Genomic DNA, 72089 nt, shown 5'->3' with positions numbered 1-72089 from the left:
TTTCCTATTGGTGTGGTTATCTCTATGGTTAATTTTGCAGAGAACTACACCTTCACACCTTTTTAGGAGATACAATCTGAGTATTACTTCTCGGAGTAGGTAATGGTTATATTTCATAATATTTGTTTCGTACTTGAGCTATATTACTTATTTGATTTTTTGTGTCCTAATCGTCTCTCTTGCTTACCTATATTTCATAATATTTATTTCGTGCTTGAGCTATATTACTTATTTGATTTTTTGTGTCCTAATCGTCTCTCTTGCTTACCTATATTTCATAATATTTGTTTCGTGCTTGAGCTATATTACTTATTTGATTTTTTGTGTCCTAATCGTCTCTCTTGCTTACCTCACCAGGTTGCTATTATGGTCCACATTAACTATCGACATGCAAAGGCCCATGTAGATGGGATAGCGAGTACCCCCAAGGCCTATGTCATTATTCGACAGTATCATTTCTATATCAATGATGATGATCATTCACATGATACACATTTTGTGCAACAATATTTTCATCTCCATGACGATTTTGTTTCGTGCTTGAGCTATATTATTTATTTGATTTTTTGTGTCCTAATCATCTCTCTTGCTTACCTCACTAGGTTGCTATTATGGCCCACATTAACTATCGACATGCAAAGGCCCATGTAGATGAGATAGCAAATACCCCCAAGGCCTATGTCATTATTCAAGAGAGTATCATTTCTATATCAGTGATGATGATCGTTCACATGATGCACATTTTGTGCAACACTATTTTCATCTCCATGACGATTTTTTACGAGATTGTGGGATCACACGTGGCCAACGATGGGTTTGGTCGAATGGTTGTGGCACATAGTTTAAGTCATCACGACAGTTCTATTGGCTCTATAGATAGTACTTATGGTTCTCTTAAATTTGCAATTAAACTAAATTCACTAGAACATCTTAAAGAAAACAATAACTAAGACTTTGTTTTATGGATTTATAGGTGGCATGTGCAGTATCCCAGTGATTTGGTCATTCTTTGAGACTAGTCACGGGAAGGGAGAGCATGATGGTGCGGGCACGTGTGTGAAACATGCCCTGAAGCATCATCAACTGACAGGATGCTGAGCGGTTTCAGAGATGAGGGCCACGTGGTCAAGTGGTGCTCCCAACATTTGTGTGGGAGTGCAGCATCATCGTATCCCAAATGTGATGCTGCTCAGATTGTCAGGAGATTTTTTTGGCATGTGGATGGTGGCATGATTGACCGTGGAGCCTCCCATGATTGTGACACAGTACCTGGCACCTTGGGCTTACATTCCATCAAGAGAGCAAGTGCATGGAGGCCCCCAATTTACACACGATGGTTTGCATGCTTCTGTGGAGCATGTATGAATGGCGATTGGTTACATTGTGCCTCGAGAGGATGGGCAGATGCATGGATACAGACAGTCCTCTCCCCCGAGCATCCTTCACGTCCAGTGTTGTCCGATGAGCACACAAGTCCTGTGTTCATGGTGGCCAACTATGATGACCTGACATATTTTGCTACAGGAGGGTGATGTATTTGCTATTATTTCCAAGGAGGACAATAGCAAGAGAGTAGACTACTATCTCATGAGTTACACTAGGCCAAAGTGCTCCGAAGTCACATATGTGTAGTTCCATTTACAAAGCTGGCACCACTTCTTTGTTGGTTGATTGCCAACCAATGGTGGTGAAAAGGTTGGGCACTGCTCGGTTTTATGGCTACCTCCACATCCTCCACAGACGTAGGGGCCTGTAGGTACAGTATGCATGTATGATGGTTGGGGTCGGTACGAAGGTCTGTAGTATTGCCCCATCTTTTTCAATACTATCTCGGCAATCTGATCTGGATTAACTAATGGCACAGTAGAGTCAGAGCCCTTCCCAGAGCTACGTTTATCATCGGGATGACTATCTTGGTTTCCCATGCCAGTCATGTCAAAGTTATCGTAATCCATGGCATCCATGCAACACTCATTGAAGATGACATGCTTCTTTGCGTACAAGTGAGTGTGAAGCGTCTTGTTTCGTAAGCCTTCCAAGAAGATAGAAATTAATCTTCCTTGGCTTGGCTTCTCATCGTCAGGGCATCGATTGATGTACTGCTTTAGCGTATTTACGCAATCTTGCACAGATTTTTGATCTTTTTGCTTAAAAGCGTAAATTTGAGCTACCACATTGTGCTTAATTCCCATTTTTGAAAATGCAGCTATAAAGCTCTTTTCTAGCCCCTTGAAAGATATCTTTGCCTCAGGCTCTAAAGTCTGAAACCATGATAAAGACTTACTCTCTAGCGTCAAGCCAAATCCCTCAATTTGCGATGCATATCCATGACTTGCTCCGCATGCATAGCTTGCTTAAAAGCTGCTATATGGTCATATGGGTCTCCGGATCCGTCATACTTCTTGACAAGCTTTTGCAGTGCAGATGGTCTCACTTTTCTAGAATATTCATCGTCATGTCTCCTATATGAGTCTCGGCCTCTAACTCTAGGCTCTTCAAATGTCAGTTCACTTGGTCTATGGGGTTGTCTTGGAGGTACATATCCACTTGCTTGTGGTCTTTCTTCTCCCTTAGATTCTCTAATAGACCCGGGTCTCCTCGTAGGATCAATCGTTGGAAAGACTGGTCCTTTAGCAGTTGTTCGCATGGAAGGTGCTGGTCAAGCCACACTTGGGGTTCTAGCCCATGGTGGTGCTAGTGTTTCTCCTCGAAAGGCAGATTCATCTGGACGTGCCGTGTCTAAGGTAGACACCTCAGTGAAAAGGGGCCTTCCTTTCCATGTCATTTCCCTAACCTCTGGCCATTCAAGGGTTCTAAAGTCGTTCCCCCATCTATCATGAACACGCTTAGTGAAACCTTCTAGATGCTCTATAGTTATTGTATGCATGACTGGAAGCTCTAAGCTCGGGTGCTTAGTGGTTGCATAGTAGGTTTCTACCACATCCCTGAAGGCAAAAGACAACAGTTAATCTAGAGACTATCAAGTAGTATACTGAGCCTATGCTAAGTCAAAGATGTCGGTTCAAACCTAATAAATCTAACATAATTATGTATTGGCAAACTCTTGATATTGCTTAGTGTTTTGGTTTAATATTTTAAGCACAACGGCGACCATCCTGGATTAGACAAGCATTTCTCTTGGTGCCTTTCTGTCCTTTTTTTTTGGACAGGGCTCTCTTCAAGAGTATGTTTGCGCACCCACGGTATGGCTATTCCTTGCTACACAAGGCATTGGTCTGGGAAAGGTATAGACCTCCCTCACCTACCATGAATAAGAAGGCAATAGGCCACAAACATATACACTTTTCTTTTATTTTTGTCATGCCAATTTTTGTTATGGAAGGTTTATTAGATTGTCCCTAAGCAATGTCCTAGTAAGGGCAAGATATCCACTGACGGTTCTATGATTAATTTAGTCTTTTGTCCTAGGTCTGGAACTCCACCTTTAGCACAAAACACTAATTACTTTGTATTGCTAAACGGGTAAAAACAATTACGGTCAAACTTACACTATCAAGTCTAAAGCTACTAAAATGCTATCCCTACTCTAGACCAAAGGAGATGCATATTGCCATGCTTAGTAAAGTGAAATTTATAAACAATCAAGCAACAAGAAAAATACAAAAAACACTAGAGATTGGCATGAGTTCACCTATTTTTGTTAAAGCGTTGGTTGGTGAAGAATTATTTGCACTTGATTGTACGACTATCAGTTGCGAAACTGAAGCGGAAGATGTAGTTTGGTGCTTGTATCTGTTTTATTCCGACAAAACAAACTAAAGAGAAAGAAAATTAAAAAGACAAAAAATAAGAAACATTGGTGCTAAACACCAGATTTGGCCGAGGGGAAAAACCCAATGGGAAAAAGTGCCCTGGCTTCTAGTTCTTATTAAGAGAGTACAAGTGCTAGTCTTGCACTGGGGTTGGTTGTATGTCTGCATTCTCAGGTGGGTGGACATCAATAGCTTCAGGATGTAAAGATAACCCAGAATGTAATCCTACCCATGGAGAAGATGGCAAGGGAAGAAGTGCATCTTCACTAACATATGGTATGGGCACAGTAGGAAGGCTAAAGAGGCACCTATGGTTTTGAAACCGTTCTAAAGACTCACTCACATTGAGCCAAAACTCATGTAGATTCATGGGGAAGAAGAACCTACAAAATGGGAGGGTTTAGTAAACGAAGGGTGTCTTCACGCCATGTTTGAGCTCTTTCCTCTTCCGGGAGTCTTTGTTGGTTGGGTCCACGTTGCGGCATCATAATTGCCTAGAGATTATGTCGTTGAGGTGTGACCCCCATGATCTGCTGCATCATACCAGTGCCATAGAGACGGAAGGTGCGACACTGCCAACATATATGGGAAGCATTCCCCAATACCATACGAGCACAGTCGTGGGCGATAGTGTGGAAACGGATGATGTTGCTGGTAGTATAACTCCACAAATTGTCTTCCACATCAATCCTCACCCTAGGGACAAACCGAAACATAAGTTTTGCAAGAGTTATCGAAAGTTTCGCAAACAAAAAGTCAAGGAAAAGAGACAACAACAACAAAAAGAAAGAGAAGATGTGGATAAAGGAGACTTTATTCCACCTCCAACCTTTGTAGTAGGTAAGAACGAGTACTTGTACTACTTGTTGGGAGAGCTGATGATTACATCAAAGACGAGATGAAATGGAGATACGGCTTTCAATTAGTGCAAAATCTTAACGAGAAGGAGAGTGACAGCCCAAAGAAGAAGAGAAAAAGGAAACCGAATCTAAAATCAAAGGCTTTAGTGCATTCAGTCAAGACTGAACAAAGCACCATGACGAGAGTGGAGCGTAAAGCTCTAGTGCAAGAGAAGAAGAGAATGCTAAAAGCAGCATGGTCTTCCATGAGTGATGACTCAAAGGAAGAAGAGGATACCACAAATATCCCCTCAAACTTCAAGAAATTCACCATACAAGATCGGAAAATAGTCTTGCAACAACAACCTATTCGACAGAAACCTGAGGAACTAGGAGTTTCCTATGATGGCCCTGAGGACGCCAAGAAAATAGACCTGGCAGAACCAAGCGAAGAGCCATGTAACGTGTGGATCGCCACAGACTTAACCCAAGCGGAGGAACAATTGCTAATCTCTACTCTAAGAGAGTATCGAGATATATTTGCTTGGAGTTACAAAGAACTTAAGGGGGTTGATCCAAAGATCTGCCAACATACAATTCCCATGCGAGAGGATGCCAAGCCGTCCAAGCAGCGTCCTTACACGTATAATGATAATTTTGCCAAAAAGATCAAAGAAGAGATTGACAAGCTGTTTAGCGGCTGAATTTATTTATGAGATTGAACATACAGAATGGGTTTCACCGATTGTGGTAGTACCTAAGAAGAATGGAAAACTACGAGTATGTGTCAATCTAAAGAAAGTAAATGCTACTACTGTCCGGGACCACTATCCGCTTCCACTCACTGATCATGTATTGGAGAGGGTAGCTGGTAAGAAGGCATACAGTTTTCTTGATGGATTTTCAGGCTACAACCAGGTATCTATTGATCCCAAGGATCAACACAAAACCGCATTTGCTACAGAATGGGGAGTGTTTGCATATAGAGTCATGCCTTTTGGTTTGACTAACGCTCCAGCCACCTTTCAAAGGTTGATGAGCCATGCGTTCAAAGAATACCTGCGATTATTTCTTGAAATATTCATGGATGACTTGTGTGTGCATTCCATAAACAGAGAAGAACACATAGAGCATCTCAAAAAAATCTTTGAGAAATGCAGAGTGTATCGCATATACCTTAACCCTAATAAATGCAAGTTTATGGTTAGGCAAGGGAAGATTCTAGGCCACATTGTGTCTAGGAATGGTATATCCACGGATGCGGAAAAGATAGCTGTTATTGTTGAGCTACCTAGACCTTACAATGCAAAAGGGGTACAAGTTTTCATGGGTCATTGTGGCTACTATCGTAGATTTATCTACATGTACGCTGAAATAGCACGGCCATTGTATGCACTCCTTGTTGTATTTGAATGGACAGAGGATTGTGAAGAAGCCTTTGAAAAGCTGAAGAAAGCATTAGTGACGGTGGCACCTATTCTCATGTCACCGGATTGGGATAATTTATTCCACGTACATATAGATGCTTCGGCTTTTGCAATTGGCTATATTTTAGCTCAACCAGGCGAGAACAAAATGGACTTTCCAGTCTCATATGCTAGCCACCAGTTGAACAGTGCTGAAAAGAATTACACCACCATGGAAAGAGAAGGCTTAGCTATGATCTATGCTGTGAAGAAGTTTCGACATTACCTTTTGGCCAACAAATTTACATTCTTCGTAGATCATCAACCTTTTCTTTACCTTGTGAACAAGCCATGTGCAACCGGAAGGATTGTATGCTGGTTTGTTATTCTACTTGAATTTAATTTGAAGTCGCGGTAAAGAAGGGAAAAATGCATCTGCGGGCTAATAATCTTTCCAGGATAACTTCGAGAGAAGCACCCATTGGTATAGATGATGATATTCCTGACGCTACTCTATTCTTTGTTGAGATAGCACCAAGATGGGTAGAACCCATCATTTAAGTTTTAACGATAGGATTTGTTAACTCCATTAGTCCCACCAATGAAAAGATAATGACCTTAGAGCATTGTGCCCCTTATAAGCTTCTTTCTGGACGATTGTATAAATTAGGAAAAGATGGAATACTTCGTCTATGACCTGACCCTGATCAATATGATGAGATTATCTCATATGTCCACGTGAGCTTAGGAGGCAGACATGTCTCGGGAAAGGATACGGTTAAAAGAGTTTTGTGGGAAGGATATGAGTGGCCAACACTTCATGCTGATACAGAAGAGTACGTACGGAATTGTAAAATTTGTCAACAAACGAAACCCATTCCTCATGTGACTCTATTTTATATTTCAACAACACCCAATTGGAGCTCGTACATGTGACTCTATTTTATATTTCAACAACACCCAATTGGAGTTCGTACATTCTGAAGTATTTGACGCACAGTGTAGAGATTGAATAGGTTAGTTCAAGCCTTAATAATTACTACCTAACTAAAGTAAAGAATGTTTTATGCCAAATGTATTGTTATTTCCTAGAAGGCAAAAAACAATAGTTAATCGAGGGACTATCAAGTAGTATACTAAGCCTATGCTAAGTCAAAGATGTCGGTTCAAACCTAATAAATCTAACATAATTATGTATTGGCAGACTCTTGATATTGCTTGGTGTTTTGGTTTAATATTTTAAGCACAACGGCGACCATCCTGGATTAGACAAGCATTTCTCTTGGTGCCTTTCTGTCCTTTTTTTTTGGACAGGGCTCTCTTCAAGAGTATGTTTGCGCACCCGCGGTATGGCTATTCCTTGCTACACAAGGCATTGGTCTGGGAAGGGTTTAGACCTCCCTCGCCTACCATAAATAACAAGGCAATAGGCCACAAACATATACACTTTTCTTTTATTTTTGTCATGCCAATTTTTGTTATGAAAGGTTTATTAGATTGTCCCTAAGCAATGTCCTAGTAAGGTCAAGATATCCACTGACGGTCCTATGATTAATTTAGTCTTTTGTCCTAGGTTTGGAACTCTACCTTTAGCACAAAACACTAATTACTTTGTATTGCTAAACGAGTAAAAACAATTACAGTCAAACTTACACTATCAAGTCTAAAGCTACTAAAATGCTATCCCTACTCTAGACCGAAGGAGATGCATATTGCCATGCTTAGTAAAGTGAAATTTATAAACAATTAAGCAACAAGAAAAATACAAAAAACACTAGAGATTGGCATGAGTTCACCTATTTCTGTTAAAGCACTGGTTGGTGAAGAATTGTTTGCACTTGATTGTACGACTGTCAGTTGCAAAACTGAAGCGGAAGATGTAGTTTGGTGCTTGTATCTGTTTTATTCCGACAAAACAAACTAAAGAGAAAGAAAATTAAAAAGATAAAAATTAAGAAACATTGGTGCTAAACACCGGATTTGGCCGAGGGGAAAAACCCAATGGGAAAAAGTGCCCTGGCTTCTAGTTCTTATTAAGAGAGTACAAGTGCTAGTCTTGCACTGGGGGTGGTTGTATGTCTGCATTCTCAGGTGGGTGGACATTAATAGCTTCAGGATGTAAAGATAACCCAGAACGTAATCCTACCCATGGAGAAGATGGCAAGGGAAGAAGTGCATCTTCACTAACATATGGTATGGGCACAGTAGGAAGGCTAAAGAGGCACCTATGGTTTTGAAACTGTTCTAAGGACTCACTCACATCGAGCCAAAACTGACATGTAGATTCATGGGGAAGAAGAACCTGCAAAATGGGAGGGTTTAGTAAACGAAGGGTGTCTTCGCGCCATGTTTGAGCTCTTTCCTCTTCCGGGAGTCTTTGTTGGTTGGGTCCACGTTGCGGCATCATAATTGCCTAGAGATTATGTCATTGAGGTGTGACCCCCATGATCTGCTGCATCATACCAGTGCCATAGCGACGGAAGTATGTGCGACACTGCCAACATATGTGGGAAGCATTCCCCAATACCATATGAGCACAGTCGCGACAGTGTGGAAACGGATGATGTTGCTAGTAGTATAACTCCACAAATTGTCTTCCACAGCAATCCTCACCCATTGGGGCATAAAATATCAGGAGTGCGTCTGAAAAGATGCAATGTTGTAGCCCCCTTGATGGTCAGGGTGAGTGCTATCTAGGTCCAAAGATGGACTGCATGTGTCCAGCCAAGTCTCCATTTGGTTATTCGACGACATTCCAAATAGTTGGAGTTGTAGGAAGAACGCTCTTTCCTTGATAGTCAGGGAGTCTACTTGTGTAGGAGCCTGATTGAAAGTTGTCGGCTTTGTAAGACAAACTTTGACATTGCTTGTGTTTTGAGGAATAGACTCTGAACTTGATTCGGTTGCAATATCCTCCTTTTGATGTGTTGCCTCTGAGATAGAAGTGAGTAAAGGTACCCACTTGCTTTTTCTTCCCAAGTCAGTTTGGAGTATCACTTCCTGTTCGAGACCTTCTGATGATGTCTAATTGACGCGTCAGCTTGTGTTTCCACCTGGACTCCTTCAGGCTTGGTAAGGCGTGGTTTCCAGTATTGATTTGGTTTCTAAGTGAGGTGGTATTGACTGCTTTTGTTCTTGAGTAGATTCAAGAACATAATTATGTTTTGCTCTGCAGTAGTCCCTGCATTCTTTTTTGGTAGCCACAAGGTAGTAGCACCCTCGTAGTAGCCTTGTGCTTGAAAAACCTTCTTTGGGATCCACCGTTGTTGAGTGGTCTTGTTGGAGGTGGAACTGTTGGTTTTGGTGAACCTCCTCTTTAGCTTTGTATTCCTTGGATGTTCCTTGGCAGCATTGGGTCTTGGCTTGCGACGAGCTGCTTTAGGTAACCAGATTTGAATTCTAAGTGCTTCCCCCTTCCGTAGCCTTGTGCATATAAGAGAGATGTTGGCACATGCCATCCTTGTGTATTGTCATTGTCATTATTCACCCAAATCATTGGTTCTTTTGAGGTTGTCTCTATCACAGTGGTGATGGTCTCCACCTTTTGAAAAGATGGGAGTGCCGAAGCACTTGATCCTATAAGGTGAGTAGAATTTACCAACAAGGTGTATTGTTGGGAGTTCTTGTCCATACTGCATCTGGTGGTTCTAATCCATGATCTGCCTAGAACAACATCCACCACTGCTTGGCTCTTGCTAGCAACATAAAAAGTCACGTGCATAGATTGATCCTGAATGGACATATTAATACAGCACTTGCCTAGGGTTGGGGTTTCATCACCAGAGAAACTCTGGAAGTTCACTGATGCATTGGTGAGCAATGGTGGCATAATGATGTCCACGCTTTATAAGACAAAACATTGCAATCGGCTCCCGTATCTATAAGTGCAGACGCTGCAAAGATTGCTCTTTGAGTAGGGATCCTTACATCAATATGAAAGGGATCTACAAAGTCTTCATCATCATTCAAGTGGATGGCCATGATAGCTGCCTTGCGGCGCTCTCGTGCTAGTGCTACTCTAGCCTTAGTTTCTTCTTTTGCTTGACTTTGTGACAAAGCTTGAGCTTTTTTACGTGTCTGACTAGCATGTGTGCGTATCAGCATATCATCTGTTAGAGGTTCTTCATAGCGCTTCAAGCGGCTACCATTGATGAAGTTAGTCATTGGCTCTCCGTCTAAGGTTTCCAACCTTACTGCACCACAAGCTCGTTGATCACAAATGGACCAAGTCCTCACATTTTCAGCTTGCGTTTTTGTTTTTTCAATGTGTAAAGCAACACTAAATCACCTCTCCTGAAGCGACCTTTCTTGACATGTGTATCATGCCAATGCTTTTGGCGTCGTTTTTCAGCATACACGCCAATGACTGCCAATAGCCTGTCTTCATCTAGCCTCTCCATATCATCGATCCGTGTAGAGAATTCATGATCCATCCACTCAAGTTGTTTTGCAACTCGAAGTGTAGGTATAATAAATTCTATCGGAAGGATAACGTCCAATCCAAAAACTAGATTGAAAGGTGTCGTGCCTATGGACATTTTGTAAGCAATTCGGTAAGCTTATAGAACTGAGTGAAGTTTCTGTTCCCAATCTGTTCTATGTCCCTCAACAATCTTTGTAAGCACAGTGCAAAGAGTCTTGTTTGTGCTCTCAGCTTGACAATTTGCTTGCGGGTGATAAGGCGCTGACCTCTTATGGATGACCATAAAGTCTTCCAAAAGAAAGGTAATGACTTCATTGATAAAATGCACACCTTGGTCACTCACAATCTCAATAGGTAAACCGTAGCGTGTAAACACATTATCGTATAAAAACTTTGCAGTGGTCCTAGCATTGTTTTTTACTGTGGCTTTTGCTTCTACCCACTTTGTAAGATAATCTGTGGCTACAATGATATACTCAGCATGTGTATGGCATGCTGGTGGTTTAATCGGTCCCACAAAATCAATTCCCCATTTGGCAAAAGCTCTAACCCCCATAATTGGTCTCAATGGCATGTCCTCATACTTGGTAGGAGGTTTGGCTCTTTGACATTGATCACATCGTTTGACATACTCTGTTGCATCATGAAAAAGCGTAGGCCACCATAGTCCTGACCATAGTATAAGTTTGGCAGTTGTTTCTCCATAGAAATGTCCACCCCCAACTCTTGAATGTGCATGAGTCAATAACGCTAAGGTAGTCACTCTCACAAACACAAGTCCGTAGGTTTCCATCTTTGCCCCTTTTGTACAGCTGGCCTTCAGTAATCTAAAAACTCACTGCTTCTACCTCTATGGCTCTCTGTCTATGCCTAGGCATCTTATCGTCCGTATGACCCTGTGTCAAATACTTCACAATGTACGAACTCCAATTGGGTGTTGTTGAAATATAAAATAGAGTCACATGATGAATGGATTTCCTTTGTTGACAAATTTTACAATTTCGTACGTACTCTTCTGTATCAGCATGAAGTGTTGGCCACCAATATCCTTCCCACAAAACTCTTTTAACCGTATCCTTTCCCGAGACATGTCTGCCTCCTAAGCTCACATGGACATATGAGATAATCTCATCATATTGATCAGGGTCAGGGCATAGACGAAGTATTCAATCTTTTCCTAATTTATACAATCGTCCAGAAAGAAGCTTATAAGGGGCACAATGCTCTAAGGTCATTATCTTTTCATTGGTGGGACCAATGGAGTTAACAAATCCTATCGTTAAAACTTGAATGATGGGTTCTACCCATCTTGGTGCTGTCTCAACCAAGAATAGAGTAGCGTCAAGAATATCATCATCTATACCAATGGGTGCTTCTCCCGAAGTTATCCTGGAAAGATGATCAGCCCGCTGATGCATTTTTCCCTTCTTTACCGCCCGCTACTTCAAATTCAAATTCAAGTAGAATAACAAACCAGCGTACAATCCTTCAAGTTGCACATGGCTTGTTCACAAGGTAAAGCAAAGCTTGATGATCTACAAAGAATGTAAATTTATTGGCCAAAAGGTAATGCCGAAACTTCTTCATAGCATAGATCATAGCTAAGCCTTCTCTTTCCGTGGTGGTGTAATTCTTTTCAGCACTATTCAACTAGCGGCTAGCATATGAGACTGGAAAGTCCATTTTGTTCTCGCCTGGTTGAGCTAAAATACAGCCAATTGCAAAAGCCGAAGCATCTATATGTACGTGGAATAAATTATCCCAATCCGGCGACCTAAGAATAGGTGTCGTCATGCTTTCTTCAGCTTTTCAAAGGCTTCTTCACAATCCTCTGTTCATTCAAATACAACAAGGAGTGCGTACAATGGCCGTGCTATTTCAGCGTACATGTAGATAAATCTACGATAGTAGCGGCAATGACCCATGAAAACTTGTACCCCTTTTGCATTGTAAGGTCTAGGTAGCTCAACAATAACAGCTATCTTTTCCGCATCCGTGGATATACCAATTCTAGACACAATGTGGCCTAGAATCTTCCCTTGCCTAACCATAAACTTGCATTTATCAGGGTTAAGGCATATGCGATACACTCTGCATTTCTCAAAGATTTTTTTTGAGATGCTCTATGTGTTCTTCTCTGTTTATGGAATGCACACACAAGTCATCCATGAATATTTCAAGAAATAATCGTAGGTATTCTTTGAACGCATGGCTCATCAACCTCTGAAAGGTGGTTGGAGCGTTAGTCAAACCAAAAGGCATGACTCTATATGCAAACACTTCCCATTCAGTAGCAAATGCGGTTTTGTGTTGATCCTTGGGATCAATAGATACCTGGTTGTAGCCTGAAAATCCATCAAGAAAACTGTATGCCTTCTTACCAGCTACCCTCTCCAATACATGATCAGTGAGTGGAAGCGTATAGTGGTCCGGGACAGTAGCAGCATTTACTTTCTTTAGATTGACACATACTCGTAGTTTTCCATTCTTCTTAGGTACTACCACAATCGGTGAAACCCATTCTATATGTTCAATCTCATAAATAAATTCAGCCCGCTAACAGCTTGTCAATCTCTTCTTTGATCTTTTTGGTAAAATTATCGTTATATGTGTAAGGACGCTGCTTGGATGGCTTGGCATCCTCTCACATGCGAATTGTATGTTGGCAGATCTTTGGATCAACCCTCTTAAGGTCTTTGTAACTCCAAGCAAATATATCTCGATACTCTCTCAGAGTAGAGATTAGCAATTGTTCCTCCGCTTGGGTTAAGTCTGTGGCAATCTACACGTTATGTGGCTCTTCGCTTGGTTCTGCCAGGTCTATTTTCTTGGTGTCCTCAGGGCCATCATAGGAAACTCCTTGTTCCTCAGGTTTCTGTCGAATAGGTTGTTGCAAGACTATTTTCTGATCTTGTATGGTGAATTTCTTGAAGTTTGAGGGGATATTTGTGGTATCCTCTTCTTCCTTTGAGTCATCACTCATGGAAGACCATGCTGCTTTTAGCATTCTCTTCTTTTCTTGCACTGGAGCTTTACGCTCCACTCTCGTCATGGTGCTTTGTTCAGTCTTGATTGAATGCACTAAAGCCTTTGATTTTAGCTTCGGTTTCCTTTTCCTCTTCTTCTTTGGGTTATCACTCTCCTTCTCGTTAAGCTTTTGCACTAATTGAAAGCCGTATCTCCATTTCATCTCGTCTTTGATGCAATCATCAGTGTAAGATTCCTCCCCAGCCTCTCAAAATGTCCAGCATATTCCCCTGTAATTAATTCCCTTTTCTGAAATATAAGAGATCTTGTCTCTGCCTGTTTTGGCATAGAGAGAGAATATTCAGATTATGAATATTTTTGGATAGAAAAATAACTCATCTTATTAGTAAAAAACTATGAGCAATATTAAAAATATGAGATATTTTGGGTATAATCATTCCATTTTGACACATATGTAAGGAAGGGGAGTCCATTAAAGGAGGTGCATATTTCACATGCTTGAATGAGTTTTAAACTCAAAAATAATGTGATATTTTTATCTCTCCTCTCTCTTGAACCAAACCAAATCAAAAGGGAACCAAACCGAATCAAAAAGGAACCAAACTAGGTCCAAATCTAGTCCAAATTTAACCAAACTGAAATTAAAAAATTCTAGAAATCAGTTAGCTTTGGTTAGAGCCTCCCTCTCCTATAAATAGAACATGAATCCTTTGAAAAAAAGGAGGAGAATTTTACTATTCTAGAACTATGCTGAAATAATGCTAATATTTACTATTCTCTAAAATTCTCTCCAATTTGTAAGAAATTGGAGCTTCCCTCTTTCTTCAATCTCCATTGGTGGCTCCTTCAACATACTAAACTAATTGATTGGTTGGGGGCCTCTACCGTGAACAAAGAATCAAGCAATTTGTAAGGTAAGTGGTGAATTTTGATCTTTTCTATAATTTCTCAATGTTTCTCTCTTCTCAACCCCTCTCAAGCTTGAGAAGCTTAACTGGAATGGTTTTTGAATGCTATTGAAGTTAATTGATGAATGGTAGTGAAGAGTTACATAATTTGATGAATGCTATTGAAGTTAATTGATTAATGATAGTTAAGAGTTACATAAATTTACATTTATGTTTAATTCAAATGTTTTTATGTAATTTCTCTCTCTCACTCAAGAAATGGTCATACTCATGACCCATTCTCAATCCAAATGAAGCTTTTCATAAAGTTTTTTCTTAATCCAAGATTAATCTATACTTGAGATCAAATTAATGGCTTTTTTTTATGCTTTTAGTTTATGTATTTCATGAATATTGATGATTCAATCCATTATGGATTAATTATCCAATTAGGGATCATTCTAATTATTTCCTTAATGATAAGCTTTATCCCTTAGAAAAATTGAGATTTATCAGTCATAGCAGCAGCGGAGCTATGGCAAAATTTTTATAAAAATTATGCATAAAATAATTTCATTCAAATCATGAAAAGAGGACTTTCTACCATATTCTAAGAATTATCATCCTAGATTAATTGAAAGATATTCATTGTAAGCCTACAGAAATTGATTTTTATATTATGCATAATTGATTTTCATGCATAGAGGTATGCATAAAAGATTATTATTTTAACATAAAAGTGTTACTAATATCATAATTAGATTTCATGCATAGAGGTATGCATAAAAGATTATTATTTTAATATAAAAGTGTTACTTTTATCATATTTAAAATTCATGCATAGTGGTATGCATAAAAGATGAATATTTTATTATAAAAGAGTTACTTTTAGCATAATTGAATTTCATGCATAAAGATATGCATAAGAGATGAATATTTTATTATAAAAGAGTTACTTTTAGCATATTTGAATTTCATGCATAGAGGTATGCATAAGAGATGAATATTTTATTATAAAAGTGTTACTTTTAGCATAATTGAATTTCATGCATAGAGGTATGCATAAAAGATATGGGAAGTGATAAGATGTGATAAGATGCATATGAGATGAGTTAGGATGTGATAAGATGAGTTAAGAAGTGATAGGATGTGTATGGGATGAGATAAGAAATGTATGTGATGGGATAAGATGTATATGGGTTGTGATAGGGTGAGATTATGGATGTGAATGTGGAGGTGGATGTATGCATGTAGATGTGAATGTGAATGTGGATGTATGGATGTGAATGAGGATGTGGATGTAGATGCATGGATATAGATGTGGATGTATGCGTGTAGATATAGATGTATGAATGTGAATGTGAATGTGAATGGATGTGGATGTATGCATGGAGATGTGGATGTATGCATGTAGATGTAGATGTATAGATGTGGATGTGGATGTGAATGTGGAGGTGGATGTATGCATGTAGATATAGATGTATGGATGTGAATGTGGAGGTGGATGTATGCATGTAGATGTAGATGTATAGATGTGGATGTGAATGTGGAGGTGGATGTATGCATGTAGATGTAGATGTATGGATGTGAATGTGAATGTGGATGTGGATGTATACATGGAGATGTGGATGTATGCATGTAGATGTAGATGTATGAATGTGGATGTGGATGTATGCATGTAGATGTGAATGTACGCATATAGATGTGGATGTATGGATGTGAATGTGGATGTGGATGTGGATATATGTGTGGATGTGAATATATGATATGTGATGTGAAGGAATCTAAAGTGATGAGATGGAAAATGATATGATGGTATGAGTACACATAAATGGAATGTGGAATAAGTAATGTGGATTGATGAGGGATAATGTGGAAAAATGAGAGTTTATATAGAAACCGTATTTGTAAACTGTTTGTAAATACTGTTTGTAAATGGCTGTTTTATGTCAAGAATGTTGGGAAGCATTTTGACCGTCTTGTGATTAAGGTCGTGGAGACCTAACTGATAAAGTTGCAACTGCTATGACGGAGAGTCAATGGTGGATGTCTCGCGTAGCAAGGTCGGGCCGAGGTCTTGACCAGCCTCGGTTCGATTAAAATGGTGAGCTTCCGGTACAGTGGATGAGGGACCAAGTAAGCGGCCTATGAGTGAAGCACTAGGTCACCTGCGAAGGATCCTAGAGGGTGCTAACCATACGATGCTCGGGCTCTGGGTCGCCTAGGATACCCACGCATGCGTCGAGGAAGATATTGGAACAAGGACTCATTGCATTGAATTAACAAAAATAGAACTTACAACAATGTAGATGGGGAGAGAGAAGAGCTTGCACCTCTATGGAAGAAGAGGGAGAGCTAGTCTCAAGAGAGCTCAAACATGAGTTTGCCCAATGTGTACATAAGCTCTCAAATGAGCCACTTTTTATACAAAAACTCTAAAACTCCCAAAAGTTCCCATGTGGGATTATTGTCAAGCCCACTCCCACACTCATCTACAACTTGGAACTCTTTACAAGAACCCTAAGTATCTTTTTGTTGCATCCTTGCATTGATCTACGCAACACTCCCTCCTTCCTATTTTGCGCACGTCCTCAAGCGCGGTAGAAGCAAGAGCTGCAAAAAACAATGGTGGATACAAGTAAAGCCCTTTTATTGAAAAAAGGAAAAGAAAAGGAAAGAAAAAAACCAGCAATGATAATTTCACACGTGAGCATACAAGTGAAAGGCTGATTAGAGTTTTAAAGAGTACTAAAATAGGTGAGTAAAGACTAGTCAAAGTGAGACTAAGTGGTAGATAGTGCTATGCAAAGGCAAGTGTGCTTGCACACCACAGGTTATGATCACAGTCTCAATGTCCTACAAGTATTTAAGTTATTCCTAAGTGGCAAACCTACTCCTAAATATGAGCAATGGTGATTGGACCCCTTTTTTTTCTCTTTTTTTTTTCTCTCTTTTTTGATGTATATGTAGAGGATGATAAAGATTAAGGTTCCATCCCAATGAGACCCAAGCAATGGCCAAGAGACCTCCGCCAAGAGAATCTAAAGGCCGCTAAGTATCTCAAGGGCGACAGACCCTTTTCTTTCTTTTATGACATAAGGAGTACCCCATGAAGATGAGGGCATCGGTCTCAAGGGCCCATAATGTACCCCAGAGTCCTACCAACATCTATCAAGGCGATAGATTCCTTGAAGGTCTTTTTCTGAAGCTTTTAGACGTCAGTGTTCACCCCATGGAAACCAAGGCATCAGCCCCAAGTTGCTAAGACAACCCCAGGTCCTACCAAGCATTCCACATGGCTGTAGACACGTCATGTCTCGATTCACTTTATATATTTATTTAGGGTATATTTTCGTAAAGTTTTTTATTAATCCTAGCACCTAGCTCATACCTAAGAGGTAGCTACCACTAGGGATAACTAATATACCTTAAGAGCATAAGAACTTGGTCTACTCCATTGGTCTCACTTTATATATTTATTTAGGGTATATTTTCGTAAAGTTTTTTATTAATCCTAGCACCTAGCTCATACCTAAGAGGTAGCTACCACTAGGGATAACTAATATACCTTAAGAGCATAAGAACTTGGTCTACTCCATTGGTATATATCCTACACTGTCTTTAAATAGAAATATCTTCTACTAAGTCCTCTAAGAATCTAGAATTCACTCACCACATTTTAACAACTAATCTAAAACTTAAACCAGCCAACTGTGTGTGAACATGCAAACAATGTATCCAAAAGTTAAAAGCACATAAAGAACAAAAGATTATGATTTGAATACACCTATTGTAGTGCTCGTTGATGTTGTGTGTTTGCATTGATTCATTACTGATGCTGATTGCTTCTCTTTGCTTCTTGTAGGCATTGCATGTCTCCCCCCTTCCTAATTTGTGTGCACGGTAGGTGGACTATTGGGGCGTGTTTGCTCTTGTTTAGCTGAAATCTCTACAAAATGTTTATTAACAAACAAGAAAAGAAAAGAAGGGAATAAAATTTGTTATTTGGTGCCAATCATCACCGAATATAGCCGAGGGGAAAAACCCAATGGGAGAAAAGTGCCCTGGCTTGTTGATCTTATTGTGGAGTCGCTGAGCTTACCCTTGCGCTGGTGGTGCATCCGTGTCCACGTCTGCTACTAGAAAGATGATATCAATTTCTTCAGGATGCAGGGACAACCCTTCACAAAAACCGGCCTCTGGAGAAGGTGGTAGAGGAAGGAGTGCTTCCTCGCTAAAATATGGCATTGGTTCTATGGGAAGGTTCAGCAGATAATTTCGATTTTGGAACTACGCAATATAGGTACTCATATTGATCCAATATTGACATGTTGAGGCTTGGGGAAGGAGGGCTTGCAAGATCGGTGGTTGCAAGTCATTTAAGCATGTATCCCTCCATTGTTGTGCTTGAACCTCCTCAGGTAATCTACGTTGATTTGGTTCTCTCTCTGGTATTCTCACATTAAGAAGACTATGGCGTTGGGGTGTAATTCCCACAATTTGTTTCATTAAGCCCGTGCCATATTGTCTAAAGTAAGGGCGGCATATCCAACAAAGGTGTGAAGCTTCTCCTAATACAACGTGCACACTCTTGACAATGTGGAAATGGGTGATGCTGTTGATAGAATAACGTGACAAAGTGATGCCCACAGCAATTTTCACCTAAGGGAGCATAGAAGTACCTAGAATGTGTTTGAAAAGGAGGAGCACTATAACCCCCGCGATGATCAGGTCGAGTACTATCGGGGTCAATGCATGGTGGACATGTATCTCGCCAAATATCCATCAGGAGTTATCTGGACGTAGAACAATGAAATTTAAAAACACTTATATCCATCATTAAAATCCCAATCAAAAACATTGTAGACAAGATTATCTCAAAAAGAACACAATCCTCTAAAGGCATAAGGAACCACACTATTCAAACATTGATCTACCAAAGAGCTTCAATTGTAGTGTTAATGCCTTATCTTTGGTTTTAGGTATGTCCTTCTTAAGAGGTGGGAGTTTTAGCAATTGTCTAGGAATTTGAGCAAGATAAGAGGATTTAGGCATTGAAGTACTAGAATCTATACTCAAAGGAGACTCATTTGAACTTGTCTTAGGTACACAAGTTGATGGTGGAATTGTGTAACAAGGAGAAATTGGGGCAACTGGTGATTCAATACATGTTTTGGGAAGATCAACACAAGAAGATTTGTAGGTGCTATCACAGCCACCTATCCTATCTTGAAGAAGTTGTGTTGATTTCTTTTTCACCCACTGATGATGACAACCAAGGGTGGCTTTTGGAATCTTATTGATACATTCTTTTACCCCTAGCAAACCATGGCATTTTGGAAGCCAAATTCTGTTATAATAGCCTTGTGCTTTAAGAACATGTTTTGGGACCCAACGAGTAACAATCTGAGGTTTAGGCTTGGAAAAGATGTGCTTTTTAGGAGGCTTAGCAACTGGGCTAGATGGTACAAGTTTGTACGCATCTTTGGGTAGCCAAATTTATAATTCCTTCTTGCCTGGCCTTCTTTGAGCAGTGACTAAAGTAGTTGGAACATGCCAGAGCCATGGCCCTCACTTGAGTACTCATCAATTATCCACATCATTTGTGTTGGAGATTCAAGAGCAGATTTTGAAAGTGGGTTGTGTAGGGTAGAAACACCACCCTTTTGACATGATAAAGCTCATGGAGTAGCAGATCCCAAGATGCAATCAGAATCAATTTGCAACTTGTATTGTCTATTCTTCCAATCTAATGAACAATTGGTAGCACTTAACCATGATCGACCGAGAACATCCTCTACCACTACCTTGGACTTACTTGCCACATAAAAGGGCACTAACATCTATGGTGATCCTGAATGGACATCATAATGACACATTTTCCCTCTATAGGGTTATCCTCACCTGAGAAGCTTCGTAGGTCAACAAGAATGTGTACAAGTGTTGGTTGACCCAAGGCTATCCATGTGTCAAACGAGAGAACATTATAATCTGCACCAGAGTTAATTAAGGCAGAGACAAAGTAGGTAGTCTCATGAAGATGAAGGCACACTTGAATATTGAAAGGATCGACATATGGTTCATCATCAGTAGCCAATTGTAAGGCCATCATCAGTAGCCAATTGTAAGGCCAACATAGAAGCTTTGCGACGCTCCTTAGCTTTTGCAACTCTAGCTTTAGCCTCTTCTTGAGCCTGACGTTTAAGTAGGTCAAGTGCTTCTTTCCGTGTTTGTGTAGCATGCATTTGTTGAAGCATGGCTTCAGTTAATGGTTCATTGTATTTCTTGAGACGACTTCCATTAATGAAGTTAGGCATTTGATCACCTTCTAGTGTCTCTAAACACACTGCACCACTTGGAGTAAGCTCATTAATCACAAACGGTGCTAGGCCACGTTTCTTGAGCTTTCGCTTATGCTTCTTAAGTGTGTACAAGAGCACAAGGTCCCCTTTTTTGAATCGGCCAGTTGTTACATTTGTATCATACCATTGCTTTTGTCTCCTCTTCTCGGCATACATCCCCATTACCACCAATAAGCGGGTCTCATCAAGCTTTTCCAATTCATCAATGCGTTGTGAAAGCTCATGACCAGTCCAATCCAATTGTTTAGCAACTCGTAGAGTAGGTACAAAAAATTCAATGGGAAGAATTGCATCTAGCCCAAAAGCAAGCTCAAATGGGGTTGTGCCCACAGATGTTTTATAGGCTGTCCTATACGCCCAAAGAACTGAGTGCAACTTTTGCTCCCAATCAGTCCTATGTCCCTCAACAATCTTTGTTAGTGCTGTGCAGAGAATCTTGTTAGTACTCTTAGCTTGTCCATTGGTCTGGGGATGATAGGGTGCAGAACGCTTGTGAATTACCATAAATTCTTGAAACAAAAACTCTATGACCTCATTCACAAAGTGCACACCTTGATCACTAACGATTTCAATAGGTAAGCCATAGCGTGTAAACACGTACTCATACAAGAACTTGGCTGTGGTTCTGGCATCATTTTTGACTATAGCCTTTGCCTCTACCCATTTGGTCAAATAGTTAGTTGCGACTATAATTCAGCATGCGTGTGACGAGCTGGAGAGGTTTAATGGGACCGACAAAATCAATACCCCATTTTGCAAAAGCACGTGTGCTTAACATAGGCCGCAATGGCATATTGTCCTTTGTGATGGGAGGTTTGGTCCTTTGACAATCGTCACAATGTTTCACATATTTTTCAGCATCCATTTGTAAGGTTGGCCACCACCAAAGCCCAGACCACCTAATCAACTTAGCTGTGGTATTGCCCGAAAAGTGTCCACCCCCAACACATATTCTTCGGCATCCATTTGTAAGGTTGGCCACCACCAAAGCCCAGACCACCTAATCAACTTAGCTGTGGTATTGCCCGAAAAGTGTCCACCCCCAACACCTACATGTGCATGAGTCAAGATTTTCAAGTAGTCAGCTTCACATACACACATGCGTAAGTTGCCATCCTTGCCCCTCTTGTAGAGGTGGCGCTCTTCAAATTTAATAGCACGCTTTTGATGTTTAGGAATTTTTTGATCAGTCTGACCATGCTGAAGATAGTCCACAATATACTTACTCCAACTTGGTGTAGTTGAAATTTGGAATAATGTGACATTATGAATTGGCTGTTGAATTTGACATGAAGCACAGTTACGAACAAATTTTTCAGCATCCGCATGCATGGTAGGCCACCATTGCCCATCCGCATGCATGGTAGGCCACCATTGCCCATCCTGAGATATACGTCGTACACAAGTAGTAGCTGATGCATGGATTCCACCGATACCCGCATGTGCCCATTCCAAGATTTCCTCATATTGATCGGGTTAGGTATAAGCCTCAACACTCCATCATTACCCTGACGATATAATCTCCCTGAGATTAACTTGAATGATCGCCATAGGTCTACATTAGGACCCGCTAGTTGTATCTGCCCACTTGTCAAAATTTCTAAGATGGATTCAGACCATCTAGGAGCTGTCTCTACAAGGAAAAGTGTTGAATCTAACATATCATCATCCACACCCACAGGAGCTTCACCAGAGGTGATTCGAGACAAATGATCTACCCTAAGATGAGTTGTTCCTTTTCGAACTGCCACTTCAAAATCAAACTCAAGAAGGATGATAAACCACCTCACAATCCTTCCGATTGCACAAGGCTTATTCACCAAATATAGCAATGCTTGATGGTCCACAAAAAATATGAATTTGTTTGCCAAAAGGTAATGGCGAAACTTTTTCACTGCATATATCATGGACAAACCTTCTCTTTCTGTTGTGGTGTAATTCTTCTCAGCATTGTTCAACTGACCGACTAGCATATGAGATTGGGAAATCCTTATTATGTTCTCCCGATTGAGCCAAAATACATCCAATTGCAAAGTTTGAAGCATCAATATGGACATGAAAGATTTGGTTCCAATCTGGTGCCCGTAAGATGGGTGTAGTCACTAATGCTTGCTTCAACTTTTCAAAGGATTCCTCACACTCATCAGTCCAATTAAACTTTACAAGAAGAGCATAGAATGGTCTGGCTAGGATGGCGTACATGTAGATGAATCTACGATAATAGCCACAATGTCCCATGAATGTTTGTACCCCTTTAGGGTCGATAGGCCGAGGTAATGAGACAATGACATCAATTTTATCCATATCTATTGAAATCCCATTGCGAGAAACAATATGGCCCAAGATTTTTCCTTGTCTTACCATGAATTTGCACTTGTCAGGATTCAAGCATATACGATAAAGTTGACACTTTTGAAACACAAGGCTGAGGTGTTCTATATGATCATCACGCTCTTGTGAGTGAACACATAAATCATCCATGAAGATCTCAAGAAATTGCCTAAGGTACTCCTTGAATACATGACTCATTAACCGCTGAAAGGTTGCTGGTGCATTTGTTAGACAAAGTGGCATAACACGATAGGCAAAGATGCCATCTTCAGTAGCAAAGGCTGTCTTGTGTGTTGATCCTTTGGATCAATTGACACTTGATTGTAACCGGAGAATCCATCCATGAAACTATATGCCTTTTTCCCTGCAACTCGTTCCAGAACATGATCCGTGATTGGAAGTGGGTAATAATCACGTACAGTAGCTGCATTTACCTTCTTGAGGTTTACACATACTCGAAGTTTTCCATTTTTCTTGGGTACCACTACAATAGGAGAGACCCATTCAGTGTTTTCAATCTCATAGATAAATTCTGCCTCTAAGAGCTTGTCTATTTCTTCCTTTATCTTCCATGCAAAATTCTCATTGTAAGTATAAGGATGTTGCTTGGAAGGCTTTGCATCCTCTCGCAATGGAATTGTATGCTGACATATGCTTGGATCAACTCCTTTGAGGTCTTTATAACTCCAAGCAAAAACATCGCGATACTCCTTTATTGTTTGAATTAATAACTTCTCCTCATCTAAGGACAAGTCTGTGGCAATCCACACATAGCGAGGCTCTTCTCCTGGCTTAGCAATATCAATCTTTTTTGCATCTTCTGGACCATCATATGAAACCCCTGGCATGCTTGGCTTTTGTCGCATATGGGCTGTTGAAGAACAATCTTCCGATCTTGAAGAGTGTACTGTGTGAATTTGGGGGGAACATTGAGACCTTGTTCTTGTCCACTTGAGTCTTCACTCATTGAAGACCATGTGGTTTTGAGCTCTCCTTTGCAATTTTTTGTTCAACCGTTATCTTTGCACTTCCGACACTCTCTTTTGAATCAGTTTTAGACTTGAGTTTTGGTTTTCGTTTCTTCGTTTTTTTACAATTTGTGCTAACAGTTTTTAGCTTTTCTCCTGCTTGGAATTCATCTGATCGTTTTACTTGGTCTTTGATACTATCTTGTGCTTGGACATAGTATAGATATCCGTTCTTTCCTGAGAAGTGAGGTGGTGGTCGAGAGTGTTCACTCTTAGACTCCTCCTTTTCTTTTTGTAGTCTCTCACGTCGTTCCCTCTCATCTTGTTTACGGATTCTCTTATGGCTCTTACAGCATTTATGTTTAGGTCGAGGGATCTCTACTTGAACCTCCCTTCCTCTCAAGAGTAGGCGTGCCTTTCCTAACTCTTCCTCAGGGATTATCACATCATTATCAAAATCAGAGTCCCATCCATCTTCCTTATCAGCATCATTAGCAGATTCGAGCGTTAAATCCTCCACTGAGACTTCCTCTACCTACAGAGCTGTTGTGGATGCATCCCTATAGTACAAAACATCTAGAAGGCCACGTGGTTGTATAGGAATAATGTCATATCCATCTGAGTCACAAAATTGAATTGGCTTAGGTAAAGCACATGTCGATAATGTTGCAAGGACATGACTCCATTCTAGTGGATCAATTAAGTGCTCAGGGAAGGGTTGTGGAATGTATGCCTCATCTGCAATTATCCTTAAGTCTCTCAGTGTTGAAATCCCTACATGAGGCTCCACACATCCACAGATCTTCTGGCCCATTTAACAATGTAACTCTTGAGCCCTCAGATGAAGAAGAATCAAACTCATCTACTATTGGAGACCTTGTTATATCACGATATGAGTGATTCCTTAGGTTGACTCTTGTGATGATGACAGAATCATGTCGGAGGTACAAATAATTGTATCCCCAATCTTGAATCATTTGAAATTGTCACATGAATGGTCTACCCAATATCACTTCATAGTTTGGATGTTTTCCAAAATCCACTACTGCAAAGGTGTGCTCATATTCAATCCCACATGTGGTGACCAATATGTTCTCAAGCAGCCCAAGGGGATGTTCTAAGCTTCCATCTGCTAGCTGCAAGCGCATCTTGGTACTCCTAATATAGCTGGTTTGTCCCATTTTTCCCAAATGGACCTTGTCACAATGCCCACTCCTGCACCACTTGCAGTTGAAGCTACTTTTTGCACTTCTAATGGGAGGGTAGCATTTCCCTGATCGTCCTCACAAAATTTTCCTACTTTGTCGATAGGAACTGGCAAAACATGCTTTGTCTCAGGGTGTATAGTACACTGATGGTGACCCTTTTGTAGCAATACCTGCTCTGACAAACATGTGGCAATTTCATTCCACAACTCAGGTCGAAGCTTTATCAAATCAAGCAAAGGTAAGGTATAGGCCACTGCTGGTGCTGGACAAAATAGCTTGCACAATACACATATCCATCTTCTTTGTCAACCTTTTATGCATGGAGGGTATCCACAAGGTTTGAGAACAGTTCTCATATTCTCCCAAATATGATGGTAAGGTTTTCATTGTATGCTTACTTCTAGGAGAAACAATTGTTTGAACTTCCTCCTGGATGCTTGGGCATCTAGAGTTGTTTTCTGTGCCCCTGGTAAAATCCACCTCAGAGAATGGAGGTGAACTAATAGAGGACATATTCTCATTAACTTTCTCATGAACTGCTGCCCACATCTCATTTGCCATGTCCTCGTTAGCATCAATAACTTCATCATTGCATGGGAAGACAAGGCTAGGTGGTGGCAGAATACCTCCTTTCAATTGGGTGTCAATTGGTGTAGACCTCTCGCTATGAGCTTGTGAAATGAGCTCACTTTTCATTTCCCGACTTGATGACACTTCTGGTATGGTTTCTAATGTTGGCTTAAGAGAGGTTGGGCCCCGCGAGGAATAGGTGAAGGTGGTCCTTCAAGTATTGATTGAGCTTCCCTAATGAGTTGCTGATGTACAGCTAGATTGATCTTCTCCTCACGAGGGTTTGGGTATTCTTGAAGCTTCTTGGGTAGCTCAGATAAAGCTGCAATGTGACTTCTATGAGCATCAATGATGGCATCTAGAGTGTCATTCACTTTATTCACAAAAACAGAACCCCCAAAACTATCCTCAGTCGTACTAGCCTCATCTTGTTTAGCACTAGGCCCAGGTTGAGGTTGATGCTCCTCATGCACTTCTTGGGATGTAAAAGTTTGATCCCTCATGTTTTGTTTAGAGGCTTCTTGAGAACTAGTGGATGCACTTTTAGTTCACTTGTTGCGGTTCTTTTTCCTCCTAGTGGGCTTTTTTCTATTGGATATTGTAGGGTCTTGTCCACTAGATTTGCCTTTGCATCCCTAGCTCAAGGTGTCTCATCAGTCTGTATTTCGGCATTTCGTGTCTGTGATCTAGTCATGACTCTAAGTGGCACGACATCCTCATTCTCAGATGAAGGTGGTGATGGAACTGCCTCTACAAGGTTGAGTGAGACCTTTGGTTGAGAGGTGCCTTCCTCATGTGGTTTCAGCAGACAATCCTTTGGGAAGTGTTCTACACAACACCCTAGACAATATCTTTCAATTGGTGGAAACTATGGTACTGTTGTATTGGATCGAGCTGTTTGCCTTGAGCGATGTGGACAATCACGAGCCCAATGGGGTTCTCCGCACTCATAACAGGGGGCCCATTAGTTTGGCTTCTACTTTCCTTTGCTGCCATTGACCTGAGGGACCTGGAGTCCTAGGTTGGTAGCCGCCTAGCAACATCAAAGAGTTTTGTTCCCCTGGCCAGTGCTTGGCTTTGATATGCGGGACTTTCAAAGGGGTTTTCCTTGGATGAATATGATGCATATTCCTCCTCCACATAGCCTGGGTTTACCAAGTCTCTACACATATTTGAATTGTCGTAGTCAACAATCCTCAAAGGAGCAGTCCTAGGAGCAGGAGGTTGAGCACCAAGAACAGGTCATGCTTGCTCTTGTGCCATCGGTGGCTTACGTTCAAAATTAGTATACTGGTGATACATTTGTGGAGCCACTCCACCCCTTGGCTGCTCACGTTCGTGTCTCATTCTTGCAATGCGAGTACATTCCTGTGTGGTGTGGGTAAAGTTCCAAGCGCAGGCCTGGCACCACTTCTTTGTGGGTTGGTTTGTGACTAGAGGAGAAAAGGTATTACATTCTTCAGTTTTATGGTTACTGCCACATGCTCCACAAAGATGAGGACCTGTAGGTAGTACACTCCTCATTCTCTGCTGCTGTTGTTGTGGCTGCATGGGTGGGCGATAGGTCTGTCCCAATCTCCTTAGTACTAGGTTAACTATCTGGTCTGGATTGACTAGCGCGCTAGACCCTGAACTTTGGTCATCACCCCACTGATCTCTAGGTTTCACCTCAGGGCCAGTACCATCTTGGAATTTGAAGTTATCGGTGAAATCCATAGCATCATGGCAACACTCATTGAAATTTGTATGCTTCTTTGCATAGAGATGTGTATGCAGTGTTGAATTTTTGAGTCCTTTTAAGAAGAGAGAAATTAATCGACTTTGGGCGGGCTTCTCATCTTCTGGGCAACGGTTAATGTACTGCTTCATTCTATTTACACAATCTCTAACACTCTCATTCTCACCTTGCTTGAAAGAGTAGATGTTTGCTACCGTGTCATGCTGAATCCCCATCATAGAAAAAGCAGCAATGAATCTCTCTTCCAAAACTCGTAAAGAAGATTTGTTTGAAGCCTCTAGTGCCTGAAACCAAGCAAGGGCCTTTCCCTCAAGAGTGAGCCCAAATCCTTCAATTTGAGTATGCTTGTCAGCCACTTGCTCCAGCTCGAACTGCTTGCCTAAATGCTGCTACATGGTCGTATGGATCTCCCGACCCTTCATACTTCTTTACCAGTTTCTGAAGAGTTGATGGCCTTACTTGTCTTGAATACTCGTCATAGGGCCTACGGCCTCTCACTCTCAGTGGGAATTGTTCCTCTCTTTGGTAAGATGGTCCACATGCATCCCAAATTTGTGTGGGTCCCCTATTACCAGCCTCACCAACCCCCTCCAAAGATCTTGTCACACCCGCATTTCAGGAGGTGTATTTATGGGAGGCCGAGTTGGCTCTCCTACCCTCCGATTGCTATAGTGAGAGAAATGTTGTTGTGGTGTGATCTGTGGTTGCACTTTTGGTGTAGGATAATGTCTTGGTGCTAGAGTTGGGCTACTAGAAGTGGTCCACTTTGATGTTGAGGGTCCCTCTCTAGTGAACTCTCGTAGGGGAGGAGCAATAATTTCTCCAAGAAAGGCTGTCTCTCCTGGTTTAGCTGTATTTGTTGAGAACACTTCTATGAATAATGGTTGTCCTTTCCACGTGAGCTCCCGAATCTCCTTCCAATCTAAGGTTCGGTATTCATTGGCCCATTTATCAACGATTCGGTTCATGTGTCCTGCAAGCTTCTCGACTACCACCACAAGTGCTAGAGGAAGATCTAGCTCTGGCATTCTAGTTGTGGCATAATATCCCTCTAAAGAGTCCTTATAGACCTCTTGAAGTGGGTCATCCTGTAAGACCTTTGTCACTTGAATTTGTCGTACAAACTCCCATTGGTTCTCAGCCCCCTGATCCATTTTGCTCTTGCCTTTCCTATCCCTTTCCAAATTTAGATCTACAAGAAGTAAATCATCTATGGATGGCTTTGAGGACTGGGCATTGGATGGCATGTCCAGCTCAATGAGCCAATCATCTCTATGGAAAGCTTCAATAAGTCTAAGAACTCGGTTTTAGAGAGCTCCCCTAATTCGTCTACATTCTCTGGATGGTAGGTGACTTCGTAGCGAACACCATCTCCACCCATGTACATGTTACCCTGGTCATTGACTAGAGGTGCTCTATCAAGTTCGGAGAAAATGTCTGCGATCTTAACAAGATACCGTTATTGTGGATCCCTAAAGATCTCAGCTCCTTGAGCATTCGTGTAGACATATTGGAGTCTCACATTGAGTGTTAACCCCATGGTGTCAGCTTCAAATGGATTAAAAGATCTTGTGGGTGTCCTATTTGGGGCTAAGGGATGACTATTTGACGGCCCTAGATTGTCCATGGACAATGAGCTAGTTGTTCTGGAAAAGGTATCAGATTGGGATTCGAAAAGGGTTTCAGCAATATCTGCCAAATTTCTTACCGATTGGGTCCCACTTTCCTACGTAGGTACTCTAGAAGGTGCCCTAGGCCCTATGGCAGAGTCTATAAGACGTCCCGACCGCAAGTGCATAAGGTCAAATTTTTTTGGTTTTATATATATATATATGTATATATATGTATATATATATATGTATATATATGTATATATATATATATATTACCCTACCTAACCACTAAATGCAACTAAAATGAGTATATGTGTAACTATCTATTTTTTATTTTTATTATTTTTTTATTTTTTTATGATTGTATTTTTTTTACTTTACTTTTTTTTTCTTTTTTCCTAATTACACAAAAATATAAATTACGTTCAAAAAATACTAATTATGCATAAAATTATAAAATAAAAAATAAAAAAAATACAAGTTACTCAAATTATGCAAAAAATTTACAAAAATTTAAAAAAAATAATAAAATATGCAAAGAATATGGACTCCTAAAAAAAACAAATAATTTACAGAATTTTTTTCTATTTCTATTTCTTTTCTTTTCTTTTGTTTTGTTTTCTTCTCCTTTTGTTTTTTTTAAATTTTTATTTTTATTTTTTTATTTTTATTTTTATTTTTCTTAATAATTACACAAAAATACTAACTATGCATAAAATTACAGAAGTTCTAAAAAAAATGTAAGTTACACTAATTATGCAAACAATTACAGAAATTTTAAACAATGCAAATTATGCAAAAAACATGGACTCAAAATTAAAAAAAATTATTTTTATATTTTTTTTATTTTTATTTCTTTATTTCTTTCTTTTCTTTTTTTTAAAAAAATATTTTTCTTGTTTTATATTTTTTTTTCTTTTTATTTTATTTTTTTCCCTATTTTTTAAAAAAATATAAAAAAACATGAAAATTAATAAAATATATTTAAAAAAACACTCACCTTATAATCCTTATCGGCTCCGGATTCCTCGCCGGCTCCGCATGCCCGTCTTCAACGCTTCTGCTGCTGCGCCTCCAGCTGCCAGCCCTCACCTACTTCTACGGCCAGCTGTCGCTCTCCACTCCACCGACCGCCAAACTGCAGCCACCTCTTCACAGTCTCCACGCCTCCATCGCTTGCGCCCACTTCGCAACTGCCTTTTTTTGCTCACTCAGGCGCCTTCCACGCTGCCCTTTTGCTGTCGGCCGCCTCCACCTCTTCGACGGCCTTCCTTCCCAACTCCACGTCTGCTACAGCCTCCTTTGTCTTCTTCGTTCACCACCTCCTCTGCCGGCTTGCCTTCCACGTCGGCTACTCCACGTTGCTCTCCACGCAACCTGCTACAGCCGTCGCCTCCCCTTCGATGGCCTTTTGCTGCCAACTTCAAGTGCTGCGCCACTCGAGTCGCCTGTGTTGGCCACAACACCGGTCGCCTCTCCACTTTGACGGCCTTTTTCCACGTACTCGCCTGCTTCTGCTGCTTGTGATCAGACAAATCTCTTCGCTAACCAGCAAACCGACAGCCGCACGGCTCACCTGGCTATATATATATATATATATATATATATATATATTAAATTTTTGTCGCCTCTCTCTGCCGGCCTTCACTGGTGGCTTCGCCCTAGCGCGTGGTCAGACCGCCTTCGTTTGCTTCAGTCTTCTTCGCCGGCCTCAGCTGCCTCTCGCCCGGCCAGCTACCGCCAGCTTCAATGCCTCCACGCAGCCTTCTTCAACACCACGCTTACTACAGCTTCTGTGGATTGGCTCAAGGTCACGATGATTATCGTGTTGCCGGTGCTGGAAATTTTTTTATTACAATATATATATATATATAACAAAAATAAAAAATAAATTTTGCAACCTCTCTCCACGCTTTTTTCTTTCTTTCTCCCTTCTCTTTCCCTCTCTCCTCTCTTCCTTAAGCGGGCTTCACGCTTGGGAGCCTATGGAGCTTGCATAAGCTATGGAAGAGCTTAGCAACGCACCTCTTTTATTTTTATTTTTTTTACTAATTACATGTTAACGAAGAGCATGAAAGCATGAAATGGCCAAAAAAAACAATGAATATAAGCATAATGACGGTACTTGAAAAGCAATAAAACGTAAAAAACAATGCGGGAGAAACCTCAACCGTTTAATAGTTTTTTTTTTCTTATCCTAGCCTTATCCACTCACATCGAGATCACACACCCGAACTTATCCTAATCACTCAATGGTTTTGCAACCAAAAGAGGAAATAGTGGTGGTTTCCACACACTCTCAACCGGATTTGAGTCTTCTCCCCGGCAGAGCGGTGCCAATGGAGAGACGGAAAACTCTCTCACTTGTAGCAAGAGTAATATGATCCACATGTAGCTCAATCCAATGGGATTTGCATCCCTTTCGGAGCTAGGGATTCAACCCGTGCACAAAAGCTTATCCATTTGATGGAGAGAATGCTAGGAATACTACTACTATTGATATAGACTTAACACACACACAAGCTCATCCATGCATCCAAACAAGAAGAAAGCTTAGCTACTGCATACACAAGATCAAAGCATTCTTCATTCTCAAATACTCATTTCCCTAGCATGCACACAAACCTTGAAGCTATCAATAAGAAACATGCACACTAGAGAATTGACATGAGAAGAGAGACAAATATCAACTCATTGCATTGAATTAACAAAAATAGAACTTACAACAATGTAGATGGGGAGAGAGAAGAGCTTGCACCTCTATGGAAGAAGAGGGAGAGCTAGTCTCAAGAGAGCTCAAGCATGAGTTTGTCCAATGTGTACATAAGCTCTCAAATGAGCCACTTTTTATACAAAAACTCTAAAACTCCCAAAAGTTCCCATGTGGGATTATTGTCAAGCCCACTCCCACACTCATCTACAACTTGGAACTCTTTACAAGAACCCTAAGTATCTTTTTGTTGCATCCTTGCATTGATCTGCAAAACAGCGACCTGGGAACTCTTTTCCTTGGTACCCGAGACAAAACCTAACCAAATTCCTAATTGGATCCCATCACTACCCATGGGACTGGATGGGGTCAGGCTGGACTGGATGGGGTTAGGCTGGACTGATGGATCCGTAAATCGCTACTCAATTTCTGTTATTACGATAGATAAAGTAAATCCCAGATAGTAATTGTTCTATGGATAGGAATCAACGGCTGTGCCTCTTTGTTGATGGGGAAAAAAAGCGTCGATCCCAATGATCCAAGTGCAAGTTTCTTCCTTGATCTGACCAAGTATCTTTATAGGTACAATCGGATCAGCTTGATCAGTAATGGTCTTGACTACGTTAGAGAAAAAAGTTATCCTGGTGGAATCGCCCATGCTTTCCGAGTAAGAGAAGTTTTTTCGAGTCCGATTTTTGGAAAAATTGATGGATTAGTCTGTTGTCCGGATATCCGTGGACGAGGCCCCGAATGTGGGACCCCTGTCCCGCGCGAGAAGTGCTACTTCCGCTGCTAGTACCCCGAATCTGTTGCTCGGTGGAAACAGGGATCTCACAATCAGCTCCCAAGTAGTACAAGTACTCGTTCTTACCTACAAAGGTTGGAGGTGGAATAAAGTCTCCTTTTTCCACATCTTCTCTTTCTTTTTGTTGTTGTTGTCTCTTTTCCTTGACTTTCTGTTTGCAAAACTTCCGGTGACTCTTGCAAAACTTACATTTCGGTTTGTCACTAGGAATACTCAAGCAAGACCTCTTTGCCCTTTAACAACAATCTTTTCTCTAACTCTGATTCAAGGACTATGGCATCATCATCAGAATCCTTCCCATCAGAGGATTCTAAGCATCTATCCTCATCTCCTTCGTCAGCTGAGCTGTACTCAAGAGGGGATACTTCCTCTACAAATACCATATCTCCTAGCAATAATGATTTGTTTGCTTCATACCTAGGGGCTTCTTGAGGTTCCTCTGCATGGATCGGTCTTAGCATTCTTACGGGAATAATGTCATACCCATCTGAATCACAGAACTGTGTTTGCCTTGGCAATGCACAAGTGTCTATGGTGGCTAAAACATGGTTCCATTCTAAGGGATCTATCAAGTTCTCAGGAAAAGGTATAGGGATATACACCTCATCCGTCACACTTCTGTCTATGGTAACATTTCCAGGTTGCAAGTCTCGACAAGATGCTCCATAGATCCATAGATCAGCTCTTCCTTTAGACATAGTTGCTCCCGATGCTTCTGAAGAAGTGAAATCAAACTCATCCACAGGAGAGTGCATCACATCTCGATAAGCATGGTTTTTCATATTCACCCTCGTGGTTACATTCTCATGTCTGAGGTATAAGTAATTGTAACCCTAGTCTTGAATCATTTTGAATTGGCGCATGAATGGCCTTCCTAGGATCACTTCGTAATTTGTGTTCTTGCCAAAGTCTACAATAGCAAAGGTATGTCCGTGCTCAATGCCACATGACTTGACTATAACGTTCTCAAGCAATCCTATGGGGCTCTCTAGATTTCCGTCTGCCAATTGCAAACTCATCCTTGTACTTCTAATTGCAGGTTTTCCCCACATTTCCCATATAGTTTTTGTTGCTATACTCACCCCTGCTCCACTATCTAGAATAGGTATAGATTCAATCTTGTTGATCTCCACAGGAAGCATAGTATTTCCTTCATCGTCTTCACAATGCTTGCCAACTTTGTTCACAGGAACCGGAATTGTTTGCTTAAGCATTAGCCCAGAAGCCTTTGCCTTCAACAACTCCTTAACCTGAATGTTCTGGTTCCACAATCCTTGCTCAGTTAATTGTGTAGCCACTTCTCCCCACAATCTTGGCCTAAGCTTTAAGAACTTTGCGACGACGAGTGGAATGGTACACATGACTGGTGCCGACATTAAAGCTTGTACACTCCCTATGTCTCGTACATGATGAGGTTGTCGTGTCATTGACGGTACTCGCATGATTTGGCTATGTGCTTCGTACAGTCCTAAATATGAGGGCAGTGTCTTGCATGTGAGCTTGTTGCTCCGAGCTGAGACAACAGTCTGAGCATCATCTGGTAGAGATAAAGCATCTAATTCTTGAACCCTTTGATTTGAGAATTCTACTATAGAAAACGGTGGTGACTTGTCAGAAGATACTAGATCCTCAACTTGTTTTTGCACCGCTTCCCACATCTCCCTTGCTCTGCTTCCTCTATTTTAGGACTTTCATCTCCAAAATCTGCGGCGGTAGTCAATGGTTTTGACTCGTCTGCATTGGTATGAGGTAAATCATCTCCTTCAGGCATTTATGGGAAATGTAGAGATACAACTTCACTTCCCTTTTCCATGCTTGGCGTGGCTTCTGGTATCGTCTCTAAGTTAGGCTTCAGAGAAGCAGGTCCTCTTGCGTACATAGGTGGTGGGCCGTCTATTAGAGTCTGAGTATCCCTAATCAACTACTTATGGATAGCCAAGTTGATTGTCTCTTCACGAGGTTTGGGATATTCTTGCAGCTTCTTAGGCAGCTCGGTCAGAGCTGTGATCCTACTATTATACGCTTGAAGCGGTGCATCTAAAGGCTCGTACACCTTGTCCACAAGGACTGATCCTCCTGAGCTTTCCTCAGACTCAGATGCTTTTCCCTTTTGCTCAGTTTGAGTTTTCTCTCCGATTTGTTTCGTTTTCAACATTCCTTCTAGCTCTTTTGGGATAGAGTTTCCTCCATCAGAGCACTTCTACTCCTTCGACTTCTTACTCCCCTTGCTGCGTGGTTTATGTCGAGTTGATTTCTTTCTCTCTTTTCCATCTTTGGATAGAACCTTAATCTCAGAGGGTTTCTCAACAACCTCTTTGACATTCTTTTGCACTTGGGCTCTAGTCACTACTCTTAGCGACACTAGTTTGTTCTCCTCCTTAGATGTCGTGGGTGATGGAATCACTTCAACATAGTTGAGGGGCGCTTTAGCTTTTTGTGCTTTCGGATCCGCAGGCTTCAACAACAAGGAATCCTTTGGTAGATGGTCAATGCTACACCCTTGGCAAAACCTCTCTATAGGTGGAAACGTAGATGTTGTGCCTATGTTAGCTAAGAGAAGTCGTTTCTTGTTTGGACATTCTCTCACCCAATGTGGTCCACCACATTCATAGCATGGTCCTGTTTGTTGCGTGGGGTATAGTCTCTTTGTAGGATATGGTCCTGGATAACCTTGAGTCTTGGTTGGCTGAGATCCTATAAGCATCAAAGAGCTTGGGTCTCCATTAAAGTCATGAACTAGGCTTGGTCCGGTTGGGTTCTCAAAGTAGGGTTCGACAAGAGGATGCTCCACTTCGATGTAGTATGGTTGAGAGCTAACCATCTCCATTCCTAATTCAGGATTCTCATATTCCACATATCTAAAGGAAGCTGTACCAGGTGGAGGAGGTTGAGCTCCTAGCACCGGCCGTGCTTGCTCCTGAGCAACTAAGGTTCTCTCATGGTTCACAACTTGCTGTCTAGGTGCAGAGTTGGCTGCTTGTTCCCTTTGTATCCTTGCAATGTGATTGCAGTCCGAAGTCACATGTGTGTAGTTCCATTTACAAAGCTAGCACCACTTCTTTGTTGGTCGATTGCCAACCAATGGTGAAAAAGTTGGGCACTACTCGGTTTTATGGCTACCTCCACATCCTCCACAGACGTAGGGGCCTGTAGGTACAGTATGCATGTATGATGGTTGGGGTCGGTAGGAAGGTCTGTAGTATTGCCCCATCTTTTTCAATACTATCTCGGCAATCTAATCTGGATTAACTAATGGCACACTAGAGTCAGAGCCCTTCCCAGAGCTACGTTTATTATCCGGATGACTATCTTGGTTTCCCATGCCAGTCATGTCAAAGTTGTCATCGTAATCCATGGCATCCATGCAACACTCATTGAAGATGACATGCTTCTTTGCGTACAAGTGAGCGTGAAGCGTCTTGTTTCGTAAGCCTTCCAGGAAGATAGAAATTAATCTTCCTTGGCTTGGCTTCTCATCCGTCAGGGCATCGATTGATGTATTGCTTTAGCCTATTTACGCAATCTCGCACCGATTCTTGATCTTTTTGCTTAAAAGCGTAAATTTGAGCTACCGCATTGTGCTTAATTCCCATCTTTGAAAATGCAGCTATAAAGCTCTTTTCTAGCCCCTTGAAAGATCGCTTTGCCTCAAGATCTAAAGTCTGAAACCATGATAAAGACTTACTCTCTAGCGTCAAGCACAAATCCCTCGATTTGTTCATGCATATCCGTGACTTGCTCCGTATGTATAGCTTGCTTAAAAGCTGCTATATGGTCATATGGCTCTCCGGATCCGTCATACTTCTTGACAAGCTTTTGCAGCACAGATGGTCTCACTTTTCTAGAATATTCATCGTCATGTCTCCTATATGAGTCTCGGCCTCTAACTCTAGGCTCTTCAAATGTCAGTTCACTTGGTCTATGGGGTTCTCTTGGAGGTACATATCCACTTGCTCGTGGTCTTTTTTCTCCCCTAGATTCTCTAATAGCCCCGGGTCTCCTCGTAGGATCAATCGTTGGAAAGACTGGTCCTTTAGCAGTTGTTGTTCGCATGGAAGGTGCTGGTCGAGCCACACTTGGGGTTCTAGCCCATGGTGGTGCTAGTGTGTGAGATCCATGTTCCCACCGCGCAACGGATTCAAGGTACTAGCAGCGGAAGTAGCACTTCTTGCGCGAGGCAGGGTCCCACACTCGGGGCCTTGTCCACGGATATCCGGACAAGAGACTAATCTGTCGGTTTTTCCAAAATCGAACCCGAAAAAAACTTCCCTTATCCGGAAAGCACGGGTGATTCCTCCAAGATAACTTTTTTACTCTAACGTAGTCAAGACCATACTGATAAAACTGATCCAAAGGCACAGCCGTTGATTCCTATCCATAGAACAATTACTATCCGGGATTTACTTCATCTATCGTAATAACAGAAATTGAGTCTTGATTTACGGATCTATCAGTCCAACCTAACCCCATCCAGTCCCATGGGTTAGCCAACCACCCCCAACCACTGAAGTGATGTGATCCAATTAGGAATTTGGTTAGGTTTTGTCTCGGGTACCAGGGAAAAGAGTTCCCAGGCCCCCTAGCCGGAAGTTCATGCAAACATAAAACTAGTCACACCACTTACACACCCAATATGAAATTGCCTTTTTCTTAGCAGCATCAGCTAACTTTAAAACAATCCTTTAATGAAACCATTATGTCACTGATGACAATCCTCATAGTCTCTGGTTGAATCCTTATTTCCAGTCATTCATTCATCAGTATACTTATGGCATCATTGGCAACTAGAACTCTTACCACCTGTTCACTCAGGGGCCTTTTCCATAGTTCCTAGCTCATAGTAACTGGCAATATATTCATATAACAGAATGGAATCTCCGTGGAAGATCAGCAAGATCAACCCACAGATCCATATAAAAGAGCCATGAACTCATCCGTTGAGAACCAGCAAGGTTAATCAACCAGATCCATGCCTGGTTTCAGAAAACAATTCTTATTCTTTATTCCAATATCTTCCACAACGCACGTGTGGGTATCTTCGGTGACCCAAAGCCCGAGCACCGTATGGTCAGCACCCTCTAGGATCCTTCGCCGCATGTGACCTAGCGCTTCACTCATAGGCCGCTTGCTTGGTCCCTCATCCACCGTACCGGAAGCTCACCATTTAAATCGAACCGAGGCTGGTCAAGACCTCGGTCGACCTTGCTACGCGAGACGTCCTCCATTGACTCTCGGTCAGCAGTTGCAACTTTAATAGTTAGGTCTTCATGACCTTAATCCACAAGACGGTCAAAATGCTTCCCCAGCATTCTTGACATAAAACAGTCATTTACAAACAGTCACAAAATACAGTTTCTAAATCGAACTCTCGTCTTTCCACATTATCCCTCCTTAGTCCACATTACTTATTCCACATTCCATTCAATGTGTACTCATCCATTTCCTCATATTGACAACACATTAATTCACATACACATTCACATTCACATCCATACATCCACATCTACATGCATACATCCATTTTTACATCCTCATTTATACATCCACATCCCATATCCACATTCATACATACACATCCATATCCACATCCATACATCCACATCCACATCCACATCCACATTCACATCCATACATCCACATTTACATGCTTAGCTCCATTTTCACATCCTCATTTATACATCCACATCCCATATCCACATTCATACATACACATCCATATCCACATCCATACGTCCACATCCACATCCACATTCACATCCATACATCCACATTTACATGCTTACCTCCATTTTTACATCCTCATTTATACATCCACATCCCATATCCACATTCATACATACACATCCATATCCATATCCATACATCCACATCCACATGCATACATCCACTATCACGTCCTCATTCATACATCCACATCCACATACATACATACATCCATATCCACATTTCCATTCACATCTATACATCCACATCTACATCCACATACATACGTACATCACATCCGTTCTCGCCCTATCACAACCCATATACATCTTATCCTATCATGAGTAAACTTCTTACCTCATCCCATACACATCTTATCATATCTTAATTCATCTTATCACCTCCTAACTTATTTCATAAGCATCTTATCACCTCTTATCACATCTTATACACCTCTTATCACATCCTATTACATCTCATATCTATTTATAGAATATAAGAGAATTCTTATATTTGATATAAGATTTATTTACACATTTATTTATGCATAAATTCTATTTAAGGAGATTAATACTTTCGAAGTAAAAATCAATCTTATATGCATCTTCCTATGCATAAATTCATTTTAAATGAAAATGACACTTTTGAATTAAATTTCAATCTTTTATGCATTTTCCTATGCATAAATTCAATTTAGATGAGAATGACACTTTTGAATTTAAAATCAATCTTTTATGCATCTTCTTATGCATAAATTCAATTTGGTAGGAATTACACTTTTAGAATAAAAGAATTTCTCTTATGCATCTAAGTTATGCATAAAATCCATTTATGATGAAAAATCACACTTTTAGTATAAAAAGAATATCTTTTATGCATACCTCTATGCATGAAATCCAATATGATAAAAGTAACACTTTTACAATAAAATAATCAACTTTTATGCATACCTCTATGCATGAAATTCAAATATGATAAAAGTAACACTTTTATAATAAAATAATCATCTTTTATGCATACCTCTATGCATGAAATTCAAATATGATAAAAGTAACACTTTTATAATAAAATAATCATCTTTTATGCATACCTCTATGCATGAAATTCAAATATGATAAAAGTAACACTTTTATAATAAGATAATCATCTTTTATGCATACCTCTATGCATGAAATTCAAATATGATAAAAGTAACACTTTTATGTTAAAATAATAATCTTTTATGCATACCTCTATGCATGAATTCTAATTATGATAAAAGTAACACTTTTATGTTAAAATTATGCATAATATAAAAATCAATTTCTCTAGGATTACAATGAATATCTTTCAATTAATCTAGGATGATAATTCCTAGAATATGGTAGGAAGTCCTCTTTTCATGCTTTGAATGAAATTATTTTATGCGTAATTTTTATAAAAATTTTGCCATAGCTCCGCTGCTATGACTGATAAATCTCAATTTTTCTAAGGGATAAAGCTTATCATTAAGGAAATAATTAGAATGATCCCTAATTGGATCATTAATCCATAATGGATTGAATCATCAATATTCATGAAATACATAAACTAAAAGCATAGAAAAAAACCATTAATTTGGCCTCAAGCATAGATTAATTTGGCCTCAAGCATAGATTAATTTGGCCTCAAGCATAGATTAATCTTGGATTAAGGAAAAGCTTTATGAAAAGCTTCATTTGGATTGAGAATGGGTCATGAGTATGACCATTTCTTGAGTGAGAGAGAGAAATTACATAAAAACCATTTGAATTAAGCATAAATGGAAATTTATGTAATTCTTAACTATCATTAATCAATTAACTTCAATAGCATTAATCAAATTATGTAACTCTTCACTACCATTCAAGAGACGAGATCTCTTATATTTCTGAATAGAGAATTGATTACAAGGGAATATGCTGGACATTTTGAGAGGCTGGGGAGGAATCTTACATAGTGTTTCTCCTCGAAAGGCAGATTCATCTGGACGTGCCGTGTCTAAGGTAGACATGGCAGTGAAAAGGGGCCTTCCTTTCCATGTCATTTCCCTAACCTCTGGCCATTCAAGGGTTCTAAAGTCGTTCCCCCATCTATCATGAACACGCTTAGTGAAACCTTCTAGATGCTCTACAGTTATTGTATACGTGACTGGAAGCTCTAAGCTCGGGTGCTTAGTGGTTGCATAGTAGGTTTCTACCACATCCTTATACACCTCTTTAATTGGGTCGTCCTGATAGATTTTAACTATTGGAATTTCTTTTACTATGTCCCATGGGTTTTTCTTGGTCTCTTTTTCTTTTCCAGTTCTTTCTCTATCCTCCCAATTCCTGTCGGAAAATAATTCTTCAAGTAAAGAAATGGGCGTACCAGGTCTGTGCGATGTTCCTGGCACATTTGGGTCCGATGGAAGCTCCTTTTTCTGCTTTGCTTGTGCGCTAGTTGAAGTACACCCAAAGCATCCACTTGTTCAGGATTTTTGGTGACCTTGTAGTGTACTCCATTTCTACCCATGTACATATCGTCTTGGTAGTTTACCCATGGTGTTGGTTCAAACGCAGAATTAATGTCTGCAATTTTAACAACAAACCGGCTCATTGGATCTTTATAGATCTCACCGCCATGTGCATTTGTATACAAGAAATGGAGTCTCATGTTGTCACTCAACTCCCCATCTAGGATTTCAAATGGATTAGCAGAATCTGCCATACCAATGGGTGTGGATGGTCTATTCATGCCAAATGACTCGTTTATGTCCATTGAAATATCACTCTCGGTTCTTGAGAGGCTCTCTGTTTAAGACTCCGAAGATGTCTCGAGAGTGCCGCTCCCTTGAGTGGTTACCCTAGATGGTACACTAGTGTTATGTCCCCCTAGTATTGTTCCCGAGCGTAGATGCATACGCTATTTTTAGCATGTTGCAGTGTCCAATTTTGATATATATATATATATATATATATATATATATATATATATATATATATATATATATAACCCTACCTAACCACTAAATGCAACTAACATGAATATGTGTGTAACTATCTTTTTTTTAATTTTTATTTTTTTTTATTTATTTATTTTTTTAATAATTCCCCAAAAAAAGAATTATGCTAAAAAATATTAATTATGCAGATTACACTAATTATGTAAAAATTTACAAAAATTTAAAAAAAAGCAGAATATGTAAAAAATGTGGACTCAAAATAAAACACATAATTTACAGATTTTTATTTTATTTTATTTTATTTTGTTAAATCCAAAAGCGTGCATCGCGAGGCGGAGGAGCCAACCGGCCACCGCTAAAGGCAAAGAAAGCAAAGGAAAAGAAAGCGAAGGCGTCAGCGAAGGCGGGGCTGCTGTGACCGCCGCGCTGAAGGCAGTAGAGAAGCCAAGCAAGCGAAGGCCGGGGCCGAAAGAGAAGGCGAGTTGGAGGAGAGTGTGGCGTCTGAAGAGGTGGCCGGTGAAACCACGCAGCAGAGGAAGGTCCTGGAGGAGAGTGTGGCGTCAGAAGAGGGGCCGACGAAAACCACGCAGAGAACGTGAAGGGCCGCCTGGAGGTGAGGTGGCGCAACGTCCCGGGCACAGCAGCGCCAATGGAGAGACGGAAGACTCTCTACACTTGTAGAAAAAGTAGCATGATCCGTGTGTAGCTCAATCCAATGGGATTTGCATCCCTTTCGGAGCTAGGGATTCAGCCCGTACCGGTGCACGGAAGCTTATCCACGAATGGAGAAAATGCTATGAATACCACTACCTTGACATAGACTTTACACACACAAGCTCAATCTTGCCATAGCTCATTCACTAAGCATCCCACTCATTCATGCATCCAATACAAGAAGAAAGCTAAGCTAATGCATACACAAGCTCAAAGCATACTTCATTCTCAAGCACTTACTTCCCTAGGCATGCACACAAACCTTGAAGCTTAATGGAACTTGAAATAAACATGCATTCTCATTCACTACTCAAGCAATGCCTTGCCCATGGATAAGCTGCAAGCTATGGAGAAGCTTAAGCTTGAATCCACTACCACACAAAGCCTAATAGAGAATCCACAAGCATCAACAAAGAAGCATGCACACTAGAGAATAGAGATGAGAAGAGAGAAAAACATCATCTCATTGCATTGAATTAGAAGAGCATTGCTCATACAATAGTGTAGATGGGGAGAGAGAAGAGCTTGCACCTCTATGAACAAGAGGGAGAGCTAGTCTCAAGAGAGCTCAAGCATGAGTTTAATGTGTCCGTGAGCTCTCAAATGAGCCACTATTTATACCAAAACTCCCAAAACTTCCCATGTGGGATTATTCTCAAGCCCACTCCCACACTCACCTACAACTTGGAACTCTTGTCACCTACAACTTGGAACTCTCTACAAGAGCCCTAAATAAGAATGTCAAGTCTCTTGTTTTCCTGCTTCCATCTTTGTGTTGCATCCTTGCATTGATTACCACTCGTCACGCAACACCACTGTGTCCTCCATAGAATTTGTCAATGGCAAGAGGATATCCTCAAGGTAGCCTGTACCCGAATCATCTCTATAGGGAATTCGCATTTCACTTTGAGCATGCTAAGGCACTTATCCATGCGAATCAATGTCGTGAAAAAAGAGAAAGAGCTCCCCCCAACCACCATTGGACATAAAGTTTTGATTTCTATTTCTGGAATGGGAACAGAGTCATCTTCCTTTTCAATTGCTCTACTGCTAGCACTGGCCTTGAAGTGGCGAGGGTTCTCGGCCAACCCCAATGCACCCTCCGGAAAGTCTTTTTGGACGAGCACTGATTCACTGGGACTCGCAGAGGCTACCTTATCTTCCTCACCCTTCTCTGTGAGGATAAACCCCTATCTGGGGGAGCTCAACCTCACCTTCCTCGGTTTCTTCATAAATTTGGAAGACAAAACATGCCAACCATGAGAGGACTTGTTTGTTTTCAAGCTCTATGAAGTGATATCTGGGGGAGCTCAACCTCACCTTCCTCGGTTTCTTCATAAATTTGGAAGACAAAACATGCCAACCATGAGAGGACTTGTTTGTTTTCAAGCTCTATGAAGTGATTTGAGAGTGCCGCCATATGTTAAAATCTTTTAAGCCATTTTTTGAAGAGTTTTTGGTTGTGGGCTATGTGCTCGAGTGGTTTACATGGCACCCACAAGCCATCATCATCCCATAATGCCAATGAGTGTGCCACCTCAAGTGGGTCTCCATGTAGGTGAGCTTGTCAGCAAATAGATCTGAGTGTAGTGGGATGAAGGTCCAGTCAACCACACAAGTGAACATAGCGTGCAGGTGCCTGGTCTCAGGGAAGTCACTCTCATGTAGGAATTCCATGAATTGCTCTAGGGGTGTCATGATGGGATGATTGTTTATGTGCTTTGGTGCTCTGGAGAGTGTGAAGAAAAAATGACATATAAAAGGGGCCTCGGGTATTTATAGAAGGTTTGTGTCCCATCACACTGGACCAAAAAAAAACCTAAAAGGGGCCTTGGGTATTTATAGAAGGTTTGTATGAAAATAAACCAATCATACTACAAAACCATAATTTCAATAAACCAAAATTCCTATTCATTAAACTAAAGTACCATAGAAAATAAATATATTTATAAAACTCTATAATAGAATGAGATTACATAATAACTCCAAAATTGAGTGATATTACAAAACATCTTCCCAAAATGGAGTGAGATTACAAAATGGGCACTTCCAACTTAGGTCCCTTGAGCAAGCCAAAGTGACATCATCCTACTCCAATCCAAGGGACACCTTGGTGCTTGCTTCTAGCCACCTTCCAACATATCCAAACATAGTATGAGAAAATACATTTTTTTAAAGATCAAACAACACTTGCCTTCATGCCTTACAATTTGAAGCAAGCATTATTGATTCCCTCATACCCGAAGATGCGTAGGTGATCACGAACATTCCAGATATGGGCTCCACAATCTCCTCTTGAGCTTGTAAGAGAATCCATGCTCCCTTCTTCCTCATCCACCACTCATAACAAAATTGAATGCACAAAGTGACAAGTGTTTGCAAGAATTGAATGCACAAAGTGACAAGTGTTTGCAAAAATTGATTGCACAAAGTGACAAGTGTTTGCAAGAATTGAAAGGAGACACTGGACTGTACTACATTGCACTTGAAATTCTCCCCTTTTTGCTCCCCCTCCACAAGGTCCCACACCCTTGCCAAGTAAATTGACCATCTCTTCAACACCCACCACAACCTTACACATGTACATGGTGGGCATTTGTGTGCACTCAAAGGCCTCAAGCATGTGGGCAAACACATGCATAGGGCATGCCCAAGTAAGACCCACTGATCTTGAAGCCTTAGTGTACTTCAAATGTGAGATCCCTATCCCCACCATGCGACGGATTCGGGGTACCAGCAGCGGAAGTAGCACTTCATGCGTGAGGCAGGGTCCCACACTCGGGGCCTCGTCCACGGAAGCCTCAAGCATGTGGGCAAACACATGCATAGGGCATGCCCAAGTAAGACCCACTGATCTTGAAGCCTTAGTGTACTTCAAATGTGAGATCCCTATCCCCACCATGCGACGGAGTACCAGCAGCGGAAGTAGCACTTCATGCGTGAGGCAGGGTCCCACACTCTATCTTATCCAAGAAAGGCCAATGGCCAATGGCTTTCTAAATTGACCACTAACGGGTCTTGACCTTGTAATTGGATGACAACATCGATGATGGAAGAGTACACGTGTTCCATCACTCATGTCTTGATCCAAGCTTTGCTAGATGCCTCTCCATAGTCGCCATCTTCTGTAATGAAATTGCATGCATAATGTTTGCCTCCCAATGAAATATTTAGTCATAAAAACAATCAATGCTTAAAAGTAACGTATGTCACCCTAACAGAATTTGCTACAAACACAAAAAAACTTAATGTTTTGATTTCACCTAAATGTAACATCTAGTATTGTTACTTTACATTCAATGGCATCTTCTTACATCCCATCCCTCTCCCAAAAATTGGTTCATCCAATCATTATCAACAAGGGACCTCACTTGATATGTTAATTTTCTTTTCTTGACACACTCACATGATGAAAACATCTATGCAAAGGTGCTAAATGGTATAAACTAACTCAAATGGACATCCTTAGAACTTGTTGATGGTTTTATTGCTACATGCATATCTATTCTTATCTTATTCTTGTATGCTGCAATGATGTCTGTGCAGGAACAAACCCATTCTTGGCTAGACAATGGTGGTAGTGGAATAGACTCCACTACCAACATTATCATTTGCGTTAGCCAAAACATACATGGAATTATAAAAGAAGATTCCCTGTGCTACTAAATGGCTGGGTGGGTTTCATATATAGCAATGCGCCTATTTCTATATGGAAGACATTAATTTTTTCACTGATTTACTCTACATTCTGCCACTCACATTCGATGGATATAAAGCTGCAAGAAAATTTTAATGCTTAGCTATAGAGTACAAAACAATTAGGCATTGAGCACAGAAAACAAAGACTGCTTATTGAATCTTAATATTTGTCTTAGATCTTATACTTTCATCATGGCATCTGATGTAGCATTATGTCCATGTGCATATAAACATGCTGCACAAGGACCTCAATTGCACCATTTGGCCGCATGCAAAACTCCATGAGCCTACCTTTCCAATTCTTGTTAGGATCACCGATGTCTTTTTGTTTTACCTTTGATGCTCCTCGAGTGCTGGGTCTCATCGTCGTGATTCAGTCTGACTTCCTAAATTGCTGAGGGATCCAACTACCATCAACATCGTTCTTGTTAAAAAGCTCCACACTTTCAATGCCGTAGATGTGTTTTCTCCTAGAGCTCATCTACAAAGGGAAAAGAGAACATTATTACTATTTCGTTGAGCTCAACAATCTAAACAACAAAAATAAAACTTTAAAGAAATGTTGTGAACCTTGCACTCCATTTTCCTTCTAGTCGAGTTGACAAAAAACCTTGTAAGTTTTCATAAATGACATACATCATGGTCAGGAAGATTAACGAACATAACAAAAAAATAAAACTTTAAAGAAATGTTGTGAACCTTGCACTCCATTTTCCTTCTAGTCGAGTTGACAAAAAACCTTGTAAGTTTTCATAAATGACATACATCATGGTCAGGAAGATTAACGAACATAACAAAAAAATAGGCAAACATAGCTTAATGAAGTTTACTAGACTATTAAGATGGAATAGAAAAAGAGGTTGAGAGAAGAAGAAGAAGAAGAGATGAAGCAGATATGGCAGAAATAAGTGACGCTGTAAGAGAGACGGGAAACAAAGAGAACTAAGTTCAAATTGTGGAGAAAGACTTCAATCAGACTAGCTTTTAATCAGTTTGGCCTCTTTTCATGATATTCCTTCTAACATATGTTTTCGATAGGTGGTATTCAGGCATGATATTCTTCTATTTTTGAGTTTTATGCCAATATGTTTCCTCTTTTTTGAGCTCAAAATTTTGGGGACCACTCTGACAAAAAAGATCCATGTTACATGGATCTAGAATCCAAGCACTCTCATTCCCTGGCCTTATATTATTTTAATGGGCTCTAAAAGGGCCCATTTGGAACCTGAATTTTCCCTAATGATGTTTTATATATTTTCTATGTGAGTGTTCACATGTTGTTTGCGTGAAATGCAACTAATCTAATGCGTGCAAGTGTGCCTCCTTCAAGATGGGTTATTATGCCGAATTGTTATCAATTTCAACACATAATGTTTTCTTCATATCATAGTTTTTACTTATTGAATTAATCACTATCATAGCACAAAGTGAAAAATTAAAGATAATGATGATCAAAATAGCACATAATTTTAACACATAATTTTTCTTCACAACATGGAGAATCATAAATTTTTCTTATTAAATTAATCCCTGTCACAGCACAAAGTGGAAAATTAAAGATAATCTACTAGTTTTCACCTCTCTGCACTTCTCTCTCTTGTTGCCTTCCCCCCGCTTACATGGTATGCCTCCTTGCCTAATGCATTGTGAGCGGTAGGCTGGCTACTGCCGATTGTAGCCATGACCACATAGCCTTATTTTTATGGTGAAAGATTCTAGATGTGTGTGTGTGTGTGTGTTAATGGGCTAAGAGCTCATCTCCACTATTGTGACCTGATAGCCCCCTTGTTTGCATGCAGTATCGCCCTTCTAGCCCCCTCATGCTTGGAAGCATCACTTCCCTTTGATTTTTTGGAGATTATTTCTTGCATAGGTGATGGATGGATGTCAAAATCTTCCCCAAGCCCTCCTAGGGATCTTAGTTGGCTAGGGTTGGTACATGCTTAGGAGGGCAAGCAAAGGAGGAAGGTGATGGCTTAGAGCAAGCAAGGGAGTGTTCACAATGGGGTGTGTGTGTGTGTGAAGCTGAGGGCAGAGCACAACCAAGGATTGGTTTCTTCCTCCTCCTCCTCCTCCAGCTTTCATAGCTTTCCTAGTAGTAGTTGTAGCATAGCAAGCTTACCACATCACCACCCTCTAATCCACCACCTTCTTGCTAGTCTCAACCCTCTTCCTGTTGTCGCACGGCGGCCGCTTGGCTGCTAGCCCTCTTACTTGCCTATGATTTGGCATGTAGACTTGCCTTGTGTAGCCGGCCAGCCCCCACCTTGCTTGCTTACAATTTGGTATGCATCCTTGCCTTATGTTGCCATCGTGTGACACTGCCTTCTTGCAGAGCTGGCTAGCACTTCAACAACCACTCACCTTGCTTGCCTATGCTTTGGCATGCAGCCTTGCCTTGGAGGAGCTTGAGAAGAGGGAGGCATGCTGTGAGAGGTGCTGAAAGGAGGGAAAATGAGTTATGCATATGTAAAGATAGAAAGTGGGATATGCAAAAGCAAAAGCTACATGTGTAAAGGTAGCATCCTAGCTTTTTCCTACCTTCTTAAAGTGGCATTTTATAGGGCAATAGGTGGAAAGATGGAGGCTAGATCTTGGAAGGGGGGAAGGAGGCTATGGGAGGCACTTGGGAGGAGGGACGGCCGGAGGCTATGGGAGGGGAGAGGAAGAAGCTTGAGAAGGGGGAGGGAGGTTGTGTGAGGATCTTGAAAAGAGGGAGGAGGGTTGTGGGAGGAGCTTGAGAAGAGGAAGGGAGCCTTATATGAAAGGTGCAGAAAGGAGGGAAAATGAAATCTGCATATGCAAAGAGGGAAAATGGGATATGCAAAAGCAAAGAAATTTCAAATCTAAAAAGTTACACGTAAAGGTAACATCCTAGATTTTAAAAGCGACTTCCTAGCTTCTAAAATTGGCATCTTATAGGGCCCAAATGTTTGACTATATTTTTTAAGGGGATAAGAAACCCAACCAGTTTTTTTTAATGTAGAATCCTTCCATGGCTTCCCCTTTGAATCCTCTTTTTAATAATGAGCCCATAGAACATCTCAACATCTCAACCTTCCCCTAATGGCTCATTAAGAGCCACCAAGAATCTAAAACTGTATGGGTTGAGCACCATGAAGCTATCCAAATGCTACATTAGATTCTTGGTGGCTCATTAAGAGCCACCAAGAATCTAAAACTGTATGGGTTGAGCACCATGAAGCTATCCAAATGCTACATTATAATGAACTAATGAGGTGTATTCATCCATTCCCCATGAATCTATCCAAATGGTACATTATAATGAATTAATGAGGTGTATTCACTCATCCCCCATGCATTAGGATCCCTCCAATGATACTATCTATTTTTTAAATGATACATTATAATGAATTAATAAGGTGTATTCACTCGTCCCCCATGAATTAATGAGGTGTATTCACTCATCCCCCATGCATTAGGATCCCTCCAATGATACTATCTATTTTTCAAATGCTAAAAGGTGATTTGTGAGTGGCTGTGGTTGCTCATAATTTGTTTTGGGTAGTGTCCCTTAGACATCCTAAATCTCATCTAAAAATGAATGTGCTAAACTTGGATACTAAACTTGAATGTTGACTTGGAGACTACTTCCAATATACCAATGTTTCCAGAATATTTACTAAGCCCTCAAGTCTGATCACGACACACCCACAAGCCACCGTGTGTATGAAGACATTGTTATAGTGATAGCCACTTGTACTACCAAAGAATGCACTTGGGATCACTCAAAAAGAAATCGGAAGGCCATTTTGATACATTTTTGGACTTAGGTCCCCATCACTATTGGCTTAAGTTTCCTCCAAGCTACTTTCCAAGACATGCTTGTTCACAACATCTTGATCCTGATAGCTTCTCCTACACTTGATCTCATCCCAACACCCATGGTTCCTCATCTTAAATTTCCTCATTAAAGGTTCATGAGTTCCAACATAACTAATCAAACCACTTGCAACTTTAACCATTATGCAAATGAAGGTTGTCTCTCATCCTTTAACATAAGGAGGAACGAAGCCTTATAGTTGCACCAAAAGTATAATAGGAGGGACATGGACTACCTACCTTTCCTTTGGTTGCATTAGAAAGCCTTTGGACATATTTTGGGCCTTTTGCTAATGACCCTCATTAGCAATGGACCAATGGGAAGAGAGTAGTGTGCACATTTGGTATCCTCCAAAAGTAGGGGGCAACCATGCTTGTCTTCCTCATTAATACAAATGTGGGGTTCAAAAAGTAGTAGCTGGCCTTCATAAATTTGGGGGGGGGGGGGGAGGGGGGTGGGCTCCATCATTTTCAGCCCCCATCAATCTTGTGGGTCAAAAAAACCCTTAAAAAATGGGTTGTTTCAAAAATTTTAAAAAAGAGACCCCCCTAAAAACCTAAACCAAACCATATTGTATGAAAAAGAGATTTTTTAGCCTCCATATTCTCTCTCTACACTCCATTCTCCCCTCCAATATCACCCTACACTCCATTCCCCCCAAAACTAGCAACTCAAATCTCCATAGCTCTCTCTCTCTCTCTCTCTCTCTCTCTCTCTCTCTCTCTCTCTCTCTCTCTCTCTCTCTCTCTCTACTGTGCGTAGTCATGCAATTTATTCACGCCTATAATACTCTCTCTCTCCCTCCCCCCTCTCTCTCTACAATGTTTAGACCTACATCTTATTCATGCCTCTCTCTCTCTCTCTCTCTCTCTCTCTCTCTCTCTCTCTCTCTCTCTCTCTCTCTCTCTCTCTACTATGCTTAGACCTGTAGCTTATTCATGTCTCATTCTCTCTCTCTCTCTCTCTCTCTCTCTCTCTCTCTCTCTCTCTCTCTCTCTCTCTCTCCAATTATTGTAGCATAAGCAACCATGGAGAGTAGTGCATCTTCATCGAGGAGAAGGCCAAGAGACACAATAGACTCTATGTTCTTGCACAATGTGAGGGATGAGCATGATGCTTGGCTTTGGATGCCATTTCAGAAGGGAGATTAGGTCTATTTTTGCAACCCAGTGCCATTGGACCCCATCGATTTAGACGTTGAAATGTGGTTGAGCACCATTGGAAGGGGCATCTACTAAGTTTCAAGGACTCTAAGGCATGATGGGTTGGTGGCCCTTGCACATGTGTACTTAGCACAACGGATATTTCATTACGGCCCCAACAGCACACTCCACTTTTTCCTTGTAACTGTATGGATTTCTCTCTAGTAGGTTGGTTTACATGGGCTCTTGTTTTCAACCTAATTTTATGGGTTTATTTGTTTCTAGATATTTTCCCTTACAACTTCATTGAGGAGCAGCCTTTATATGAAGCCTAATAGGGACATTATATGTTGTTCTCATGCTCGTATAGGATATGGAATACTCTCCAACATTGCCCCTTCTAACCTTGATCGTTTGGAAAGTTTTCTTCTACACACACAAATATGTAGTGCCCACACAAGCCAACGGGTTTGGTAAGATTAAAGAAATTCCCTCCCCTCCTCTCTCTAACATTGAATGGCCAATGCCAGATATTTGGGGACTACGATTGCTCTTAAGGCAAAGATGGCTAGTGATATACAAGCCTCTTTGATGTAAGATTCCTCCCCAGCCTTCGAGGTATGCAGGAGTAAGAACCTCCTTTTTTGATCTTATAAATTATTCCCTCTCTAAAATAAAAGATTGATTTTTAAATTCAAAGTGTCATTCTCATCTGAATTGAATTTATGCATAGGAAGATGCATAAAAGAATGGAATTTCAATTCAAAAGTGTTATTCTCAACCAAATTGAATTTATGCATAATAGGAAGATGCATAAAAGATGGAATTTTAATTCAAAAGTGTCAATTCTCATCTAAATTGAGTTTATGCATAGGAAGATGCATAAGAGATGGAATTTTAATTCAAAAATGTCATTTTCATTTAAAATGAATTTATGCATAGGAAGATGCATAAAAGATTGATTTTTAAATGAGATGCGATAATATGTGATAAGATGCGTATGGGAAGTGATAGGATGTGATAAGAGGTGTATGAGATGTGATAAGATGTGATAAGATGCGTATGGGAAGTGATAGGATGTGATAAGAGGTGTATGAGATGTGAAAAGATGTGTATGAGATGTGATAACAGGTGTATGAGATGTGATAGAATGCGTTAAGATGAGTTAGGATGTGTTAAGATGTGTATGGGACAAGGTAGAGAGTGTATCTGATGGGATAAGATGTATATGGGATGTGTTAGGGCGAGAATGGATGTAGTATGGATGTATGGATGTAGATACGGATGTATGTATGTATGTGGATGTGGATGTATGAATGAGGATGTGAAAATGGATGTATGTATGTAGATGTGGATGTATGGATGTGAATGTGAATGAAGATGTGGATGTGGATGTATGGATGTAGATTCGGATGTAGATGTATGTATGTGAATGTGGATGTATGAATGAGGATGTGAAAATAGATGTATGCATGTAGATGCGTATGTATGAATGTGAAATTGGATGTATGAATGTGAAATTGGATGTATGTATAATGTGGATGTATGAATGAGGATGTGAAAATAGATGTATGCATGTAGATGCATATGTATGAATGTGAAATTAGATGTATGATGTGGACGTACGAACATGGATATGTATGTAGAATAATGAATGTGAATGTGTATGTGAAACAATGTGTAGTCTATATGAGTGAATGGATGAGAATGAGTACACATTGAATGGAATAGGGAATAAGTAATGTAGTCCGAGAGTGGATAATGTGGAAAGACAAGAGTTCGTTATAGAAACTGTATTTTATGACTGTTTTATGTCAAGAATGCTGGGGAAGCATTTTGACCGTCTTGAGGATTAAGGTCATGAAGACCGTGTTGAGACTCAAGCTCGATATGTCAGTGTGAGCTAGCTATGTTATGTGCTGGCAGATTAGGTAGGAACATGTGTGAGACATAAATGACCGCGTGTCCAGCTGGTCATAGTGTGTGGACATTAGCTAGGGTTAGTAGAGTGTGGACACAACTCATTGTGTGTTGTGTGGATTATGGATTAGGGCATTATGCTTTGTGTGAGAGTGGACATGGCTTCCCTCTATGGTTAGGGTTTGCAATATACATTAGGGTTTGCTCCTGTGTGTGTTTCTCCTCCTCCTCTACCGTTCTTTCAACATGGTATCAGAGCCTTGTGTTGTTTATTAGGGTTTATGAGTGAGTGAAGAGGGAGAAGAAGAAGCTGTGAAAAGAAGCTGTGAAAAGAAGCTGTGAAGCTGCCATTGGAGCTGTGAAGCTTGGAGCACACCAAATACTATCAGATCTGAGAGCTTGGCCTACCGGGTAAGGTCTTCTAAACATCCTTGAGCGGATTGCAGGTGAAACAGGCAAAAGCAAAGCATTTTAGAGCAAATCAAAGCAAAGCAAAATTCTGGTTTTTGAAGCTTTCCATTAAAGCTTGGGAACATTGATGTATGGTGGAAATATGTGTGATTCTGGCAAAGCAAACATGTATCTGACAATGAGGGATGTATTGGCAACTCTTATGCAAGCCCTACTGTGATTTTGGAGCAATTTACATGCATTTAATTGAGAGAAATTACTGGTTTTTTGAGCTCTCACAAAACAGAGAAGAGGAAGCCCAAAATTGTGGTGTCTTGGGCACTTGTAGCACTCTTCAATTAGCATCAAAATCACTCCCAAACACCCTGAATGCAGGCGGCGCAGCTCTACAGAGAAAACAGGGCAGAAAACTGTTCATTTTGGAGCGAGGAGGTCAATTTCTCACTTGGTGCTTGATATCTTCCACAAATTCCTTAGCAATTGGATGCTTTACAACTTGGAGAAGAGGGCTATGTGATTTGTTTGGCCAATGATGCTTAATTGAGCTGGGAATGAGCTGATTAAAACAGGCTGTCCACTAGTTGCAGAGAAACAGAGCATTTTAATCGAGCAATTAATCTTTGGTGTTTTACAATTGGACAAATTCCTCTTACATGGAGTTGATGGACACTATTGCTAAGCCAATGAATGCCTGGTTGCTCAATTTGGTGAAATATTGAAGGAATTAGAGCCAAATCATTACTGGTTTTTCTGGTTTTTCTGGTTTTTCCAAAAACAGAAAAAGGGGTTTTCAAAAATTGATGATTACACATGTCAGATGGAGTTGATACTCAGCATTGAGGTTCATTAGGTGTCAATGCAAGTTGCCTATACTTGATTGCACCATTACATTGCGATTTGGAGCCTTGGAAGGCATGTCAATACAGGGTATTCCGCACTGCGTGAGTCAGTTCATCTCAGATGATTACAGGTTGATTTTCTACATCAAATTTGGAGTTTGTTGGCTATCTTGGAGTATCTGGAACATTCATTGGAGTGTGGTTGAGCTGAGGAAGGCTCACTTACAGATTTGAAGTGTGCGGAAGGTGTATGCATTGAGCGAACATGTCTGACAATCCAGTTCAGATTGTTGGTGAAAAGCTGGATAGGAAGAACTTCCAGGCATGGAAGTACAGGATAAAGAGTTTCTTGAAAGGGAAAGGATTCTGGAATCTCATTACAGGTGCTGAGCCACAGCCTGAGCTACCTCGGCAACCTACACAGCAGCAGCTTATTGCTCATAAGCAGTGGTCGGAGAGAGCATTCAAAGTGCTGCATTATTTGTCTATATGTATATCTGATGCTATGCTCATACACATTCAGGATGCTGAGAATCCCAAAGATGCATGGGATACTTTGGTCAAAATGTTTGATACAGATACGAGTGCTCGCAAGTCTCAATTGCGACAGCAAATACACAATGTGAAAAGGAATAAAAGGAGCATACATGATTATGTGCAAGAAATCAAGAAGTTTGCAGATGCATTGGCCACAATAAATGCCCCCATGCCTGATGATGATTTGGTGGATATTACCTTGCGTGGTCTTGGCAAGGAATACAAATCCTTTGATACATCTATCTCAGTGAGGAGTACACGTCTACCCGACTTCGATGAGTTGGTTTCCCTCTTGTTGGTTGAGGAAATCAAGCTCAATGATTCATTTCAGGATGCATCTACTAGCCATGATGATGGCAGAAATCAGGCATTTTACTCGCAGAGAGGTTTTAGAGGCAGGGGGAGATTCGCATCACGTGGACGTGGTGGTAATGGTCGTGGATGGCAGGATAGACCTCCACAACAGAATTTTCAGCCTTCTTATGGTGCTCGAGGTGGTCGTGGTTATGCACCTCAGCGAGGTAGAGGTACCCCTCGTGGTCGAGGACGTTGGCAAGGCCAACAAAATTCTATGCAAGATGTGGAATGCCATTATTGTGGCAAATATGGTCATATGGCGAGAGATTGCTTTCGCAAACAGAATGATTTGAGAGGGGGAAGAGCACAGCGTGGTGGTCATTATGGTGGAAACTATGCACAACATGGTGGCAACTATGCATCAAGTAGCAATGATGGAACTGCAAATCATTTGTTTGCCATGAAGCATGTTGTGGGTTCTATGACAACAAATGCTGAGAATGATGATACATGGTATATGGACTCAGGAGCATCAAATCATATGACATGCCATGGTGAATGGTTTGAGCACATGAAGCCAATGGATGTCCAAGGCTATGTGGAAACAGGTGATGATACCCAGCATGTCAGTAGTGATGTATCGAGAGATTTCTATTTTAAGTTAGATGGTAGGAAAATCGAAAGCAAGAGTGAAGCTTCCAAAACCTGCTCTGTTTGTATCGAACCACATATCCTAGAGATTGTGGAAATCTTGAGATTGTAACCTTTCCATCTATGATAAAATTTCAAGAGATTTTAACCTTTCCATCTATAATAAAATTTCAAGAGTTATCTTTAGTCTACATGATACTGTATAAATGTTACTTCTTTTTGCATTTTTTTCTTTTTGTGGCAACCACACATCTTGGGCATCCCTGCTCCTTTACCTTGAAAACATCTAGATTTTAACATTAAGCCATAATAGGCTATTATTTACATACGTTACTTTGAATTCTACATATAAGCCCATATTAGTGCAATATAGAACTTGTATAGTGCAAGTCAGTATAACACGATATAAGGCCTCTCCTCATCAACGTCCAATGTAAATCGCATTGTATTAACTTACAATATACAACGTCTTTTTAGCTCAAATATGGAACCCTAAAGACATTACCCGTAAAATGAGTTCTCTTAGAGATCATCATTGCAACATGGAGATACAAAAATGCCTTGTTAAAATTTGGCATGACAAAATTTTGAACATGTCGAGAGTAGTTACTACAAAGAATTTACACATTGGCAATATTAAATTTACACATTGCGTCAAAAGTGAATGGGCTGATGTAGAATATTATTGTTGGGTAGGGGAAGCTAGCTCTTGCTGTGCGGAGGAGTGCTCTTGTTGTGCTTGCTCCCTCTGATGAGGGGATGGCAAATCTCCAAGGTGGATCTACTCCCTGGCGTTTGTGGATATTGCCACGGGGCGATGGCATTGGTCTTGGCCATTGTGGAGAAGGCACAAATGCATATGGCGTATCAAGCTATCCTTGCCCAGTATTGTTAATTAGAGTCTCAATTGTTGTGGCCCTATATAGTCGTACATCTAGGTCTGTATAATCTGATACTCGTAGATTCTACACATATGAAAAAATACATATGTGCTATCAGTGAATGTACAAAGAAACTAAGGTATCATTAGAAGAAAAAGTGCATGCTTACATTTTCTAAGGGCAGTGCCAATATTGCATGCCGCAACAACCTGGCATTGTAGCACACTCTCCAACCACAGCTAAAGCCATCATGTTGCTTTGGGACTCTAAATTTAATGATATCCATTGAATCTAAAATATCCTCCTAGGTAAGGGCCTCAATACTAGCTATTAACTTTCTAATAGATACGCACACCATTTTTCAATTGTCAATAATCTCCTCTCTCTCTCTCTCTCTCTCTCTCTCTCTCTCTCCCTCTCTCTCTCTCCCCCTCTCTCTCTCTCTCTCTCTCTCTCTCTCTCTCTCTCTCTCTCTCTCTCTCTCTCTCAGAGTAATATAAAAAGTGATCGTGTGGACTTACTACCTCACGTTTCCATGAAATCCTGTAGTTGTTTTGGAAAGATAGCATTGCTTCGCCCTCAATATCTACAATAATCAAACTCCAGTGTTCACTACAAAAGTCAATAAACAGTATAAGACCGTAAACCTAGTATCTATGTCAGAATACCAAAAGTACAATTTAGGCCACATGACACACTTCATGGTAGGCCATTACAAAGATCTAGGCATGGTCCAAATCTACGTGCCTAAACCATGGACAGACATCCATGTAAGAAGCTTCCTCTGACAGGGATATAAGAGAATCCAAAATATACACCCTGTGATGAGCATCCCATGGCAGATTTGATAAAACCATGTTGCACATATAATTAACATCGTATTACTTCGAGAAAGAATAACACCTTAAATTAAAGTTTAGGGCATGAAACATAACAAACCTAAAAACAGCCTGCATAACTCTGTCGTTCACCTCCTTGTGCATTCTGGATAACACCTCAATCTCTTCCACCTCAAAAGGGAAGTATTGAAGAGTGTCTTGCACCGGAAACCTCACAACAAAGGAGGGGAAAAATAACTCAAAGCCTAGACATTACAACTATGCAATTCTTTAAATTCAGCTTCTCCCCTTGCCCTTTCAATCCTGTCCATATCAGCCTCCCTATTTATACCTTCGTCTCATTAGCCTTTTGTACGTTTTTCCATGTGTCATGAAAATGACTTCGCTTAGTCCCTTCAGTTACAGTGCTACGTCCTTTCCTCACACATCCTGCCTCATGTAAAGACCATTGACGAGTAACACACGCACTCCCACATGCATTATTTATAGCGTGAGTTTCAAGCACACTTGGCTTTTTTTTGGTGCAACTATTTTCTCGCTCTTGCTTGCTCCTCTCCAATGGTGCGACCGGTGTTAGAAATTCTCCTAATCTTCCCGGCATTGATCCGTTTACAGTCTCCAAGAAGCCTAAGGTGATTTTAAGGTCAGTTGAGTTCTCAAGTCTTATCGATCTTAAAATGTTTGTTTTCATATAATTGTGAGCACCATTCCTTCTTTTCCTATGGAAATAATGTATAGTTGATAAATAATTTTGAGTTTTATTACAACGTGATGTAGGGCTTCACTCGAGAACATCCACCAAAAATCACGTTGTACTGACTTACGTTATACAAGTTCAGCGTGAATTTGTAAAAATATGGTCCCGTACTCTCGTTTTTAGTAGAAATTACTTTGAGCTTCAATACAACACAATATAGGGCTTTACTCAAGAACGTCCACCCTAAATCACGTTGTACTAACTTCATTATATAAGGTTAGTAGTATGACGTAAATTCAAAACCATATGGAAGATTGCCAGCCCATACTCTTGTTCTTAGAAGCCACTTTTTAGTATTCTCTACATATTTGCTCAATATAGACCTTGTATATTATAATTCAAAACAACGCGATAGAATCCTTCACTCGCTAACATCCACCCTATAGCGTGTTGTACTAACTTGCAATATACGCTCTCATTATTGCGCGAATATGGAAGTCTACTTCTGATCGGCTACGTTGTATACTTGTGCAACGTGAAACTATATGGTCCTTGTATACAATGGAAAACTGAGTATCGTGAACTTTAGAGGCCCGTTTGTTAAATATTAGTGTAATATAGACCTTGTGAAGTGCAAGTTAGTACAACGCGATATAAGGCATCTCCTCAGCGTCCAATGTAAATCGCGTTGTAGTGACCTGAAATATACAAGGTCTTTTTAGCTTGAATATGGAACCCCTTTCCATATCTTTGTCGTCTCATAGTGGTGTTTGCTAATATTTTAGCAATGTAGACTTAGTGTCTACAGCTTGAATTTTAACCCCCATAGTTTGTGTTGTAATAATGAAAAGTTGTAGTATCGCCAACATCTGATGCATATATGTGCAACGTAGACCAGTATATTTTGGCTTAGCACAATGTGATATCATGCTTCACTTTCCAACATCCACCATGAATTGCATTGTAATGATGTTTGTTACATATTAGTGTAATATAGACCTTGTATAGTGCAAGTCAGTACAATGCAATATTAGTGTAATATAGACCTTGTATAGTGCAAGTCAGTACAATGCAATATAAGGCCTTTCCTCGTCAACGTCCAATGTTAAATGCATTGTAGTGACTTGTAATATATAGAAGGTCTTTTTAGGTCAAATATGGAATCCTTTTCCATATCTCTGTCGTCTCATAGGGGTGTTTGTTGAAATTTTAGCAATGCAGACTTAGCATAGCTTGAATTCGGAAACCCCATAGTTTGAAAAGTTGTAGTATCGCTAGCTTCTGATGCATATATGTACAATGTAGACTGTGTGCATTTTGGTTCAGCGGCACAACGTTATATCAAGCTTCACTCGCCAACATCCACCGTGAATCGCGTTGTAATTACGTTTGCACTGTAACTTATGGATCACAAGCGGGAGGACTTGGAAAGGACTCAATGATGGGTGAGTACATTAATCGACTTAAATTTCCAGAGATCATTATCTTCCACAAAAAGTTTTCACAGGACAAAGCTGAATTCCCATTGTTTTCAATCAAAACATTATCTAGATGTCTTGGGGGATACCCCGTTAGGTGGAATGCAAAAAAAATCATGCTTCTGGAGAAGCAGGTAGTAGCGGTGCAAACTTCGGGCAGGGCCCCCGAGTGTATGCTCTAAGGAGAAAATATTACTTAGCCTACACCACATATGGATTAACATGTGGGATCATGGATCCCAAGATATTAAGTGAATATGGAAAAAGGGATCTTCTCAAATTCAAAAGACCGAGAGTTCCGCTAGTTCTACGATTACAGGATGATGTCGAGCAATCTGCAAAGAGGATAAAGCTTCACGCACCAGAGGATGCTAGTCGACAAGATCAAGAGTAGCAGTAGACTCCCATTCATTGTAAAAAAATCACTTTTTATATGATACAATGACACTTCTAGAGTATGGCCTTTTTTGATTTGGCTCTCTTATATCCATGTTTTTAATGTCTAAAAGTTTGAAAGTTTGAAAGCATCCTTGTTGGGAGGTTATGAATATAGATTAGAGAAATATAAATTGAAATGAATCAAAATTTTATTCAAGTCTGATTTATCATTTTCAATATCCAAAGCATTAAGCCCCATGAATTCAATGTTTTCTATTGGCTTTGGCTTCTTTCTCCTCTATCCTAACTATAATCCTCCTATACCACCACATGAGTAATTGTCTCAATTCACTGACTTCATGGATTCCACCACCATGTGAGGTAGCCTTCTGAAACCCACAACGAGCTTGCCAATGTGAGTGCTCCATACCTTGGGTCAACCAAATAGCTAAGCTTCCCTAATTTGCAAAGTAGGGGCCATGAGCCTCCAAAATGTGCTGGAATAAAAGTGACAATAGCATATGCACATTGATCATTTTCAATAAGAACCGCTAAACAACATAAGAACATACAAAATTGGGGATCTTACCATATAATGTGTCATGCTACTTGATGTCCATGCTTCCACCATGTACTTGTAAAACGTAGTCATAGCTTCTTTAAAGTCGTTTGGCATCTCCTTTGTTAAATGTCATTTTTTGTAGAAGTGTAGAGTGTAGCAACCTTATCAAAGGCAATCCATACATTAGACTTTGCAATTCTAGTCTTTCCATTATTACTACAATTTGGGACAACCATGTGTAACTTTCTCCATGCCTCATACTTCCATGGTTGAAGAGCTAATAAATGGCCTTCATGGTTCTTTGGTGGTGACAAAAATTTTCTAGCCTTGGCTCCACCAATACTTGGTTTGCGTGGCACATTTCCACTTGCACCACCTGACCTCTTCTCATCTTTCTTGATTTCCACTTTCCCTTTGTGTAGAGACCCACGCATGAAATAACCTCATCCACTCTCTTACACACTGCTTGGGCCTTTGACGTTGGTTGCATCTTATATGAAAAACATATATATTCATAAACCAATTTTTCCACAATTCTACAGAGACAGCATGTAATGTATAAGGATGGACTCATGTTAAAGGAATGTAAAGTATAGGGTCCCACTTTAGATCCACCCTAACCATTATTCTGCCATCCCATATGAACCATGAGTCGGTGCACCATCCTTCCCAATATTCATATTCCATGCCTTTTTTCCATTCTTACCCTTTTTCCTTGAGCGCATGCAATACAAGCAAGCGAACTCTGCGTTTGCAACATTTGAGACACTAAACATGCACTTTAGTGTCTTTAGATCACCTGCCTTGAGATACCATTCCACTGAGTAGTCTCTGAAACCATCCACATGTAGAATTTCACCTCCTTTTTTACATTGAACCGTAGTAGGAATCTCTGTTAGATTGAAAAACATCTTTAGAATCTCATGGTCCTCTTTCGGAACCTCAAATGCTCCAAGCCACCAGATTTCATTTTCAGATTGAGTAATGAAGTATTATCACCTAGCTTTTTGGAAAGGATCCAATGCCCTGTTCATCAATGTCAAACTTACTCTTTCTATCTTTTGATTCTTTAGAATTTCACTCTCATCAAGTTTTAGTACAAAATTTAGTGTGCCACCACATTCTTGAACAGACATATCATTGAACTTCACCATTACAGCTTGCAATTTGCACACATATCCAAGACAAAATTGTTACTCATATTTGGATCAAAGGTCACTTCCTTAGCACAATGCTTGAATACATGTGAGTGAACTATGTGTTTCGGCTCACCAATGAGTTCAAGGACATTGTTATTCAATTGTTGCCATGCTTTTTTAACACTATAAGGGCATGATAGTGGAGTTACCCTTTTATTTTGCAACACGGACTTTTAAAACTTGCATCCATTTGTCTGTAGATCATTGCATATGATTCTATACTTAAACCAATTTTGTCACAAATACCTTGAGCTTCAGTTTGCAGTAAATGCATTCTTCACATATTGCAATCGTGCATGTATGAGATCATCACTAATTGTTCTGAACTTTGAATGAGAAAGTGTAGACTTCACCATCTATCTTGAGAAGACTTTTGAGAGTGCTCCACTATCTTGTTTAAGGTTCTTCAGCTTATCAGTCTCGGCATGTATATAGTGTTTGTAGTTTTCACTATTTTTTGACAATGCAATAAAGTGGTCTTTGTTCTCTTACTCGTTCATGTGCATCTAAATTAGAGGTGGGCCCATGTTTTACTGTCTTCTCTAACACCCCTTCCAATTTATTGTTCTTGGCCTCTACATCCTTTGCTTTTTGATCTAATTCATGGTTTTGCAAGAACAAGTTCTACCAACTCATTATTCATTCTCCTTGTTAGACAGAAGAGCATTCATTAGCACCCTTTGTGATGATATCCAAATGCTTTGCACCTAACTAGAAAGCCTTGTTGTGTAACTAAGCAAGCCAGCATTTCCCTCACAAACATATTTAATCAAAGAAGTTAGGCTTGAAAATTTAGGTGGCTGTTAGGTCAAGGGATCAGGTGGGTAAATTAATTCTTCCACCCATATATCAATTTGTTTTCTCCCTAATTCCCTGGCTTGTTGCTTTACATAAGGGTTGACCTCAGAAGCCTTTGTTCTCCTATAGAGAGGAGCATACTCATCATCCAAGTCCACATGTATACATCACTTCTTAGAATTATCTCTAATATTCTACAGAACACAAAACAAAACTGAAATTGCAACTAACTCCTTTCTTTGCAAAAATATACGATGTAGTAAAACATTATGATTAATTTTAGACAATTGCATTTCAAATAACATAAAAATTAATGCCATGCCTCCATTGAGCACTGTAGTAACACTTCTTGATGCCCTTGTTGATGTAATAACACTTCTTGGTAGCAAAATAATCGAGTATAAAAAAAACAATAAAGGTAAATATGACTTTTTAGTTCCACTTAAAAGCACCAGAAAGCCAAATCTCTCTTCATTGTTGTCCATGCATAAATAGTATGTGAGGAAAGAGGAGATTTAGGTGAAAGCTTAGAGGCTTCCTTGAGAGATCGTAGATTTAAATGGAGGGAAATTCAAATAGAGAAGAGTGGCTATTGAATAAGGAAAACTCGCCCAATGAAAAAAAAAAAGAACTTTGCATAATACTAAGCTCGCTTCCGAAGATATATTCGAGTTATTTTAAAAAATGCCCCTATTTCCAATCAACATCTTCTAATTCCATGTTGTACTTATGTCAGAAATATCCTTGTACTTGTTTTCTTACTTTATAGAGTACTAGCTTTTCACATTTATGAATTTCCACTCGTAATGGTTGAAGTTACATAGAATTTAAGAACACTAGAATAAAATAAGCATTAAATATCTTTAGAAAATATGGAAAAAGGTGAATTTAGATCCGAAAAGAAGAGAGAGAAACCCAATATAATAATATTATTTTTGCACTTTTTTCGGGATTCCAAGAGAGGAGAGAGAAATCCCTTAAAGGGCCCATTTGGAGCCCAAATTTTCCCTAATGATAAAAAATATTTAAAAAAAGAACATTGTGGAAAGAAACACGAAGCACAGGTGTGAAAGGAGTAAACAACAACATAACATCTGTATAAGGATTCTTCTTAGTTGAACACGGAGCCACAGTCCCATTCCCCTTGATTTTTCCGTGTGAAAAACCAAAATTGTGTCTCACAAACCCTCTTGACTACAAGGAGATATCTTTTTGAGGAGCTCGACCATATGCACTTTGCAGTTTGGGAAAGTGGTGGTATCAGACTTATAAGGACCAAAACCAAGTATGCTAATTCATATGTTAAACCAAGTTTATTTGTGTATATAGCTTGTGCATCTTAATCAATATTAAATAATGCTTTCACATTCGCATGTAATATTCTAAATCTTTTATGGAAATGGCTTATTTGTGAGTGCAGGTAGCAAAATGTCGTTTGTTCAATCCACATTGTTAGGCATGCACGGTTTCACAAGAGGAAACTCCAATAAGTTCATAAAAAAGAAAACATGAATTAGTAAATGATGAATTTCAAGAAGCAGATAAGGGATGTTCAGAAGCACGACGTGATTGGAATGAAGAGTGGTGTGGATTTAGATTGGGCATATTTTAATGAAGAAGTAGGTCGTATATTTTGTAAATTTTGCAAGCAAGATGAAACTCTAAGAGTGATTTTAGTAGAAGGGGTTCAAAATTTATTCCAATAAGTGCCCTGTCACACCATGCAAGATCAGACACTCATAAATTCACTTACTCTAGCACAAGCAAGCTGAGTATTATAGATGTATTGAGCAAGTCAAAGGATAAAGCTGACCTTGCTACATCAAATCTTTTTGTTGTGCAGGATATCACATTGCCAAGGAGGATCTTGCTTTCAAGAAGTATACATCAATTTTACAGTATTTTTCTCTTTGTGGTTTCTCCTCACTTCCAATATATATGTATTAATGATAAGTCCTGCATTGCATTTCTTCACTACATTAGTGAGTCTATAATGAGAGAGCATCTTGAAATATTAACACCTTTTTTTAGCATCATGATGGATGAATCTACAGATATTCAGCTTAAGCAATACTTCATCATCTATGCATCATTCTTAGAAGATAATGACCATGTAACAATATTTTTGGGATTGCTAGAGATTGAGAGTGGAACATCATCTAGTTTGTATAATGCATCCATAAAACTTATGTCAACTCTTACTCTTGATATGGCTTATTTTGGCTTGGATGGTGCATCAACTATGATTGGGCAGCACAATGGCTTATTTGCATGATTAAAAAGAGAAAATCCTTTCATGATGAGACTAACATTCATGGTGGCGCCCATCGAGTAGGCTTATATCAGACACAGTTAAAAGATTTTGAAGTTGCAGAAGGTTTGGATACACGTGTGAACACTCTAGTACTTCCTTATTTTCAAAAATCTCTTTAAAAACATCCATACTAGAAAGTTTGGAGAGGCATAGAAAGTTTGGAGGAGGCTCTGCTAGAGTTTACTAACAGAGAAAATACTACTCTCTTTGATTTGATTTCAAAGATTGAATTTATATACAATATTCACTTTATGGCAGATATTTTATGTCTGCTCAACAAGCTCTTGCCGCTCTGCAATGCTAGCCTCCAACAAGCCAAGATATAAAAGCCGACGCTAATTACAAGTGCTTAGGAAGCTGGAAAGCAGGCTCAGGAGGCCCTTAACAGAACCAAAACTAAGCAAAACGGGTTGCTTTTGTTCAAACTGCTAATCAAAGATGTCTAGGTCTCTTCCTCCTTGAGACTAAATGGTTGCAAGAGGAGCACATAAGAAACAAACATGTCTAGACCAAGCATAGACCCTCACCTTCTTCAAGGGGGGGGCGACAAAGGATAGCTAGAAATAGGGCAAGGAAAATTACTTTTTAGCCTGTCAAGTTCTCCCAAGGCTCTCTGAGGATAGTTTAGTACTACCTTTCTTCATTGTATCCCTTAAGCACCCATTTGCCATTCAGAATGAGATGGCTTGGTTACTCAAGTAATTGAGATGAGTCATCTTAGACCCAAAGACGAGAGGTTTGATCAAGTGATTGAGATGGGGGATACTAGACCCCAGACAAGAGGTTCCAAACTAAACCATTAGACTCTCAATCCTTCTCTACTATACAAATAAGTCAAAAATTGCATGGAAATTCTCCCCCTTTGTCATTTTTTTCCACCTCTCTCTCTCTCTCTCTCTCTCTCTCTCTCTCTCTCTCTCTCTCTCTCTCTCTCTCTCTCTCTCTCTCTCTCTCTCTCACAGACGTGCGCACGCGAGTTCACACCCACCCACCCGCCTACCTAGCCAAACCCCCCCAACACACACACACACACACACATCTATTGTTTTAATTTGGTCTTGAAGATTGCTTTTGGGTAGATGTGCGTGCGTGTGTGTGTGTGTGTGTGTGTGTGTGTGTGTGTGTGTGTGTGTGTTGGGGGGGTGGCTAGGTAGATGTGCGTGCGTGTGTGTGTGTGTGTGTGTGTGCGTGCGTGTGTGTGTGTGTGTGTGTGTGTGTGTGTGTGTGTGTGTGTGTGTGTGTGTTGGGGGGGTGGCTAGGTAGGCGGGTGTGTGTGTGTGTGTGTGTGTGTGTGTGTGTGTGTGTGTGTGTGTGTGTGTTGGGGGGGGTGGCTAGGTAGGCGGGTGGGTGGCTAGGTAGGCGGGCGGGTGGGTGGGTGTGAACTCGCGTGCGCACGTCTGTGTGTGTGTGTGGGATATCTCTCTCTCTCTCTCTCTCTCTCTCTCTCTCTCTCTCTCTCTCTCTCTCTCTCTCTCTCTCTCTCTGAGAGAGAGAGAGGGGGGGTATTAACACCTACAAAAGACCCAAAGGGTCTATGAGACCAAAAGTTGCTAATGTGATCATAGATGTCAAGCCAACATGAAAAAAAGTAAAAGACTAGCTGTTGAAAGAATAAAGCCCACATACTACCGTAGACCCTATGTGTAAAATATAGTAGGCAGCACAAGAACCTCATGTGTTTGGACTCATAATGTGTCATCCTACTCATATGTTCGAACTCATAACGTGATGTCCTTCTCATGAACCATGTACGGCACCTTAATATTCCCAAGTGGTGGAGCCTTTCTGTAATACTGAAGCATGACATCCCAGATTTAGAGCTATCGAGTAGTTGATCTCATCATGGACCTTGGACATCTGGCTCTCTCAAGGACCTATGCTCATTCATGGAGTACCCCACAAGTGCATGATGCCAATATACGGTGGGCCTGGTGGTCCTGACTCGGTGGGGTATAATGAAGGAATTTTAGTATGCACATGCACATGAGGAATGGGCCTAGGCATATGGGGCCTTGGGACTATAAAAGAAAGGCACATGCCCTACTTTTGAAACCTTTTGACCGTTTTGACATATACATTGTTACCTTTCTTGAAGCTTATGGCCCAAGCTTTCATGGATGTGTCATTGTAGACTTCCCATGTTTAGGTGCTACTCTGTTACTCCCTATGATAAGTGGATCTATGGTGGTACTTCCTTTATGAGTGCAATCTTCATCTCTATCCCTAAATTCCTCTTTTGTAGTGGTATCAGAGGTTTTGCTTAGATTCTTGTGTAAAGAGTGATTAGCACTTAATCTCTATCCCTAAATTCCTCTCTTGTAGTGGTATGAGAGCTTTTGCTTAGATTCTTGTGTAAAGAGTGATTAGGACTTAATCACTTTTAGATTAAATTTACACAATTTTTAAATTTGCTTTTATCTTTATTTGTGCGAATTAACAATGAGATTAGTGTTAAGAATTTTTAGATACATGCAATCATAATTTTCAAAAATCCTTTTCTTTGAGTTTGGTGTAAAATTTTCTTGATTAGTGCTTCCTTTCATTAAATCTGTTCATAAACGCTAGTTTTCTTCACAAGTTTCCTTAGAATCCTTATAGCTTGAATGATACAAGAGGTTGCTCTGTAAATGTTGGTACAGATTTCATTAAGAAAGTATACAGGTTATAGTTGTGTTGTAAATTTGAGCAAATTTATGTGCAGATTATAATTTTGTTGTAGCTTTGTGCAGAGATTGCTATACAGGGTGAAGTTTAGAGAAATCTTAGTGTGGATTTCAAATTACATAAATTAATAAATCTTGAAGAAGTATTAAAATAGTGAGTTATTCTTGATCAAATCTTTCCTAATCTGGACCATATCTTGCAAGGAATTGTTTATTTAAGAGAAATTGGTACAAACTTCAAGAAACTATGAATATTGTTGAAAACTCAAGCAAGGAAAGAACAACTATTGAATTCTTGTTGAAATTCATGCAAGAAGGAAAAGCAAGATTAGTGAATCTTGTGAGAGTTATATAAGATTGATCAAGTTTTTGCACAGCACCAAATCAACGTGATTAATTAACATTACTTTTGTAAACTAGTGTGCCTAATGTGCTTTATAAAGGAGAAGCAATACAGATCGTTAATTGATCTACATGCAAAAGCATTTGCAATAGGCTAAGGGTGCAAGAAATGTGTGCGTAAGGAGCTCACTATTCATCACATACATAGTTAAATGGCTTCATCATCCATCTCAAAACTCGACTTTACGTGAAGAGCACTCAAACAATAGTGATTTGCCATTGGAGTCTATAGACTCGAAAGAGCAATGCATGACTACACCAGAGCCCATAGACTCCAAGGCTCAAAACGTGACTGCAAGCAACACAACTAGCTTTCTGGGATTCTGCATGAGAATTTGGATCATTTTGCTAACAATTTTAGCGTTAGATGCAAGCTCTGTGAGAGTTCTTAATAAATTCTAGCAGTGACCTTCACTTAAACAATAGTTTGAGAGCGCTTCTCTTTATGAACAACACAAGTTGCCTGAGATCAAGGAGCTTTCTACTAGCAAGCGCATCATAGCTCTAAGCTCTATGAACATCTAAGTTCCACTTGAATGGGAATTCAAATGTCAAACTAATATAAAAAAATGTTTCCCAACATCACTGGGCTTGAGATCTCAGCACACATTCATCTCATCTCATGTGTGGGGCATTCATGGTCTTCGAGCTTAAGGAGTTCTCAAAAGAAAGAGTGGCCGGCCAACATAAGAAAGAGAAGGAGAGAAAAAAAAACATGCATGAGAAAAGGAGTGCCTATTTTTGTTAGATCTTAGGGTTTATTTTGCCCTTTTCACACTGTCTACCCTTGTTCATTCACACCTGCTTGCCATCCCCTTTTTTTTACCTTTACCCACACATCCTCCCTTATACAAGAGATTGCTCACATAGGTGATTTCTGTATATTGTGGGCATATATGAGTTGTGTTCGAGTTGTTCACATTTTTTGGATAGATTTATACATGCATTGAGCATTTTTGGGTAGTTTGTTGTTGGATTTGAGCACTTGGGTGGTGTATGTTTTGTGTGACTGGTGGTTGTTCACACGCAATCATGGGCTATTATTTCTATCCTTCTTATGATTGTCGTGGCATGATCTCTCGTCGTCATCGACATCACTCAGATACCATCGTCATCGACATCACTCAGATACCATCATATATTTTAACTGTAGGAGATCTACTCATTTTTTATCGTAATGGCTCTACGTTTGTTATTTCGACTTGCCATTTCTTGACATGATTCACGTATCTTTTTCCGTGTTTACACATACATTAGGTAGACCTCTAGATTCTCATTCATCAACTTTATGCTATGACAAAGCAACACACTCAGGTCATGGTTGGATGTTTGAACCACAGAGTTTGATACCTAGTTACTTGAGGCATTTTTTTAATGAGGTGGATGTAGGTGCCAAATGGTCTACACATGGCAATTTCATTGATTCATTACTTGGCTACCTCCACACGGATGGTTCAACACTGTTCACATGGGATGAATCTTTCTTTTGGTAACTTGCATGAGTGTCCGACACTCTTAAGTTACTATGATTATGTTTTAGTAACGAATAGTGTGAGTTAGATCATGTGAACATGATCTCAATGGCAAGGTTAACACCAAGCATTGTGTTTGATACAACTATGCCTACTTATCTTCCTAGGAATCATTTGGTTGCACTAGATAATCATGAGGGTTTAATAGAGGATCATGAGCATTTAATTGATAATGCATTGGATGCCCATGAGTATGTGATTATTGATGTGCCCATTGTTACCCATGGAATTGGTGATAGTTCACATGGGATACCTTTGAGCACATGACGGACCATGAGAAGCATAGGCATGAGTTTCTTATGCCAGATATGTTAGGCTACTCCTCTAGAGTGTTCACATGTGGAGACATTCATCATTCATCCACTATTCTTAGTTCTCATAGCTTTCATAGTAGCATTCGTGCGGATATAGTTTGTGTTTGAACAGCCAAGCACTATACATAAGGGTAATGATAACTTTGCTAAGGTGAGACCTTGTAAGAGAGACAAGATTATGCACATGGATCTTAAGTGCTTTGTATTTGATTTAGATATTTTCTTAGATCCTATGATTATAGAGGTTGACCTATCAAAGAATATGAGTCATAGATGGGCACCATTTACAAAGACAGACCATGCCTATGTTGATGACTTTGAACACTTAGAGAATGACATGGTTAGTGACTTGGTAGATGATACTACTTATCTCTCATGTGTAGATACATTGTCAATATTCACTGACGCTTATGCTTATGAAGATCCTATCGATCATGCTTTTGCTTTGTAAGATCTCGCACATACGGATGGTCTTGCAAATGAGGATATGTTACATGGTATAGGTCATGCCCATACATGTATTGATACAATGGAACATGTCTTGGATAATGTGTGTGACACATGGGTTGACAACATTGGTTCACATTGATGCCTGAGTGGTGCCTACTATGAGTTATGTTCTCTGGCTCCCATGGATGTCAATATAGTCCTATGATATTTGGAGCTGAGATATTTATCTTTGGATACATTATATACCACTTGGGAAGTATGGTACCTAATTATGTAATATATCTTGCAGATGCACATCTTGGTTTTGCTCTATACGGTGATTCTTTTCTGCTAGGACTACTCGGCATTCCAACCACAAGTTATGAGATGCCTTGGATGTTAGATTCACACTATAGTCATGAGGATGAGATTATGAGCTTTTCCTTCAACCCACAAGCTACTACTATATTGATTTCAAGGGTCCGTGATGTATACTATGGTTATCCATTTGACTTGGGAGGATATATGGTTAGTTCATCATCAATAATAGCTCCCTACATTTTCCATTTGATCCATCCTCTCCTACAATGATTTCGTCTTTGAAATCGAAAGACAGTTGTGCACAACAAATACATACAAGAGCCTATAAAAGGTAAAAATTGACCCATGACTGGGTATTGATGCCAGATCAAACAAAAAGACCAAAATGCCAAAAGATGAGCAATGCCAAAGACACATGATCTTCGAGTTCAAATGGAAAGGTTGGTGAAATACCGTGGAGGATGAGGCTAACCATGCAACCACCATAGTCCCTAATGAAGGAATTTTAGTATACACGTGCACATGAGGAATAGGCTTACGCACACGTGAGGAATAAACTTAGGCACGTGGAGCTTTAGGTACATTTAGACATGTGTATTGGAGCATATGGGACCATGAGACTATAAAAGGCACATGCCCTATGTACTTTCTAAACCTTTTGACTATTGACATATATGTTATTACCTTCCTTTGTGCTTATGACCTACGGTTTCTGAGTGCCGAGCGAAAAGAATGTTCCAGTGCCTTTACCGTCACAAGAAAAGGGCGTTCTCATCATAAGAAGAGGGCTCTATGATTTGTTTTTCACTCCATACGGTGGTGAAGAATAGCAAAACTCTATGAACAAAAACCACCCACCTGTCAGAATATGCAACGGAAATGATAACCAAACTTGGGTTGACAAGAGCAGGTAGAGTGCAGAAAATAGACAGCACAAGAAACACAGAGAAATAGGTGTGTAAACTCGTCTCTATACACAAGATTCCACAAATAACTGAATGAATAAGTGGTGGGGGCATGGGGCCTATTTATATGCCCCATGCATGCAGTCGGCCAGCGCTGGTGGCTCTCCACGAGTGCATGAAGCAGTCGACTAGCAGTAGAAAACTCCACGACTACATAAAGCAAGTCGGCCAGCAGTAAATACTCCACGCTTGCTGATTCGACAGTCGGCCAGCCACACAACTGTTGCTGAATGGACAGTCGGCCAACCACCAGAAGCTCCTGCCAACATCTGGCATCCATCCACACCACCAAAAAATGAAAAAAATAAGGAAAAAAATACGGTGAGTGAGGAAAAATGATAAAACATCTATACAGGGCGGGCACACCCACAACAGAGGCCCTGGTGTATAAAAATAGACAGGAGATGACTTCTCTAACACCCCCTCTCAGCTCCTGGCTGTGAGATCAACCCAAGGGAGCTGGAGTGCCGCCTAAGCATAGCCTGAGGTAGAGGCTTCGTGAAGAGGTCCACCTCATTGTCCTCCGTCGAACAATAAAGTAGCAAGATGTCACCAGCCAAGATCTTCTCACGTACAAAGTGATACTGTATCTCTTATGTGCTTGGTCCGGGCATGGAAGACCGGGTTCCGAGCAATAGCTATACAACTCTGGTTATCGCACTAGATGACTGTGGGCTCCTTCTGTGGAAACCCAATCTCGCCTACGCAACCACACAACCTCACAAGCAGCACCACAAGCAGCCCGGTACTCTGCCTCTGTTGAAGAAAGGACAATAGTTGGCTGCCTCTTGCTGCTCCAAGAAACTGCTCCTGAGCCGAGGGTAAAACTGTATCCTGAAGTAGGACTCCTCGTGTCTGAATCTCCTCCCCAATCTGAGTCACTCCAAACTCTTGTTGCTCCAAGAAACTGCTCCTGAGCCGAGGGTAAAACTGTATCTTGAAGTAGATCTCCTCGTGTCTGAATCTCCTCCCCAATTTGAGTCACTCCAACCTTGGAG

Source organism: Cibotium barometz, chromosome 34 (assembly GCF_041138505.1).
Source record: "Cibotium barometz isolate CiBa-2024 chromosome 34, ASM4113850v1, whole genome shotgun sequence".
In the NCBI taxonomy this organism is placed as follows: domain Eukaryota; kingdom Viridiplantae; phylum Streptophyta; class Polypodiopsida; order Cyatheales; family Cibotiaceae; genus Cibotium; species Cibotium barometz.
The sequence above is the reverse complement of the archived record's forward strand: the minus strand, read 5'-3'. Positions refer to the sequence as shown.